Source organism: Adiantum capillus-veneris, chromosome 15 (genome assembly GCF_014529385.1).
Source record: "Adiantum capillus-veneris isolate H3 chromosome 15, ASM1452938v2, whole genome shotgun sequence".
Lineage (NCBI taxonomy): Eukaryota > Viridiplantae > Streptophyta > Polypodiopsida > Polypodiales > Pteridaceae > Adiantum > Adiantum capillus-veneris.
This window is the reverse complement of record NC_140945.1, coordinates 92678908-92739855: the sequence shown is the minus strand read 5'-3', so window position 1 is coordinate 92739855 and position 60948 is coordinate 92678908. Positions and strand designations below refer to the sequence as shown.

Below are 60948 nucleotides of genomic sequence, written 5' to 3'. Positions count from 1 at the left end.
GAGTAGCAAGATTATAGTGGTACTCCCTATTTCAATCAAGGCATAACAACTAACTTGTTGCAAAACAATAAAGCAAGCTAGAAAAGCTATCTCGAAATTACCACGGTCAAAGCACACTCGCTTGGAATAAGAGATGGTACTAGGCCTTTGATAGTCTACAAAATGCCTTCCAACCTTGAGACCCCTTAAAAAACGAGGGCAACCACATTACAAACCCATTGTATACCCAACCCATTTACCAACAAACAAAACGAAAATATAGAGTAGCGTCCGATAAGAACAAGGACTAATTTTGATAATTAAAGTGGCCCCCAAAAAAAAAAAAAAGACTATTCACATTGATACTGCTAGGAATTCTCGTTAAAGAACAAGGACTAATTTTGATAATTAAAGTGCCCCCTTTTGCTACCCTTCATCTTCTTTCTTGCAAAGGCCGACAAAAAAATCAAACTCCTCTTCAAAGCGTTGAGCATCTTTATTGAAACAGGCTGCTGTAGGGATCTCCCCAAACATGAGCGTAGATCCATATCGCACGAGTGTTGGAAACCCAGCAAAGATTGAATCGGGTGAGGATATTAATATGCCGTGCTCATGAATTTCACTCAAAAGTTCCCCGAACTCGGAAGGTGATACTTCCTCTGGCTTCAGAGGATCTCCATGGTAACGTGTTATCAGAAAAAACCCAGGGTACCCAAGACAATCAGCTGAGCCATACGACAACAACTCTGGTATCTTTGTGCCTTGAAGCTCGCGCAAGTGAAGATAAATGCACGCTTCCTTTACGTATGTTCTTGGAATGGGCCCATCTCCTCTTTCATACTTGTACACCCCATACTCATTCTTCGAGATACATATCTTTGTGCCCAACCCAAACCGTGCTACTTTATTTGGACAATAGTATGGATGAAACACTTCAAATTCATTGCACATAACATTTACATGCTTCCTTGGCAAGTCAAACTCCACTTGTGCCATCTTTATCAACTTTACAATGGCCTTCTTAGCATACTTGCTACTACTCCCAGGAATCAATATCATTGGTGGGATCCTTGAATCTGAAGCAGCAGTTCACCAAATGATTAGCAAGTCAGCAAACAAATATTGATGCCAAAGCCATAACTACACGACTAATTAGGCATACTTGTGGTGGTGATTCAGTGATAGTTACATGGTAGGATTGGACCATGATGTTTTGTTGAATGCTCTCAAATTGTATACAATCATGACTCGCTTAGTCAAGTTGAAACTTGTGTTTCCTATGTCACATGAGTCATATTGCCCCACCTACGAACACACACATGCACACATCCCAAAAGAAACCCGATCATGCTACCTCCCATGTCTAAAACCCCTGGCAACTATGCTCGTCTTCTCCATGAGGGGAGCAGAAATATACGCAATTTGAGGCTCTCTTGAGCGCATCTGCTCTAGGATGCACTGTAAAGAGCTGAAGACAAAACTACTGATCTTTAATACTTGCGTTACCCCCACAATATTGCATAAAGCCCCTACTTGGGAGCTCAGTCTTCACCATAAATGTTGGATGGCAGCACATAGAGAGGGGAGGTGTTTCTGCCCTTATAGAAAAGAGCTACAACATGTCATACAGGTCATGAGAGATGAGGAAGCCCGTTTCATGTGAATCCACACGTAGATCAACTGCATGACATTTGTGTTGTCATATGCTAATTCACACCCAAAGGCTCCACCTACACCACCCATATAGAGGGCTCCCATTTTATGAGGATTATAGCATTGGATATGTACTGTTCATATGTGACTTCAACACACATATACAACTGCATGAGGTGCCCATGTGCATAGATATGGCACCGAAGGAGTTGGGACTGGACACGACTTCCTAGGACATGGAGGATTCTGAATACGAAAACCATCAGTAGGAGCTAGGAGGAGCACACAGATTGGCCATCAATGGTCACAAGCCTTTTGTCGGCATGGGCCGTCGGCGTGCACCTGAATCAGCATGTAGGAGCTTTTCATGGCTCAACTCACAAGTAATATGCATATATGCTGCATGGCAATTATTATAGATCTGCATCTTTCCATAGAAGCTTGAGACTTTTCGCCCACGCCATGTTGCATCTTGACCTCTCTGCCGAACTGGTATATAAGGCTGGCTCTTCTCCTTGTTTAGGGAATTTAGCCATCTGGTCTCGTTACTTTATTACCCTAGAAGTGTCTCAACAAAGCCGGCAGAAGAACATGCCACCTGGCATAGATTTAGTTGGCACAAAAAAGAAGCATATTGAAAGAGCTCGCTGCTGCATTCCCCCCCCCCCCCCCCCCCCCCTCCTCCCTTCCGCTCCTTCCTCCACCCCCTCCTGCTACCCCTATTCCTTCTCGGCCCCTGTCACGTGCGCACTTCACTTGTGCCACGTGGACACACTTCTGCCATAGTCTAGCATGAGTCTTAGCTTAGGACTGAGCCTGGCACTTTGTGAGCCTCTAGCAGGACGTGCATGTCCAAGCCACTAACACTTGCATACCCTCTCTTGCACAAGAACAGTCATTTCATCATGCAGGCATTTTACCGCGTGACACCTCTTAGAAGTCATTTTATTAAAAGTGACTTTTGGAATTATTTTGTAAGTTTGTTGGGAAGCTTGCCCTACACAGCATATAATTCCTATAAAAAAAACCCATTGGGCACTCAGTACAGGCAGAAGAGCCAGGGACAAAAGGAGGCAGGCGCCTCAGTAGACAGGCAGCACCTCGGCAGGAGCCCTAGAGCGTTTCTCAAGAAGAAGACCAGCGTTTTTACACAAGCAAACCAGCGTTTTCAGATTTCAGCCCTTAGCCTCACGAGAACCCGCTCCCAGCCGGTTGCAGAACCTCGTGTGTTTCCATCTACACCCAGATCAGCCTAGCGTTTCCAGATTTCAGTAGATCAGCTTGGCATTTTCAGTTTTCAGCCAAGACAGCAAACGTTTTGCAATTCCAGCCCAGATCAGCCAGTGTTTTGCATTCTCAGCCCTTGCACGACTCGGCGGTTGCAGATCAGCCCCGCAGTACCGCCACAGTAGCAGATCCATAGCAGAGCATCTAGCATTTTCACTTTTTAGCCTTGACGTCGTCGTCGTTGACACCATCGTCGCCATCGACATCGCCATCGTCATCGCAGATCCCTCTCTTGACGACGACACCTTCGTCATTGTCAACGTAGACCCAAACTTGATGACCACATCATTGTCGTCATTGTGTCAGTCACCATCGTTGTCGTCGTCAAGATCATCATCGTCGACGTAGACCAGCAGTACCGTCGTCGACATCATCGTCTTCGACAGAGACCCCATCATCGACATCACCGTCTTCGACACAGAATCGTCGTCGACTTCACCATCTTCGACATAGTATCGTCGTCGACAAAGACCCTTAGTACCTCGTCGTCGACTTCATCGTCTTTGACATAGACCTCTTCGTCGACCTCCCCATCTTCGACATAGAACCTCTCAATTTCTCAGTACCCAACAGTTCCCAGCACCAGTACCATCGGTTCAATCTCCGCAAGAATAAAGAAAGTACTTGCTTTGGCAACAGAGAAAGGGGGCCCTTGAGAGTTGGGACCCGACATCCTTGTGTCGTCTCTTTTCTCTCTCTCGTCTCTCTCTTTCTTTCAGTTCTTTGAACTTTCAAGTGAAGTGAAGTGTCCCTTGTGTTTGTGTGCGGAGTACTAGATCCAAGCAAATCCTTATTGCATTCGCATTCGCATGTAGCGTGCATACATTTCTCTCTCATTGAACCTTTGGAAAGGACTCGGGAACAAAACCTCAGTCCATTAGCACCGGTAATGTTTTCACTATAGCCAGTGTTCGGGGAACAACTCTTTCTACAACAGGCAGAGTCAGCACTATTTCAGTCTCCGCAAGAATAAAGAAAGTACCCTTGAGGGTTGGGACCCGACATCCGTGTGTCGTCTCTTTTCTCTCTCTCGTCTCTCTCTTTCTTTCAGTTCAGTTCAATTCAGTTCTTTCAAGTGAAGTAAAGTGTCCCTTGTGTTCGTGTGCGGAGTACTAGATCCGAGTAAATCCTTATAGCATTCGCATGTAGCGTGCATACATTGCTCTCTCATTGAACCTTTGGAAAGGACTTCGGAACAAAACCTCAGTCCATCAGCACCGGTAATGTTTTCACTACAATCAATGTTCGGGGAACAGCTCTTGCTACAGCAGGCAGAGTCAACACTATCTGGTATAGAGCCTAGGCTGATATTCCGCAATTGTAGTAAGGCTGGACAGTGACCCTTACACGGTGTTTGCCTCGATAGCAGTACCCACAACACCCGTTGTACCATCAGTCCCTGGTTTCAGAGGAATCCGCGGCACTTTGTGAGCCTCTAGCAAGACGTACATGTCCAAGCCAGTCACATTTGCATACCCTCTCTTGCACAAGAACAGTCATTTCATCATGCAAGCATTTTACCGCGTGAACCACCTCTTATGATTAAAAGTCACTTTTGAAGTTCTTTTTGTAAGTTTGTTAAAAAGCTTGCCCGTCCCAGCATATGATTCCTATAAATGAAACCCATTGGCACTCAGTAGAGGCAGAAGAGCCAGGGACAGAAGGAGACAGGCGCCTCAGCAGATAGGTAGCACCTCGGCAAGAGCCCTAGCGTTTCTCAAGAAGAAGACCAGCGTTTTTACACCAGCAAACCAGCGTTTTCAGATTTCAGCCCTTAGCCTTGCGAGAACCCGCTCCCGGCTTGGTATTGCAAAACCTCACATGTTTCCATCTACACCCACATCAACCTAGCGTTTCTAGATTTCAGTAGATCAGCCTGGCGTTTTCAGTTTTCAGCCAAGATAGCCAGCGTTTTGCAATACCAGGCCAGATCAGCCAACATTTTGCATTCTCAGCCCTTGCACGACTTGGCCGTTGCAGATCAGCCCCACGGTGCCGTCACAACAGGAGATCTATAGCAGAACATTCAGCGTTTTCAGTTTTCAGCCTTGACGTCGTCCTCGTCAACACCATCATCGTCATCGACAACGTCATCGTCATCACAGATCTCTATTTTGACGACAACACCTTCGTCATCGTCATCGCAGATCCCTATCTTGATGACGACACCTTCCTCATCGTCATCGCAGTCCCAGACTTGAGAACGACATCATTGTCCTCATCGTAACAGTCACCATTGTCGTCGTCGTCATCGACATCATCGTCGTCGACGAAGATACCCCTCGTCGACATCATCGTCTTCGATAGAGACCCCGTCGTCGACATCGCCGTCTTCGACCGTCGACTTCACCGTCTCCGACACACATCCATCGTCGACTTCACCGTCTTCGACATAGTACCATTGTCGACAAAGACCCTCAGTACCTCATCTTCGACATAGACCTTGTAGTCGACCTCCCTGTCTTCGACATAGAACCTCTCAGTTCTTCAGTACCTAGTAGTTCCCAACACCGGTGGCATCAGTTCAGTCTCCACAAGAATAAAGAAAGTACTTGCTCTAGCAACGGAGCAAGGGGGCCCTTGAGGGCTCGGACCCGACATCCCTGTGTCGTCTCTTTTCTCTCTTTCATCTCTCTCTTTCTTTCAGTTCAATTCAATTCTTTCAAGTGAAGTAAAGTGTCCTTTGTGTTAGTGTGCGGAGTACTAGATCCGAGCAAATCCTTATTCTCTTCCACAGCACCTGACATTGGTATCAAAGCTCTGTGCATACTTCAGCTTCGCGAACTCAAGGGAAGAACCTAAAGAACCACCAAGAACCAGGAACCCCAAGAATCCGAGAAGAACCATCCAGTATCAAAGAACCTCTCTCAGTTTTTTTTTCCTGAAGAATCTACGAGTCTCAACCATAGACTTGCTAGTTCCCATCTTCATTGCCATGTCTTTGAAGGAAGATCGACTTTTTTTTTTTTTCCGAGAAAAAGATCCTTCTATTAGTTAATGAAAACTGCCCATAGGGCTACAACCACCTCTGCAAGAGAGGGCTACAACAAGCATGATGGGGAGACTCTCCCAATGACAAAACAGCATATATACAATGAGGCTAAATCAAGAGATGGGAGGAGGGAAGAGCCACACAGGTGGATAGTAGTGCCATCTGAGCACCCCCTGGACTATGGTGTAGAAAGGCCCAAGGCGCCAAAGTCGAAGAAAAGCCTCGCGGCGCTCCCGCATGCGGTTGGAGCTGCCCTGTAGTCCCTCAAGCTGTCCTCTGAGAATATGGATCAGCTCTAGCCAAAAGTCACGAACAGTCTCTGCTGGTGGCACACGGCGAGCCTCAAAGATACGGAAACAGCGGGCCCGCCAGATGAACCAAAGTGTCAGGCCACTGATGAGCTCCCAACACTCCTCTCTCTCACTGCACCACTCCTGTGGAGTAAGCTCTGTAGCAGGCTGAAGTGTAGGTCGCCCCCCTTGCATCACTATCATCCTGCTGGTGGAAGATAGCTCAAACTGAAGTGCCGGGCCCGTGAGGGTGGACCAAGCCGCTGCCCCCCAAGTGTACTGTCGAGCCGTGGAGAGAGCAGGCATCAGCCGAAGAACTCGTAGCCACACCTGCTGGGCCGAGGGACAGTCCCAAAGATAGTGACGCTGACTCTCCACCAAATGGTCACAAGCTGCACATGTGGCCGAGAGACCACTATGCAGAAGCCAGCTCCCTACTCCTGTGGCTCTATGTGCGACTAGCCACTGAAACAAGGTGAATCGCCTCGGCTGTCTGGAGTCCCACAACCTCTCCCAAAAGTCTGCCAAGAACTCGACTGTGAGACCCTCCTCCTGCCAATGACGTGCTGCAGCGGGGAGGGCCTCTCTCTGTGCTGCTAGTATATGATGTCCCAGTCGAATAGTGTACTGAAAGAACGGGACTCCTGGGTGGTATGCAGAAGAGAAGGGGTCCCTCCATAGCCACTCACCAGGATCCCACTGTACTCGTGCCAACGGACAACACTCCCAAGCTCATAGCCTCCAGTGTCCTGTCTCAAGAACTGCTCGGTCGAGGTCTATGACGCAGGTCCGCCCACAGATGCCCACTACTCGGATCCTCTGAAAACAACACTCTGCTACCTGCGGGGCCTCTACTGCAACTCGCTGTAGTCGTCCCCCACCCTGAAGCTCGAAGAACAGGGCTGAGACAGACTCTGAGCAGGCCCTGACTGAAATGAGAACCTCCAGTCATGTGAAGGCTCCCATCCACCGGGTGCTACTGGCTCGAGAGGCGTGAGCCACTCAATTGGAACTGACTCTGAGATGTCCTGACACATGCTCTGCACCCCTCTCATGCCCTGTAGCTGGAAACCCTGCACCTCCTCTAACAAACCTGTGAACTCTAGCCAGTCACCTAGAGAGAGCGCTGGACCTGCTACCATGGGACCCCAAGAAACATGAGGCCGACTACCAACCAAGTGGCCTCTCTGAGTGCTAACCATGGGGTTCCAGACGAGGGACTGCCGTAGGCGCTCCTCCGTGCACGTCGGCTGTCTCTGCTCTAGGCCACGCCGTAAGAGCACCCAAGATCGAAGCAAACTCACTGCGAAGCGGTCCTCCACTCTCCTGCTCAAACCAACTCGGCGCAACTCTGTAAAGATCCATCTAGTCGAAGGTTGCCAGGGGCCTCCTGACTGAGGCACCCTGGCACGAAGCCTCTGCAGCAAGAACTCCTTCCAAGGCTCCTCTCCTGGAAGAAGTCCTCTGACTACGAACTTCCCAACAAGGGCTCTGCTCTGCTGTGCTGGATCAATGATCCCAAGCCCTCCCTGAGAACAAGGAAGTGTGATGACCGACCAAGCCACCTTGGCTCGGGCAATCTGAGTGTCACGACCTGACCAAAGGAAGTTCCTGATCAGCCTCTCTACCTGGCTGATACAAGAACTCGAGAAGATCCAGCAAGAAGTGATGTACCACATAGTCGCCAACAACACCTGGTTGGCAACTACTACTCTACCAGCCAGCGAAAGTCGTGCTGAGCTCCAATGTAGCAGCTTTCTCTTGATGGACAGGAGAAGAGGAGCAATCTGCTGCTCGGGGAACAAGTCCAAACCAACCTGACAACCCAAGTACCGAACTGCAGTCCCTGGGGGAATCCACCTGAAACCCTCTCCTGGCATCCAATCTGGCATAGGAGCACTGCCAATTGAGAAAGCCACTGTCTTTCTACAGTTGATCAGTGCGCCCGATGCACAACAGAAGGTCTCCAAAGCCTGCTCACGTCTGTGCAGATTGGCCTGGGCGCCCTCTGAGTACAAGGCTGAGTCATCGGCAAACTCAGCGTCCAATAGCTCATCTCCCCGAATAGGGAGTGCTAAGCCCCTCAAACCAACCTGCTGTGACACCAAAAATCTGCTCATCGCCTCCGCATAGAACAGAAAGAGAAAGGGGGCAAGAGGACAACCCTGTCTGACCGAGCGTGTGAGCATGAAGCGCTCACCTCTACCTCCTGCCAAAAGCACCTGACTGTGAGCCTGTCTGTACAAAGCTACCACCCCTCTGATCCAAGCATCTGAGAAGCCCATCCTGCGTAGAGTGCTCTCTAGAAAGTCCCAGTCAACTCTCTCGTATGCCTTCTCAAAATCGAGAAGAAGAATCACAAGGTCCTCCCCATGGAGCCGTGCCAGGGCAGAAGCCTCCCAGAAAGTGAAGATGTTGTCAAGGATACTGCGTTCCTTGACAAAACCAGTCTGAGTCCCATGTATAAGGCTCTCCAAAAGTGGCTGAATCCTCAAAACTCAGAGCCTTGGCAAGAATTTTGTAGACTGAGTTGAGGATGGTGATGGGGTGCCACTGTCGAATCTCATCCAAGGAGCCACCCTCCTTTGGAATGAGGTAAATCAGGCCCTCACTCATGCTATCAGGCATCACTCCTGTGTGCAAAATGTACTGAAAGGCACTACAAAGATCTGGGCCAAGCAGGTCCCAGTACTCCAAGAAAAAGCTGGGAGTCAGCCCATCCTCACCTGGACAGCTACCACGAGGGAGGGCCCTAAGAGCCGTGTGCAGCTCCTCAAGCTGAAGTGGCATCTCTAGCCTCTGGCGCATCTCCTCAGTCACAAGACAAGGCATCTGTGCCCAAACCTGCTCCCTGCATGCATCCTGCTGCTCTGACTGGGGCTCAGCAGACAGTAACTCACGGTAAAAGTCAGTAGCAACTACACGCATATCCTCGGGCTCACAAACAACTGACCCATCAGGTCTCCTCAAGTGATTGACCTTGGCATGCGAGTGCCGAGGTCCCACAGTCTCAAAAAAACACCTGTCACTCTGTCACCCACCTGAGTCCACTGAGATGCCTGTCGGTGAAAGGCAAACTCATGACGCCTCTCCTCTGTGCTAGCAAGCTCCTGTCGAGCCTGCTGTAACTGCTCCTCCAACCATGGATTGTCTGCATGCTCCTCTTGCATCCTCTGTAGTGAAGCAATGCCTCGTCTGAGACGCTGCTCCTCCTCTCTCGCTGCAGCCCGGCGAGCCAGAGACTCCTGGAGAAAAAAATGGCTAAGTTGAGCTAGGCCTAAGGCCACTCTGTCTGTAGGTAGAACCTGGCTGTCCATGCCCTCTGTCCAGAGAGCCTCTACCCTCTCTCTGAGTGCTGAGTCCAACAAGACCCGCTCTGGGATGCGAAGCATCGTGCTCCCACTCCTCTGCCTGTCTGCCACTGTGAGGATCACTTGTGCATGGTCCGAGAAGGATGTCCCTGCCAAGATGCCCACTGATCCCCCTAAGTCACTGAAGTGGTCACTAGTGTAGAAGCGATCTATCCGCGATAGATTCACTCCTCCCACTCTGCGGTCCGATCTAGAGAAGGCAAGACTGGTTGGAGGCCTCACAAAGCCAGAGTGCTGCCATGTATCCGAGACCCTCAAAGTCATACACAACCTCTCCCAAGCTGCTAACTCGACTCCATGCACAATAGCATGGCTGCCTCCAATCCTGTCAGAAGGGTCTTCCAACATGTTGAAGTCCCCTCCTACACACCAATGGTCAGCCTGCGGCAAAGACTCAACAATCTATGACCAAAACTCTGCACGAGCACTCGCCACATTGGGCGCATAGATGTTCAGGAAGCCCACAAGGCCACCCTGAACCTGCATAGTAATCCACTGAGCCCTAGCTGGCACAATAATCCCTCTGCCCACAATGGCCTGCTGCAATGAATCCGCAATAGTGATACATACCCCACCCTGGATGCCTCCAGGTCCAAAAGCAGCTGACCAAAAGGTATCATATTATCCACGCAAAATCTGACCACATCGCCGAATGTGGCTCTCACACAGATGGTGCTCCTGAAGCATAAGGAGATCAATCTCTCCTCCCACAAGGCAACGCTGAAGCTTCTGACGCAATCGGCCCCGCTGTCGCTGAAACTGGGGCCCACCTAGTCCCTGCACGTTCCACGAGACGATCCTCATGGGGAGCAAGAGAGAACAGATGCTGCCGCAGCAGCAAGACGGGCTATCTTCGAGGCTGGCTTGGATGGGGAGTAATCCGCATCCGAGTGTCCTCTAGATAGGCGAGATTGCACTGAGTGCCTAGCCCAAGCCCAAGCAGAGCGAGCTGTGCATAAAGCAACCTCCTCTGTCCAGGAGTCCTCATGAATGTATACATAGCAAGGCAAACACTGCGTATCAGCAAAGAAGTACACCACAATGTGCCTACATCCTGCTAAGTCTGGGGGTGTCACCGCAAACTTGGCTAGTGGCCACAAAGTCTGCAGCAAATCTGTAACTCCAAGTTCTCCCATGTGATGAGAGAACTCGAGAACCTGTGTATGCAACCATCCCAACACTGAGTCGAGGGACCACTCCGTCTTGGCCCTACCACAGAGGGGGAAGGAGAAACCAACCGCTGAGTCCAAGGTCTCTGTCCCCCTAGCGGCGAGGAACAAAGCATGGACCCTGAAGCAGGCTGCCTCGTGGTCTGCTGCGGAATCGCCGAGACAGCGAGTGAACCCGTAGTCGAAGAAGTCCCAGCGGCGTCGGAGGTCAATGCTCGTCAAACCACGAGGGATAGCTGCAAGGGAGGATGTCTGAATCTGCAGAGGGGGCCGCAAGAAGGGCTGACCCTCTCTCGCTAGGCGACTTGTGGCAAAGGCGCTGCCAAGAGATCTCCTAGCCGCCGGCGAGGGACCAGTCTCCTGAGTCGACTGTGGAACTGGAGCAGGAGGGGGGGGAGAAGGAGCTGGGGGGAGCGGAGGAGAAGAGGAGCAGGGTGGGGCGACAGAGGTAGAGGGGCGAGGTGGAGAGGCGACGGGAGCAGAGGGCGGGGGGGAGGATGAGGAGGAGGAGGAGGGGAACTCTGCAGGGGGAGCGGCTGTCGAGGGTGAAGCGGAGGTGGAGGCTAGCGTAGGGGACTCCTCCTGCTCAAGAGGACCAAAGCGGTTCCCCGTGGGAACCCACTGCTGTTGAGTAGGCACCTGAGGGCCACTCTGAGTGCCAGGCTGTCGTTGTGGCCCCTGGCGTCGACGGTCACGGGCCTGCTGCCACCCCTCCTCCGCTGGAGCCCCAGGCTCGAAGGGTGGCTCTGAATCTGTGCGCTGTGCCGTTGACTGTGGCTACGGCCCAGCCTTGGCAGGTTGGGGCTGAGGCTGAGGTGCAAGTCGTGGCCTCCTCCGTGGACATGCCTTCGCTAGGTGGCCCATCTGTCAGCAAATGAAGCACTGGTTCGGGAGGCCCAAGTACTCCACACTCTGTCTAAACCAACCCCCACTCACCCGAGGCAGAAGGATGACCTTCGGGAGCGTATGGGTATCTCTGACCAAAACTCGAACTGAGGGGATGCCAGCCGCCTTGGCAGCTACTAATGCTACCGTACGAGGTGTCTCCAGGACAGTCCTGATGGCGGAGCCAATCCTAGAAAGAAGGGGTAGGTACTCCCTCCGTAAACCCGGAAAGCAGACTGAGATGGGGATGTCTGCCTCCTCTACTAGCACATCCGAAGTCGGGTCAAAACCATGTCGCCACTGTCGAAAGTGGGCGCGTGATGCTCGGATGGCCAGTGGACTCATAGCTATGACCTTGGAAGCCATCTCGGAGGTCTCGAACTCGATCTGATAGTACCCCCGTCCGAGAATCTGGACATCCAAGATCTTGCCCACCTCTACGAGAAGGCGGGTCTGGAGAAAGTCTCGCAGCTCTCCTCTGCTAGGTCGGGTGCCGAGAATTTTGCAGATGACCGAAGTCGCCTGCAATCGCTCTACCTCAGCGGCTAGGCTCGCTTGCTCTGTCGGCGAGAGAGCAAGTCGAATGGTGGGCTTAGCGGGGTCTGGCGAGGGGGCTTCATTGGAGTCCCTCTGCGGTGGAGCATGAGCCGCCATCTGTGTCTGCTACTGGTAAAAAAAGGCGGAGGATCGTCGACGAAAAAGGGGGGGAAGACTTGCTGGACCGAGCGCGTCAATGGTGCTGGCGACGCCCGTCAAGCAAGAATGGAGAGGGAGAAGGCTAACCGTAAAAAGCAGGCGAGGGGGGCGGACAGTGGGAGGGGGCGGGCTGGCGTGGTTGATTGCGGGAACTGCTTCGGGCTGGTTGGGCAGCGGGCAGCAACGGGGGGCAGCGCGAGGGGGGGGGAGCGGCAGGGGGAGCTGGCTTTGCTGGGCAGCGGGCAGCTGCGGGCTGCCAGGGCAGCGGGCAGCAGGGGTAGCGCGAGGGGCAGGGGGCAGCGCGAGGTGGACAAGCGGGAGAGCAGCGCGAGGGTGTGAGGGAGGGCGATGGCGCAGGGGGGGAGAGGGGGCAGGTGCGAGTAGCAACGAGCCAGTTTTCTTTTTGTGATCGTGATGTGTAAGAAGATCGACTTTAAATACACGAAAACCCAGATCTTGGTACTCAAGATCTCTTAGCCTTGTATGCGGATACGGAAGGAGTTGGAGACAAGATCCCTAACCTTTCCTGCATTCGCATTCGCATGTAGCGTGCATCCATTTCCCTCTCATTGAACCTTTGGAAAGGACTCCGGAACCAAACCTCAGTCCATCAGCACCGGTAATGTTTTCACTACAGTCAATGTTCGGGGAACAACTCTTGCTACAGCAAGCAGAGTCAACACTATCTGGTATCGAGCCCAGGCTGATATTCGCCAATCTTAGTAAGGCTGGACAGTGACCCTTACACGGTGTTTGCATCGCTAGCAATACCCACAACACCCATAGTACCATCAGTCCCTGGTTTCGGAGGAATCTGCATTGGTTTGTGCATCCACGGCATCAGAAGCATTCATCAATCAACATCAGATGTACAAATAGAAGTTCGAGAGCTGTGCCTCACTCTTAACAGGGGGGGATGTCACGTGCGCACTTCACTTGCGCCACGTGGACACACTTCTGCCATAGTCTAGCATGAGTCTTAGCTTAGGAGTGAGCCTGGCACTTTGTGAGCCTCTAGCAGGACGTGCATGTCCAACCCAGTCACACTTGCATACCCTTGCACAAGAACAGTCATTTCATCATGCAAGCATTTTACTGCGTGAACCACCTCTTATAAGTCATTATATTAAAAGTGACTTTTGGAGTTCTTTTTGTAAGTTTGTTGAGAAGCTTGCCCTACCTAGCATATAATTCCTATAAATGAAACCCATTGGGCACTCAGTAGAGGCAGAAGAGCCAGGGACAGAAGGAGGCACGCACCTCAGCAGATAGGCAACACCTCGGCCAGAGCCCTAGCGTTTCTCAAGAAGAAGGCCAACGTTTTTACACCAGCAAACCAGCGCTTTCAGATTTCAGCCCTTTTCTGATCTATGCCCAGATCAGCCTAGCGTTTCCAAATTTCAGTAGATCACCTACTGTTGTCAGTTTTCAGCCAAGACAGCCAGCGTTTTGCAATTCCAGCCCAGATCAGCCAGCGTTTTGCATTCTCAGCCCTTGCACGACTTGGCGGTTGCAGATCAGCCCCGCGGTACTGCCACAGTAGCAAATCCATAGCAGAACATCTAGCTTTTTCAGTTTTCAGCCTTGGCCTCGTCGTCGTCGACACCATCGTCGTCATCACAGATCCCTATCTGGACGACGACACCTTCGTCATCGTCATCGCAGTCCCGGACTTGATAACGACATCATTGTCCTCATCGTCACAGTCACCATCGTCGTCATCGTCGACACCATCGTCGTGGACGTAGACCAACAGTACCCGTCGTCGACATCGTCGTCTTCGACAGAGACCCCGTCGTCGACATCACTATCTTCGACATAGAATTGTCGTCGACTTCACCATCTTTGACACAGATCCGTCGTCGACTTCACCGTCTTCCATAGTACCATTGTCGACTTCATTGTCGTCGACAAAGACCCTTAGTACCTTGTCGTCGACTTCATCGTCTTCGACATAGACCTCGTCGTCGACCTCCTCGTCTTCGACATAGAACCTCTCAGCTTCTCAGTACCTAGTAGTTCCCATCACCAGTAGCATCAGTTCAGTCCCCGTCCCCGCATGAATAGAGAAAGTACTTGCTCTGGCAACAGAGCAAGGGGACCCTTGACGGTTGCGACCCGACATCCCTGTGTCGTTTTTTTTCTCTCTCGTCTCTCTCTTTCTTTCAGTTCAATTCAGTTCTTTCAAATGAAGTAAAGTGTCCCTTGTGTTTGTGTGCGGAGTACTAGATCCGAGCAAATCCTTATTCTCTTCCACTGCACCTGACATTGGTATCAGAGCTCTATGGGTGCTTCAGCTTCGTTAACTCAAGGGAAGAATCTAAAGAAGTACCACCAAGAACCAAGAACCCCAAGAACCCAGGAAGAACCATCAAGTACCCAAGAACCCAAAGAACCTCTATATCTTTTTTTTTTTCTGAAGAATCTTTGAGTCCCGACCATGGACTTGCCAATTCCCATTTTCATTGCCATGTCTTTGAAGGAAGATCGACTTTAGATACACAAAAACCCAGATCTTGGTACTCAAGATCTCCTAGCCTTGTATGCGGATATGTAAGGAGTTGGAGACAGTATCCCTAACCTTTCCTGCATTCGCATTTGCATGTAGGTGCATCCATTTCCCTCTCATTGAACCTTTGGAAAGGACTCCGGAACCAAACCTCAGTCCATGAGCACCGGTATGTTTTCACTACAATCAATGTTCGTGGAATAGCTCTTGTTAGCACTATCTGGTATAGAGCCCAGGATGATATTCGGCAATCGTAGTAACGTTGGACAGTGACCCTTACACGATGTTTGCATCGACAACAGTACCCACAACACCCGTAGTACCATCACTCCCTAGTTTCGGAGGAATCCGCATTGGTTTGTGCATCCACGACATCAGAAGCATTCATCAGTCAGCATCAGAAGTACAGATAGAAGTTCGGAAGCTGTGCCTCACATTTAACAAAGGGGGATGTCACATGCGCACTTGCGCCACGTGGACACTTCTATCATAGTCTAGCATGAGTCTTAGCTTAGGACTGAGCCTGGCTCTAGTGGGACGTGCATGTCCAAGCCAATCACACTTGCATACCCTCTCTTGCACAAGACTGAAACCGGCCCGTGGGGCAGTAGGTTTTGGCTCTCACCCGAAATTCGTTACTTTAGACACACACACAGAGCACTTTAGAAAGGTAACCTGCGATGGGAATTAACACTTAAGCACACACACGGCTCGGAAGCTAGAATGCTCCGAGCGTACGCCGACAACCTGTAGGCCCCAAAATTGGCGCTCCTTTCGATATTTCTTTATTCTTTGAGAGGGTAAATTACAAAGTAGAGTCCTGGGACACCTTTACCTATATCCAGCTAGATACCACCTGTTTTCGCCAAATTTCAAAAATATAACAGCCCCAAAACTTGCACAAAACCTATTCCCCTGCTGGAACTCACTTCCACTAGCATAAACCCTCTGATTCCTACCCAAAAACAACAAATTCAGCACGCTGTATTTACTGGTTTTTGCCTCTGTCAATGGGGCACTGTTCCCAATGGTTCTGGCATCCGTATGGCTAAAAAACAGTCAAAATGCAACACATAACAAGCGCTGAAATTGCACTTGTACAACGAGGTTATCATCCTCACCGATGCCTGCTTTTGGAGTACCAGCTAGCTACTCCTGTTCCTGCTCAAGGAGGCTCTTGCCTCAACACAAAAGCATGAGACCACACAGCTGTGCATCAGCCAAATGAAGATCCCTCTTGTAAGGCATCACATAACTGCACGTAGGGAAGAAAGAGAGCATTGTGTAGTGTGCAGGTCATCACTCCTAGCACCACACTGTGCATAGAGAGGAAAGGAAGCACTCCATAGCTCTTAATGCGTGACAAGAAACTACAAAATGAGCCTCCCAGCTATAAATTCAGCGCTACCTCTTCATGCATGAGGAAAGTGCATTACAATGAGCCACTTGACACAATTACAAGCATTTTCCCGTTTCGGGGTTGCCGCCTAAAAATCTCCCGACTAGTTGCCCGGTTGACTTCGCGGCAGAGTTGTAAAATGTTTCCCTTGTCATTCCGAAGGTAATGATGCGAACACATTTCATGGCCCAAAATACCACTTCCATAATTTTTAGGAGATGCTTCCGTTGAGCTCCCACTGGTCTTCTGACCATCTATCCTCATTGGGACTGCATCCAAAAGTGCAATGTGGCCCAACTGTAGAATACTTTCTGTTGGTGATCCCACCTTGACTTTATGCCTTTATTGAGTTCACTCCCTAGTATCCACCAATTTGCTAAGTGCGACGGGGGGACCTACATGACCTTGGATTGAGCCTAGACATCCTCTTTCTATACGAGTTTCACTGCCGACCAACTTCCGTCTGCGGGTGAAACTACCGTTTACATTGGCCATACAATGTCCGACCATTTGCAACTTCAAAAAGAGGGTCTCAAGAATAAAACAAAAATCATTGGAAAGAAACCAACAACCAAGGTTGCCATGCCCTCGTGACATAGTTAACAATTGCCACGTCCTCGTGACAAGAACAGTCATTTCATCATGCAAGCATTTTACCGCGTGACCCACCTCTTATAAGTTATTTTATTAAAAGTGACTTTTGGAGTTCTTTTTGTAAGTTTGTTGAGAAGCTTGCCCTACCCAGCATATAATTCCTATAAATGAAACCCATTGGGCACTCAGTACAGGCAGAAGAGCCAGGGACAGAAGGAGGTAGGGACCTCAGTAGATAGGGAGCACCTCGGCACGAGCCCTAGCGTTTTCAGCCGAGACAGCCAGCGTTTTGCATTCTCCGCCCTTGCACGACTCGGCAATTGCAGATCAGCTACGCAGTACCGTCACAATAGCAAATCCATAGCAGAACATCTAGCATTTTCAGTTTTCAGCCTTGACATCGTCGTCGTCGACACCATCATCGTCATCGACAATGTCATCGTTATCGCAGATCCCTATCTTGACGACAACACCTTCGTCATCGTCATCGCAGATCCCTATCTTGACGATGACACCTTGTCACAAACGGGAGGGCATAGCAATATAAAATATACTCGGATAAATAAAATTTATCACTTAATATTGAAGCCAGAGGATATAGAGAGAAATAGATAGAGAGAGAGAGAGATAAAGTGAGAGGATTGACACAGTACTGGGGGCCAGAAGATGGGCTGGTCCCCCCCCCCCCCCGTAATAGTATCTTTATTACTGAGGAGAAGTTCTAGAATAAGACTTGATGGTTCCCGGAAGCCTCGGCTTCCGAATCCTAGGGCAAAACCCTATTCCAAGGAACTTCCGTTCCTTATTCCAAATCCTTGAGAACCAAGGTTCTCGCCTCTGGATCTCACCTTCCAGACTCAAGGCATGACATCCCTGCAACTCTCTTTTAGAACTCTATTTCCAGAGTCCTCTTCCCGCAAAACAACTCTGCTTTCCCGGACACGAAGTCCTTACTTAGGAATCCCAACTTCCGGATCGCAACTTGAGAGACTACCTCTCTCCGATCCGTGGACCTACTTCCCAAACTCGAGTACGAAACCCCTGGGCTGATCTGGCTCTAGTTCCTCAGAGCGCTTTTCTCCTGCAGAGGCTCATACCTTCCTCTGCTCCTTCTCCCTCACTAAAAGGAAGTACACCTGCAAACAAATACTCAGAGTTCATAACATGAAAATCGTTACCTTCAAAGTCTCGACGCTCGAAACGCAACTCCGTTCTCGAAAAGCAATTCCCCGGAAGAGATCTCTCCATAGAAAATCCTCTCTTTCAATCCTACACACAAAAGAGGTGTGTTCTCCGGTTCCTTCTCATAAATCAGCCCCGTCTACGACGTTTAGGGGCTGAAAACAGAGAAAAACAGCAGCTTGTCGCGATGGAAACACGCTCCGTAGGCACTTCTTCGCGAGGGAACTCGCGCACTAGGTCTTGGCGACATCTGGTACACTTGGGGCAGCCATGGGCATCACCTGTAACGTCTTCTTTACAGCTGAAATTTGCAGCAGCATCTCCTCCTTGCAAAGATTGGTCCTCCTCCCTAAGTAAGGGCATGTGATGCTTTTATAGCTCCTAGCCACGGGCACGAATAGCTGCTCGTGTAGAGATTGCGGCCGTTTTTTTTTTTTTTTTCAAATTTTTTTTTTTTCGATGCTGTGCCAGAAAAAGAGAGAGAGAAAACGCTGGCTGATCTGTTGCCTTATTTATCAGATGGCTGCCCACATATTAAGTGGGCGGTCGGTCACCTTTAAAAATGGTCTGAATCTGTCCAAAAACTCAATAAAACCTTATAAGTTAAAAACAATGCTTTCACAGCACTTCCCAGGCGTCCCTGGATGCAATCACATGCACAGTTGCAATGCAGACATAAACTTCCTCGCGAGAAAGCATCTGCTTTCCCGAAAGGCAATCCCGCTTTCTCAAAAAGCATCTGTTTTTCCTCAAAGTTTCCTATGAACCCATCTTCATTCAAGTGCTTGCTTTTTCCTTGTGCACAATTCTAACACAGTTCGGAATTTCCTCCCGACTATGGATATTCCCTTTCCAATGCACCCGTCACCCACCTCGTGACGCATCAGGAATACCCATCACCTAGTCCTTTCCTACCGAACTTACGGTACAATCTCCTTCGCGATGCTCTATGTCACCCATCCTATGACGCATCAAAGATGTCCGTTCCCGAATGGTCGAATACTTCTTCCCGATGCTCCTCGTCACCCATCCGATGTGACGCATCAGAAGTACCCGTTCCTGGTGGCCTTACAGATATTCCCGTTCATAGTGCTCCCATCATTACTTTGAATGACGCACTAGGAATACTCTGTACTCGGATGTCTCCAGTGAGAAAAACCCTCTCACTTAAAATTCCAATAATTCATTTAGAATTATTTTCTTGGTGTTCCAAGCGAGAAAACCCTCTCACTTATAAATCCAATAATTCATTTAGAATAATTTTTATGTTAGATAAAGCCAATTTAGCAACACACCTTCATCATCCTTATCGCAGTCCCGGACTTGACGACGACATCATTGTTCTCATTGTCACAGTCACCATCGTCGACATCATCGTCGTTGACGTAGACCAACAGTACCCCTCGTCGACATTGTCCTCTTCGACAGAGACCCAATCATCGATATCGCCGTCTTCGACACAGAACCGTCGTCGACTTCCCCGTCTCCAACACAGATCCGTCGTCGACTTCACCATCTTCGACATCGTACCGTCGACTTCATCGTCGTCGACAAAGACCCTTAGTACCTCATCTTCGACATAGACCTTGTCGTCGACCTCCCCATCTTCGACATAAAACCTCTCAGTTTCTCAGTACCCAGTAGTTCCCAACACCAGTAGCATCAGTTCAGTCTCCGCAAGAATAGAGAAAGTACTTGCTCTGGCAACAGAGCAAGGGGGCCCTTGAGGATTGGGACCCGACATCCATGTGTCGTCTCTTTTCTCTCTCTCGTCTCTCTTTCTTTCAGTTCAGTTCAGTTCTTTCAAGTGAAGTAAAGTGTCCCTTGTGTTTGTGCGCGGAGTACTAGATCCGAGCAAATCCTTATTCTCTTCCGCTGCACCTGACATTGGTATCAGAGCTTTGTGCGTGCTTCAGCTTCCCAAACTCAAGGGAAGAACCTAAAGAAGAACCACCAAGAACCAAGAACCCCTAGAACCCAAGAAGAACCATCAAGTGCCCAAGAACCCAAAGAACCTCTCTCAACTTTTTTTCCTGAAGAATCTGAGTCCCAACCATGGACTTGCCAGTTCCCATCTTCATTGCCATGTCTTTGAAGCAAGATCGACTTTGGATACACGAAAACCCAGATCTTGGTACTCAAGATCTCCTAGCCTTGTATGCGGATATGGAAGGAGTTGGAGACAAGATCCCTAACCTCTTCTGCATTCGCATTTGCATGTAGCGTGCATCCATTTCCATCTCATTGAACCTTTGGAAAGGACTCCGGAACCAAACCTCAATCCATCAGCACCGGTAATGTTTTCACTACAGTCAGTGTTCGGGGAACAACTCTTCCTACAGCAGGCAGAGTCAGCACTATCTGGTATAGAGCTCAAGCTGATATTCGCCAATCGTAGTAAGGCTGGACAGTGACCCTTAAACGGTGTTTGCATCGCCAACAACACCCATAGCACCCGTAGTACCATCAATCCTTGGTTCCGGAGGAATCCGCATTGGTTTGTGCATCCACGACTTCAGAAGCATTCATCAAGCAGCATCAGATGTACAAATAGAAGTTCGACAGATGTGCCTCACTCTTAATAGGGAGGGATGTCACGTGCGCACTTCAGTTGAGCCACGTGGACACACTTCTGCCATAGTCTAGCATGAGTCTTAGCTTAGGAGTGAGCCTGGCACTTTGTGAGCCTCTAGCAGGAAGTGCATGCCCAAGCCAGTCACACTTGCATACCCTTGCACAAGAACAATCATTTCATCATACAAACATTTTACTGCGTGAACACCTCTTATAAGTCATTTTATTAAAAGAGACTTTTGGAGTTCTTTTTGTAACTTTGTTGAGAAGCTTGCCCTACCTAGCATATAATTCCTGTAAATGAAACCCATTGGGCACTCAGTAGAGGCAGAAGAGCCAGGGACAGAAGGAGGCACGCACCTGAGCAAATAGGCAGCACCTCAGCAGGAGCCCTAGCGTTTCTCAAGAAGAAGATTGTTATGTCCCGCTCACAGGAGAGGGGATCTAGCCCAGATGCCGTCGGGATGAGCGTCCAGTGTCTAGGCGAACGTAGTGTGAACCCGGCCAGTGTGGCCGGCCATTATTATAAAAGGGAGACCGAGGCCTCATTTGCAGTTATCGACCCCCACTGGCAGAGTGCCAATGGTTAGCCCGGAGGCTAGGAGTGCGCAAGGTCACCTCGAGGAGGTGAGGCCCGGTGGTATCGGACACCGGGTCTTACAGGTGCACGCCTACGTCCTCGAACGCTGGCCCAGCACGGGGGAGCTGCCGGATGGTGGCTATGGTCGGGTGGTTCGTCCGATGCGCATCTGTAGGCGGTCTGTGTGGCCGGGAGATCCTATCTCCTCGTTCATTTCATGGTATCAAAGCCGGCTTGGCTGCACGAAGGACCGAGTGCACACTTACAGACTGGTTCGAGTCGGATAATCGCTGTTTTATGTCATTTTTGATGAATTAATTGTTTAATTGATTATTTTCTTCTCATAAGCTTGTGTGCAGGTGAAATTTAATGCGTTGCTCGCTGATTTTTTATAAAATTCAGCAACCTAGCAGGTGGAAATGCGGAAAATCACAGTATTACTAATTGATTTTACTGGTTTTTCGATGAAAATCAGTATATTACTCATTAATTTGCTGTTCTGGATTAAATTTCAGCATATGGTATACTTTTGCCTCTCTCTGTTAATTCCTCTCTCTGTAACTCTCACTGTGCGAAGCACAGAGAGAGAGAGAGAGAGAGAGAGAGAGAGAGAGAGAGAGAGAGAGAGAGAGAGAGAGAGAGATACCTCTCTCTGTAGCACGGCTTTCTACAGGGCTTTCTCTGTGGGTACCCTTCTCTTGTAGCGTAGGTTTTTTTTTTGCAGGGGAAGGTGTTGCTGGCATGGAATTTCCTTGCAAGGCTGGCTCCTACCTGGCGCTCCTTGCGCATGCTGGCCACGGCCAGCCACACACTCCCTCTTTCCTTCGCAGCTTCCACGCGGCAGCCTCAGCGCTGGCCCTTTCTTTTTACGCTGGGAAGGTTGCGTTGCTTTTTTTTATGAAAGGTGCCCATTATTTAAGTGGCCTAAGGCCCTTGACTTATTTTTAAAAAAAGGGGGGCCTGGACACTTAACATTTTTTTTAAGAGAGTATGAAACCTGCTGATTATTAAAAGTCACTTACAAAGACTTTAAAGTTTGCAAAGAAACTCATTTTTGGGCCTCTCTACTTCTTTCTGCTGCTCCTCTCTCTCACCTGCTCGCGCTCCCACACTCCTGCCATCACCTGCTCACCTTCAGGCGCTCACGCCGACGCGTGGAGCCCTTCGCAACTTCAACTTTTCGCGACCGAAAAGTGCAGAAAAGGCTCGGTTTCCAGTGAATTTTCCAATTTTTTCACGCACTTCGCCATGGATTCCTCCAGCTCGGATGCGCAGCGTAACGACGCGCCAGGTACCATTCAAATTCCATTCACGCATGCTTTCTACACATGGATTACAAGCACTTTCCAGAGCTTCGACCAACGTGTTACCGCTCTAGAAAACGCGAATGTTCATACGAACCTTCGCTTGGCCTCTCTCGAAGGGGTCGTACAGGGGTTCAGTTCCCGACTTTCTACTCTCGAAAATATGGCTCAGTCGATGACTGTGCGTATTTCTGAGGGCGAAACCCATCTCCAGCATTTGCGGACGCAGATTGCTGCTTTTGGGCGTTCACAAAGTGGTCCGACTGCCACAATTCCGTATAAGACTACAAATTTCTTAGGTGAAGAGAAGGAGTGTACGGAATTGGCTGTAAATAACTGGCTGCACCAGTGGACCACATACTTTGATCTCCATGGGGAGCATGATGAACGGAGATTCAGACGATTCCTCTTTATCTGCACAGTAAGGCGCTTACCTGGTGGCGTGATATGTCAAAAAAGCCTACGACGTGGGCTGATTTTTGCGTGAAATTCAAGAAGGATTTCGCTAAAATGGACCCTTTGAAAGCTTACGCCAAACTGCAGAGTCTTTCGATGAAAACTCTGTCTTTTGATAAATATACGACAGCTTTCAAAGAGGCACTCACCTTCTGCAAGGTGGATTCTACGCACGCCGTGCACATGTATCTGCTGGGATAGCATGAGGACTACCGTTGGGCCTTTATTAAAGATAAAGCCCCGACTGACGTCGAGGATGCAGTGGCAAAGGCCAGGACGTTCCCTTTGATCAATGGAGCGAATTATGAGAAGAAAAGAACTACAGACCATCAATCCGGTGAGGGTGCTTCGAGGAAGCGACCCTGATTCCAGCATAAGTCCAAATCACCGCCGAGATCTTCTCAAGAAAAGAAGAAAGCCAGAAACGCTTCAGTTGATCCAGTGAAGAAGGGGGCTTGCTTCGGATGTGGCCAGACGGGTCACCAAATCAAGGATTGCCCTAAGAAGAAGAAGACGCAGAAACCGCAAGGCCGTCCTTCGGTTCAGATTCACGAGATCTCAGGTAACTCTGATGTTGTTCAAGTTGAAATCCATCATTTAGCGCACAGTTCATGCACAAATTGTACTTTTAGCACCAAAGTGTTTGGTAAGCACGATCTTCTCCGTTTCCCCAGGAAGATCAATGGTCACGACGTGACCATACTCCTTGATAATGGAAGCTCACACAATTTTGTCGATGCAAAATTGGTGCAGAAACTGAACTTGCGGACGCAGGACAGTGACCATGAGTATCGCGTGAAGATGGCTCGTGGCATAAATACGGATGTATGGAATCGGATGGTTCCAGACTTGTCGCTCGAGCTGGCTGATTACAAAGAGAACCTGGATTTCCACATCATGCGCCTGGACAGAGCAGATGTTATTTTAGGAATTCCATGGTTTTATGATAAACAAGACTCATTGTATATAGACTATGTACATCACTCTCTTGTTTTTGTTAAGCAGAACATGCCTTATGTATCTGTGTCGCTTTGTAATCAGAAGTCTATAAATAATGGTTTTGCAATACCAGTTGTTACTGCTTTGGAAATGTATAAAGAAATAAAGTCTTCTGATGTTGACTTTTATCAATGTGTACCATCTGCTTGGTTTGATTCATTAGTGCTTGGTACTTTTGTCACTGAATTTCGTAAAAATGTTTCATGTTCTTCTGTTGAACTTGGGATTCCGACGAATCCAACCTTATCCGAGAAATCATGACTGATTTCAAGGATGTTTTTCCTGATGATCTACCTCCTCGCTTGCCGCCTTCGAGAGGAGTAGATCATGGCATTGAGTTGGTGGCTGGTAGTCAGCCCTTCTCAAAGCAACCCTATCGGTTTAGTAAAACCGAGGAGGACGAGATTCAGCGACAGCTGAAGGATTATCTCGACAGGGATTTTGTTCGGCCTAGCAAATCCCCGTGGGTAGCGCTAGTGCTACTTTCTCGAAAGAAGGATAACACTATGCGCTTCTGCGTGGATTACAAGGGGTTAAATAAACTCACTGTCAAGAACAAGTATCCGCTCCCGCGCATGGACGATCTGATAGATCGGCTCCATGCAGCATTGTATTTTACGAAGATAGACCTACGATCAGGCTATCATCAAATACGGATCAAACTCAAAGATGTTCCTAAGACAAGCTTCCATACGCGTTATGGTCACTACGAGTTTTTGGTCTTGCCTTTTGGTTTGACCAATGCTCCAGCTACCTTTCAGCAGATGATGAATGATCTGCTGAGACCATTTTTAGGCAACTTCGTTGTTGTATTTCTTGATGATATCTTGATCTACAGCCGAAGTTGTCTGAGCACCTAGTGCATATAGGTACTATTCTCGAAGTACCGAGAACTGAGAAGCTTTACGCTAAGGCTTCTAAGTGTGAATTCTTTAAGAAAGAGCTTCTGTACTTGGGTCACATCATTACTCGCGATGGAATGGATAAAGTGCGAAATTGACCCATTCTAAAGAATGTGCGCCAAGTAAAGTCCTTTTTAGGCTTTACTGGATTCTTTCGCAAGTTTATCAAGGATTACTCTAAAGTTGCTGCTCCGCTTCCGCAACTTTTAAAAGGAGGGGTGAAAGGGCCGAAGACTTCGGGCCCTCGTCGTAAAGGTAATCCCCCTGTTGTCTGGAATGAGCGTCTCAACAAGAGCTTTCGGACACTGAAGACTACTGCACCAATATTACACATTGTGGATCCTAGCAAACCGTTTGTGGTTGAAACGGATGCTAGTGATTATGCTATTGGTGCGGCATTATACCAAGATGGACGTCCTGTCGCGTTTGAAAGTAGAAGCTTTCTGACGCTGAAATGCGTTATCCAACGTATGAAAAGGAGCTTTATGCTGTAGTCCACGCCCTGAGGAAATGGCGGCACTACTTGTATGGCTCTAAGTTTGTTGCATGGACAGATCATCATTCCTTGCGCTATATCTGTGATCAGGGTGATCTCAGAGGCCGGAAGGCTAGATGGGTTGAGCTTATGCAAGAGTTTGACTTTGAGATCCGCTATAGAAAAGGATCTAGCAATCGAGTTGCCGATGCGCTCAGCAGGATTCCTGAGGTCAATGCCTTGTCTATGGCTGAAATCTCGACGGATTTCTATCTCTCTCTCCGAGGGCTATGTCGTTCCGATGGCCATTTTGGCAAGATATGGAACGAGGTCGAAGTGGGGCATGACTCGCATATAGGCTTGGGTGGTCCAGAGACCCAAGTGAGTCGTGCTGGAGAGACGAGACAGCGACAATATTTCATTAGAGGTGGACTATTGTTTAGAAATGGTAAATTCTGCGTGCCGGAAATCGATGAGATTCGACAAAGGATTTTGTGCGAATGCCACGATGTTCCTAGTGCTGGGCACCCAGGCATCCAGAGAACTTTGGCTTTGGTCAAGCGATATTTCTATTGGCCAAGAATGCGCTCTTACATAGAGAGATATGTGAAGAGATGCGCTCAGTGTCAGGTCAATAAGGCAGAGCGCCTTAGGAAAGCTAGCCTGCTACACCCATTGGAAATCCCAAATGCCAAGTGGCAGAGTATTTCCATGGACTTCATCATTGGTTTGCCTAATACTAGTCGGGGCAATGATACTATTTGGGTTGTGGTCGATAGACTCACAAAAGTGGCGAAGTTTATACCAACGAAGTCGACAGTAAAAAGCCATGAGTTGGCGGTTTTATTTGTTGATCAGCTTTATAAGCTGTATGGTCTCCCATAGGATATCGTCAGTGATCGAGATACTAAGTTCACTGGCCGATTTTGGCGAGATGTGTTTGCTCATCTTCAGACGAAGTTGAGTATGTCGTCTTCTGACCATCCAGAGTTCAACGGACAAACTGAGAGGATGAATCACACGTTAGAGGACATGTTGAGAGCCTATGTCTCTCACAGGCAGTCTGATTGGGAAAGGTATCTTCCACAGTTAGAGTTTGCCTATAATAGTAGCAAGCATTCTGCTACTGGATTTAGCCCGTTCATGTTGATGTATGCATTTGAGCCTAAATCCCCGATTGCTATTGGCTTAGAGAAAGTCAAGGACCGCCAAGCTCGTGATTTCCTGTATGACATGCAGGACATGCTCGAATTGGCCAAGGATAGCATAAGAACGGCTCGTGATCGAGTCACTACTTATGCTAATCAAAAGAGATCTCCAAGGACTCTAGATGTGGGACAATGGCTTAGATACCCAAGGATTCCAAGACTATGCGAACAGGAAAGCATTATAAGCTTTCAGCTAGATATTGTGGTCCGTTCTTGATCACAAAGAAAATTGGCCAGGTTGCCTACAAACTGGCTCTTCCTTCGGATCTTACTGTACATCCAGTGTTTCATGTCAACCGCCTTAGAGTGAAATTGGGCGAAGTTGATGTTGTCGTACCTATCGAGGAAAATGTATGGCAAGATATGCAAACTGAGTATATACCTCGAGAACCAGAAGCAGTTTTGGATCATTGTACCCGTCATTCGCGCCAAAAGGCTTATGACGAGTACTTAATCAAATGGAAGGGTCAATCTGAAAGGTTTGCTACTTGGGAACTTGTTAGAGCTTTGAAAGCTCAGTATCCCCACTTCATTGATGAGGACATCAATGGTTCTTAAGGGGGGAAGTATGTTATGTTCCGCTCACAGGAGAGGGGATCTAGCCCAGATGCTGTCGGGATGGGCGTCCATTGTCCGGACGGACGTAGTGTGAACCCGGCCAGTGTGGCCGGCCATTATTATAAAAGGGAGACCGAGGCCTCATTTGCAGTTATCGACCCCCGCTGGCAGAGTGCCAGTGGTTAGCCCGGAGGCTAGGAGTGCACGAGGTCACCTCGAGGAGGTGAGACCGGGTGGTATGGGACGCCCGGTCTTACAGGTGCACGCCTACGTCCTCGGACGCTGGCCCCACCACGGGGGAGCTGCCGGATGGTGGCTATGGTCGGGTGGTTCGTCCGATGCGCAACTGTAGGCGGTCTGTGTGGCCGGGAGATCCTATCTCCTCGTTCGTTTCAAAGACCAACGTTTTTACACCAGCAAACCAGCGTTTTCAGATTTCATCCCTTAGCCTCACGAGAACCTGCTCCCACCCGGTTGTAGAACCTCGCGTGTTTCCATCTACATCCAGATCAGCCTGGCGTTTCCAGATTTCAGTAGATCAGCCTGCCGTTTTCAGTTTTCAGCCAAGACAGCCAGCGATTATTCTCTTCTACTGCACCTGACATTGGTTTCAGAGCTCTGTGCGTGCTTCAGCTTCGCGAACTCAAGGGAAGAACCTAAAGAAGAACCACCAAGAACCAAGAACCCAAGAAGAACCATCAAGTACCCAAGAACCCAAAGAACCTCTGTCAGTTTTTTCCCTTGAAGAATCTTTGGGTCCCGACAATGGACTTGCGATGTTGCGGTAGAATCTTGACTTGGGGTGTCCATGTTTGTTACAGTGGTATCAGAGCACGGCCGATTTCTCTTCTACCGGGAAATCCAATTCTTTTCTCGCGACACTTATGGATTCCAACAGAGATCAGTCGACTTCTTCTGCATCTAGGAATGCGGGAGGAGATCACGAAGAAGATTCTCATGAAGAGTACGGCACACCTCGGCCTACTAAAGCTGGGGAACGCCCCCTAGCCCCCGTTCCGGCGTTCCGGAGGGGCAGTTTCCTTCCCGAACGTTCCGAAACGTCCCGAAACGTTTGACGTTCCGGGTGGCCAGTGCAAACCGGAACGGCCGTTCCGGAACGTTCCGAACGCCCCCAGAACGTTCCGGAATGCCCCCGGAACGGCCAACGGCTACAAACAAATTTGGCAAAAATTGAAAAAATTGAAGTAAACGTTTGGGCTTCTTTTTGAAGTGTGCAAGGCCTCAAGGACTCATAAAATGCACCCCCCTCCCCCTTTCTCTCCACAAGCTAATCCTCAAGGCTCAAGCTCTCTCCCTCTCACACTCTCAAGATCTCTCCCTCTCAAGACTCACTCTCTCAAGGCTCAAGGCTTTAAGCCTTCAAGCTCTCTTCCTCTCCCTCCCACTCTCTCAAATCTCTCCCTCTCCCTCTCACTCTCTCTCTCTCTCTCTCTCTCTCTCTCTCTCTCTCTCTCTCTCACATCATCTAGTCATAGCAAGATTGAATGGTCTTCAAAACGAGTTTTTTGTGAGTATTAGAGTCAAAGCACTCTAATACTCCTTGTATTCAAACACAAGGAGCTAAAAAATGCACTATTTGGGTGTTTTTTATACCTCCCGTTCCGCGCCGTTCCCGTTCCGAACCCCTAGCCGTTCCCCCATTCCGCGGGGATCCCATCGCCGTTCCCGTTCCGCGTTCCGGGTAACTATGCTGAAGAGATGGAACGTCGACAATTGGTTGACGACGCAACAAAGATGATGATTAACATTGCGAAGGATCCAAAATTTGCAAATTTTTAGACTCAACGATCCTTCCTCGAAGAAGTGCACACTTAGTGGCAGAAAGCCACAGAGCCACCCATCAAACCGGCACTCAAGAAACCTCTTTCTCCGAGGATATTTACAGAGCAAGAATTAGAAGAGGTGGTTCAGACACAGATCATCCGACTTTTGGACGCGAACAATAAAGCCAAAAAGCACGACAAAAAGCAGAAGAAAGGAACCGACTTCCCGGGTTATTTGGGTCGTCAATCTACTTTTGCATCGGCAACAAAGTAGAAGAAGCGTGTACGATTTGAAGGACTACCCAATTCTTCTTCTTCTTCTTCTGACAGTTCTTCTAGCTCTTTTGACTCTAGTGAATAAGACAAAAAAGGGAAAAAGCGAAGCAAAAAGCAAAGCTTCGGACAGGGCAAGAAAAAGGCAAAGAAGCCTAAATTTTGCCCAATTTTTGACAGTTCTACCGAGGACTCATCCTCAAATAGTTCGGACTCCGACGATCACATGTTTTACGCAGTCAATTAAGTTAAACTCTTTTTCTGGATTTCGAGATGCTCCGAGGGCTTTGGCCTTCATACAACAGTTTGACCATTGTCGTCATCGTCATAGTCACCATCGTCGTCGTCGTCGTCGTCGTAGACCAACAGTACCCGTCGTCGACATCATCGTCTTTGACATAGACCCCATCGTCGACGTCACCGTCTTCGACACAGAACTTTCGTCGACTTCACCGTCTTCAACACAAAACCGTCGTCGACTTCACCATCTTCGACATAGTACCGTCATCCACTTCATCGTCGTCAACAAAGACCCTCAGTACCTCGTCATCAACTTCAAATTCTTCAACATAGACCTCGTCGTCGACCTCCCCGTCTTTGACATAGAACCTCTTAGTTTCTCAGTACCCAATAGCTCCCAGCACCAGTAGCATCAATTCAGTCTCCGCAAGAATAAAGAAAGCACTTGCTCTAGCAACAGAGCAAGGGGGCCCTTGAGGGTTGGGACAGGACATGCCTATGTCGTCTCTTTTCTCTCTCTCGTCTCTCTTTCTTTCAGTTTAGTTCAGTTCTTTCAAGTGAAGTAAAGTGTCTCTTGTGTTTGTGTGCGGAGTACTAGATCCGAGCAAATCCTTATTCTCTTCCGCTGCACTTGACAGCCCCTCATCGGTCTTCTTCACCAGCCAATAGTCTAGGTCTTTAGCGGGGTGCTTTCCCCTTGCCCAGCGCCTCAACTTCTCCCTCCTCGTCCATGTGGACATACAAGACACGGATGGCGGCCTCTGCTATCACGACCTAGCAGGTTGGGGCTCCCCGAGCCTAACTCTAGCCATCCTGCACATCTCGGCCGAGGGGCCTAAACCCTAGCATAAGCAGAAAAAGGACGACGTCTTTACCAACTTACAGATCCTCGCCAAGTGGCCCAATTTTTAAAGAAAGGGTTAGGATTAAAATCCTAACCCCCAGCCAACTTATGGGACCCCGTTTGATGGGGCATAATAATAAAGCAACTATACACACACAAGACTTGGCGTAACAACTAATGATGTGACAACTGTCCGGACATGTCAAATTTTGCATTGACATGCTGACGTGGTAGTGTACGGATAGTTCCACGTTTTGTGTTGATTGCTTGCTGATGCGGCACTGTTACATGCTTGGACACTCCAACGAGAAATCAATAGCAACACACTGTGACATGCACATCTAATCCTATGTGCATGTGGACAAGCTGACCTACTCTAGGGCTTAGGTTAGCTTAAAAATTGTAATGGCACCTTTGTGAGCCTGTGCGCAGGCCGTGCATGTCTAGGCACTTAGAGTAGTTGCATACCCTCTGATTGCACACAGCATGATCATTACCATCAGTACCCAGTAACCAGCATGAGCATTTTCCACCGCACTGACCCAGTTATGCGACAGCGCGTAAACCACCTCTTGTAAGTCATTTTAATAAGTGACTTTATTTATTATGTCAAATCGTGAGGGCTACATGATGGTTGCTCGACCCACCGTTTGGCACCTATATATGAATCCCCTTGGGCGCTTGAAGAAGGGAGAAGAGCCAGGACACAGAAGGGCAAGGCATCCGCACTAGAGCCGGTAGGCACCCACAGGTCCTCAACGGTTTCTCAAACCCAACACCAACGTTTTCAGTTTTCAGCCCTTAGCTTCATGGATCCTCACCATCCCGTAGCGGATCCTCGCCCCATCGACCACCTGCACCAAGAACAGCCTGGCGTTTTCAGTTTTCGACCAAAACAGCCAGCGTTTTGCAGATTCAGCCAGATCAGCCTAGCGTTTTTGCATTTCAGCCCTAGCACGGAGAAGCCATTGCAGATCCAAGCTGCAGTACCACCACAGTAGCAAATCCACAGCAAGAAGACCTAGCGTTTTCAGATTTCAGCCATTAGTAGCAGATCTTGCCATCGTCGTTGGTAAATTGCACGATCTCTCATCATTAAGTCGAGGAAGGCTCTCCCTTTCTCTAAGTTAAAAGGAACCTTGAGCACTCACTGTTCACTCATCCTCAGCAAAGTCTCCATAAGAGTTGGATCAATCCGAGGCGTAGATGGGGATACGTGAGTATTGACCAAACTCCTATGGAGACTTTAGCCAAAACAAAACAGTAAGTTTCTACGCACTTTACAAAACCTGGCGAGAAATTACAGCACGATGAATTTTCTGTTTTTGGCCTCCAATTTGCACCAAAACACCTGTTCGGTGATTCCCTAGCTTCCTTGAAGCTCCTAGGACCTGTAGGCATCAAAACTAGCCAAAACTTCAAAGATGCAAAAAAATTACAGCACTGTAATTCTCTTTGCGCTCCGATTTGCATGCCGATCACTTTTGTGAATAGCCCTCAAGCTCCCGCACCTATAGGGTCACTTGCCCTCTGAATTAGACGAGATTCTTCGCAGGAAATCTCTCTAATTTGTCATGTACAAGCACCCAAGGCTTTCTTGAGGCTTCCCTGGAGCAAACACGTCTACGCGTGTCTTTGGAGCTCTTGCACACAATGGGGCAGTTCCCTTGTAAATCGGACGAGTTTTCACTCAGAATACTCTCCGTTTTCGCGTTCCTTCGCGATGGAACCGTGCCTACCCAAGGGGATCAGCAATTATATATACCTTCATAAGTTCAGAATAGTCTGAACTCACGAATTATAAGAGGGAATAAAGCACTCATAAAACTATAAAAGCAACGGACACACGAAAAGAAAAGAAAAGCAAAAACAAACAAACTAACTAACTAAATCACTTTGATTGCTTCGAAACAAAACTAGATAAAACAAAACATTATTAACTTAAAAATGTTTTCAAAAAAGGTATGTGTAAAATAAGTTGACGCAACTTACTTGGCTTAAAACAAGTACTCAACTTTAAGAGGAAAAAAAAAAAAGAAAAAAAAAGGATAAGACATCTTAAAAACTTAATCCTCGAAATCAAACTTCACACAACAACCTATAACGGAACACATTCTTAAGTCCTCAGGTAAGCTAAATATGAAATCGAAAAATGAATACTACTACAAACCTACGAAGAGCAAAGAACCAAACTTGACAATATGTGATCTCAACTTCACTGCTTGTCCAAACAGGAAGAATAAGATTATCACCTTTATCATGCATAGCTTGGACAACAGCTATGACATCCCTACTCACGTCGTCAGTGCCCAAGAGTAGGTGCAGGTTTATATAGAGGTCATTCATGCTTTGAACATACTCTACAAAACCAACGAGCTGAGTTTCTATCACCCTCCGGAGGTGATGGGCATACTCAGCCATGATAAAGGCTAGCAATTGTCAAGCTATAGTGAAAATACTAGAAACGCTAAAGATCAAAACAACAACATAAGGTGTTATTAAGTCAACAAATAAGTCGGCTTTTTAGCTCCCCACTTCTATTGAATTTACTATTGATTATCTTGAACATTCCAAAGGAAGAAACACTAAAAATAAACTTACTACGATGCAAAAATGAACGAACTTTTTTCATGATTCTTTTGAATGAGTATCCTTTTTCAACTAGTAAAGAAATAAGATGGCAAGATTGAACAACAAAAGTAGATTTACTAGAACAAAGACGAGAAAATCTAAATAGTTGAGAGCAAATGACACCGTACTTAGCTAAAAGAGAAATGTTCGAAGAAATGTGAGGCATGCGGATGATTTTTAGATTGGCATATTCTGGTTCAAGGCGCTTATCATAGATATCTACTTCTAATCCCAAGGGAGTCTGAAAAATCTTAAGGTCTAAAAAGGCACAACAATCACTATTTGTGGTACAGTTAAGTTCACAAAACTCCTTGGGATAAATCCCTCTGCCTACAGAACTCGAATTCAAGTACATAAAATCTTGAAAAGAAGGAACGTCAGGGACAAAAAGATCATCTACAAAGCGTCTTACATTGCATAACTTGTGCAAAAATATTGGGAAAGTGTTAGCAAGGACAAGACGCTCCATAAAATCAAACTCATAAGTAAAAAGATAGAAATTAGCAAGAAAAACAGCACAATTGGTACCCATAGGGATACCAATTGTTTGCTTGAAAAGAGAGTCGCCGATGGTTCTATATAAATTGTCCAAAAGAAAATCTAACCAAGATATGATGTCAATGTCATCTACAATCCTGGTGAATCTCTTTCTTCCTTTGTTTACATCTACATTCTTATTTTTCAGAAATAAGAAGTCAAAGTTCAAGGCTGACTTTTCTACTAGCAATGCCTTGTACCTATCCTTCTCAAGCTTGAACGCAAAAACTTTTGAAATAAGAGACTTGACTCTAAATTTAAGGTCCTCAAAATTTAGTTTCGTGTATAGCGTTGTAAAGTCAAAAGTTTGGAGATATAAAGGAGAAGATTTCTCCTTAAGGCTTCTTGAAGAGTTCAAAAACTTTAAAACAGGAATCACACCTACTGAATCATTTAAAATCCAACTTGAATCGGTAGGTATGTCTGCTTCCTTTAGCATATTATTCCACAATTCATTTACGCTAGGTAAAATGGCTTTGAAACAATAACTAAGCCATTTGGAAACCTCGGTCAAAGAGGTGTTACAAGAAGCAGCTATAAATCTAGGCTTTATAGGGTTCTTGTGGAACTTCCAAACGGTATATAAAAAAGGTAATTTAGGCTGGCACTTAAAACCAAAAGACTTACAAAAGTCTTCATGTTTCAAGATAACCTCTTGCATTGAAAGATCACAATCATTGTAAGTCTGAGAATTTACTTCACCTAACAAGCATTCTAAATAGAACTTTTTGCATGTAACAACAAAGTTATTAGAGCACTTATCTACATAAGAGATTACAAAATCACGATGAAACTTCCTAAGAGCATCACGATCAGAAGAAGATAAGCTATTCCTTCCTGAAATTAGCTAATCCGGTTCCTGTGCAGAAGGCTCTTGGTTTGGCAAGCGTACATGGTCATCTGAGAAGCCCAACCAGAGGGGCATTACCATATGTGCAAACAGGGGAGAGAGATGCACGAGAGCAAATCATTGCGCTCCATGAGACAAGGGAGAAGGCAAGCTTTCCATTAAAGCTGTGTTCACCTACACCCACTACTCACACACACTGAGGAGCAGCCTCACTTTTGGGCACCCTCTTTGGGGATGAGATATATGGACCATGTGATGACCTGCAGGTTACTCTCCGTCCAATTTGCTCCTTTTGGTTTAATTCCTAGTACCCACCAACTTATAAAGTTAGTCCTGGCGAGGGGCCTACATGACTTTAACTGAGCCTAGCCACTTCTTTACTAGTCGAATTCCAGTGCCGATTGGCCGAACCATCTCGTGGTTGCTTGGCCGTGACTCCTGTGGGTGAAACTCTTGGCCAACGGCCATTTCACACTGGCCATGCAATGTCCGAGCATTTGTGATTTCGACAAGAGGGTCCCAAAAATTAAATATAAAAATGAAGGGAAAGAAATCGGCAAATATATATAATGGTTGTCACACTCTTGTGACAGCAACATTGGTGGCTCAGCTTGGAATTAGGCCAGATGAAATGGGACCACCGGTTGAGGCAGTTCTAGCGGCACTAGGCCAGGACATTGCCATTACACCTATCAGGTAAAACTTCAGTTGCATTGTCAGAGGTATCTAGGGAAAACGGACTTTTACATCATACCTTTGGAGCGGGGTGACGTCCTTTTGAGAATCCCTTGGTTCCATAAGAACAATGTGGCAACTTTGAAGAATGAAAAAAGTAGAGAGATAGTGTTTGATGTAAAATTCAAGGGCGAGTCCGTACCACTTGTATCGGCTTCGGTGATTTCCATATTAATGAAATCCAGTCTGTTTGTTTACTCGATCTACTTACATAAGTTGGATGACAAGAAAATGTCAAATTTGTCCGACCTTAAGAAAGAACGACAAGACTTTTTGCAAGCTCAAGCTGATTGTTTCTCTGAGGGCTTATAAGAAGAGTTACGTCCTCAACGTCCTGAAGATCACACCATTGGTTTGATTCTCTGTAGTACTTCACTGAACCGACCACCTTACATAGTCAACAGAGCCCAAACGAGGAAATTATGCACCAAGTGAAAGAACTCCTGAAGAAGGGTCTCATTCAACTCAATACATCCCCTTACTGTTCGTCAGTGTTGTTGGTTTTAAAGAAAGATGGATCTTAGAGAATGTGCAGTGACTACAGGGCTCTCAACAAAATCATCATCAAGAACATGTTTCCATTACCCAAGACCGATATATTGGACAGGCTATAAGGTTCTACATGTTTCAATAGAATCGACCAAAAAAGTGGATAAGGATCTCTCTTGGAGATGTATACAAGACCGCGGTCAAGAATGCTCTTGCCTTTCGGTCCCACGAATGCTCTTGCAACATTCAATAGGATGACATGATTTTTCGAGAGTATAGATCATTTGTAGGTACCTTTTTCGACGACAACATCATATTCTCCAAGAATGAGGCAACGCATCGACACCATTTGTTACAGGTTTTTCAGGCATTACGGAAACATTGGTTAGTGGTTAATGGGAAGAAGAGCGAGTTTTTCTTACCAAAGATCCACTTTTTGGGACACATCGTCTTTGCGGATGGTGTCAAAATGGACCCGGCCAAGATTGAGACTATTCAAGATTGAGGTTCGAAGCTTTTTGGGTTTGTGTTCTTACTATCGGCAGTTCATTCGATAAATTGCGGAGATTGCTTCTCTTTAACATGTTTTGATGCAAAAAGGGTTCCTTTCACATGGGGACCATCTCAGATTGCAGCCTTCAAGACCCTCAAAAAACAATTGACAACGGGTCCAGTGTTGGTTTTGCCAGACTTGCAAAAACCATTTGAGGTGTAGTGTGATGCCTATGGTCGTAGTCTAAGAGGTCTTAATGCAAGAGGGCCATGTTATAGCTTATGAGAGTAAAATGTTTTCACGACCTGAACCGGTTGCACAAATTTATAAGAAAGAGCCTTTGACAATCATCCATGCTCTTACTCAGTGGCGACACTTTTTACTCCAAGCCTATCTCAGAAACAGCTTTCGAACAAGCAATATGCGGTGGGCAACCATTTTGTCTCAATTTCATTTTGAAATTGTCCATGTTCAGGGACAAAACAATGTGGTGACAGACGCATTGTATCGTAAGCCACTGGTTTTGGCTATTTCAGCTAATCATCACCGCATCTTCAAGGATATGGTAGATCAATATACCACCAATTACAAAGTCGGAAAGTGGTTGCAAGCTATTCTATCGAGGATATGGTAGATCAGTACGCCATCGATTACAGAGTGGGAAAGTGGTTGCAGGTGTGTGAGGCTCCCGAGAAGTCTCAAGCACAACAGACAGCAGACAAGCATCGACGTGACTTGCAGTTAAAGGAAGACGATTGGGTGCTTTTACAATTTGAGAAGGCATGCCTACCGGAACAAAAAGGTAAGGAGAGATTTTTTCCAGACTTGAGGATACAATACTATGGCCCTTTCCAAATTCAAGAGAAGATTAATGATGTATCCTTCAGACAAGAGTTACCAAATACTTGGAAGATTCACAATGCATTCCATATGAGTCTATTAAGACCTTTAAAAGGTGAGATGCCAGTGGACAGGGAGCCGGAAGTTACAGATGAATCAGCATGCTGAATCTGGTGCAATGCGGACTGCACAAGAGGGGCGAAAGTCCACTTCTTTGTCACAGAGTGCCTTCGTTGAATAAAGTCACTAATTTCTCTTTTGAGATTTTAGGGATACTCACGGGCTAACAATATTTTGCACAATGATTTTATGAATATATATGCACTGAATTGAAAATTTCCTTAATTGAACTGAAATGTGTACTCTTCCTGTGTGTACTGTTAGACATGTAGAAAAAGATGAAATGTCTGCAGCATTTTGTCTAAGGGCATCTAGACATCTGTTAGAGATCAGCAAGACCTGGATGTGATGACTAAGAACTGAATGGCTTAATTGATGAAGTGCGGTGCATGGGTACATAGAGTACGTGTCTATTGAAGAAAGATTCTATTCTATGGCTATTTTGCAGGCGTAATCGAGGGCGATTAGAATTCTTGGAAGAGGAGGAATGTCACAAAGTGATGATGTGGTGTGCCCAACTATTTTGAGCCCTGAAAGAATGGCCAAGGGGCCTAGACTTAAAAATCATTAGGGATTTTTAAAAATCCTAGTCCCACCCAACTTAAAGAGCGGCCTAACCCTGAAAACTCAAAAGCTTGAACTCTGGCTGGCAGCTCTGCAAATCGCGCTAACTGTTGACGTGGCAGGGCTGTACGAACACCTGACGTGGCAGGCTGTAAATCAGATTTTGATCCTTGCCAAATTTCATGCAATCATTGGCCCATTGAGACAGTTCTTAGTGCCCCAGGATACAAGGTGAAATTATAGCATGTATGCTTCATACTTGCATATGCTCCCCAGAGAGAAGGTGTAAAAAGGCAATCATTATAGAAACTATTGATGGCATACTAAACAATATACGATGAAATTTTGCTTTGATCAATCCACAAGTGATTCATGAGTGAGGGCTAGTCTTCTCAAGTATTCCGAAAAGCTCCTCTCTCAGGACCTCTACCGGTGCTATATTCTCACACAAGAATTTGGTTGATATGAATAGATTTGAGCTACTGGAGGGACAACTCGACTATACTTTGGGAATCTCAGAGCAGTAAGCAATAAACGCACAAGAAATGGCATACGTTCTAAAACATAAATAATAAACTGTGCACGCATCAACGTACTCCTCAATTCGCACCATTTCTACTTTTTGAAACCTGCGTTCGTAAACTGCGGAATCGAAGAGAGAACTTTTGTACCTGATGGATGAGGCGTCGGTGTAGGGGAATCAACATCATCTCCTTCCTGTCTACCAGATAAAGGCATGCCGAGGTGAAATTTCACGGCAGGAGGGTATAACTTTAAAACAATCGGTCTATCCTACAAGGCTTGAACTCGAAGCCTCTCTAATTAATCTATAATCTATCTATACCACTCTATAATCTATGTCTATAGTCGTACTCTGGCATTTCCATTTATCTTTTCAGATTCCCTGAGACTTACTTGCTCAAACTCTCATGCTCTTAAACTAGTTTTCCTCTAAGCCACTCGACCACGAATCACTCGTTGTCAGCTAAGTGACATGTTTTATATAAAAAAATACAATCCCCTTGCGCTTCCTCTACCACAATTCCCTCGTCCAACTGTGTGCTCGGCGCCGCCACTTGCAGCCTTGGCAAGATTTCAAATCGTAGGGGGTACGTGCACTCTTAATGGAGGAAGGGATGTCGGCTACCATGTGGCAAAACATCTAGGATCCGACAGCCGCCTCCTCGACCCTCACCTTACCTTCTCGACATCCGGTGTTCATCATCTGGCGTTTTTGCTCAAACCCCTACGTTCTTGCGGTGTTTCGACCTCTCTTTTGCTACGATTTCAGGTTCGGACAGCACCTCGACTTTACTTCATCGGCATCCCTTCGGGTTTCCCTTGCATCTCCCGTCACGTACTCCCTACTTTGCGGTCTTTTGCCGTTCTATCCGGCGTGGTTTTCAGATCCTATCCTCACCTTTGCTTCTGATTTTACGCACGAGACTTCTCTGTTGATTTTTTGTCTTTATCTATGGCAACACTCCCAGCCATGCCATGTAGGAGTATTCTATTGGCAATAACTCCACCCACATACACCCCTTTTAGTAGAAAACCTAGCCCCATCATTCGGGGCCCTTTCCACATCAGCCACTTCTTTAGCCTTGCTTTTAAGACTGCTCCTTATCTCTTAAAATCTTAGCCTTAGTTTGACATAGGACCTTTGTCCTTACATTGTTCCCCCATTTTGGGAAGTGTTTTCATCCTCAAAAACAACAATGGGAGAGTTTTTCTAATGAATAAAGTGATGATCCCACATGGGTCCCACACCAAGACCATGACCATGTGCAATCATAAATCTCCCTTACTTTGTGTACAAGTGAACTTGTCAACTATATTCCCACACTTGAGGTATAACCCTTCGAAGCATGGTCTTGAAGAATTTATTGAGTAAAGTTGATCAAACTCTATGCACATCTCGATTTTCTCAGCTTGTAAAACGAATCATGAGCTTAGAGCTCATCTAAACTCATTAAAAGCCCTTGGTATTGCATCTAGCTCAAATATCCATGCTCTTGTTATGACTATTACTATTTTTGGACATTTTAGCAATTTTTCTTATGCTTTATTCTCAAAAACCATTCAGCAGAAGAAAGGGAAATAGAACTCCTTTTTACCTACTATTCTGAGAGTTTAAGTGAAAAGAGGAAACTAAAACACCGAGCAAGACTTTTCGAGCAAACAAAATTCTGAGCGGTACCAACTATGTTATACTCACCAAAAGGACTTATAACTTAGGTGGAACTCTTTTGAATTAGTTGGTTGATAGAGGGGAAAGACAGAGAGATGCCATCTGTCGCCATACCAAAAAGAGAGACATGGATTTTTTGTTGTGTGGTTTGAGGGGACGCAATCACACTTTCATATGAGAAATTTGGCGATGTGGTGGTGGCTTAGCTTGCAATGGGAAGAGGAGATGGCAAAGGGGAAAGAGAGTTATTAAACCATATGAATGGACCGTAGAAGTTATGGATGACCTTGATGATATTGTTGAATCTAGGTTACAAGGTTAGACCGAGATTGTAAAGGTCCATCGTCTTGGCATGTACGATATGATTTTGTAGCTGCAAGGAGATTTAGGAGATATGGTGATGCATAAGTGGATAGCACATACAAGATGATAGCAAAGAAGGTGAAGGGAGTGATCAAGTTGTAAAGAAGGCATCAAAAGAACTGATTTTTAAGGACCAAACAAAGATTGGACATAAATTCATAGAGAAAACATTAACTGAGCTCAATGTTGGAGAAAGGTTTATTTCAGATTGAGAGATCAAGTATTTTTTAGAACTATTACCAAAGCATGAATAGGCCTTTGCCTTTCAACTTGATGAGATAGGATGTGTAGATCCAAATATAGTAGCTCCCATGGTGGTTTTGCTATGCCACATTGCCCTAGAAGTGCTACCATATTACCATGTTATGGTAGTAATATGTGTCACCACACTTAGGATCACTAGGGTCTTTTTCCCCTCTCTAAGAGGATTTTTTCTTTGGCTTGTATGTACAACCATCACTCTAATTTCTAGGGCACAAAATTATCTTTGTTTTAGAACACTTAGTATACACTACATTCTTGAGTTTAGTGCTCTTGTTGTTGCATTTCCAACAACAAGAATCAAAGTAGCAATCAATGACTAGGACATCATGCCAGCACCCTTTGGCTCACATTCTCATGGCAAGGTTTGGTGTACATTCACAAGGTGATTAAGCCTTCAAGTAGGATCATACATTTTGGTGTCGTCAAGATTTTGATTCGAGCTCATTTTTGCCTTTGTTTACACTAGTAGTAGTATTATGCAGGCTGTAATGGAAATGGCCTATGAACTTTGAGAGTAGCAAAATTAAGGAATTAGAAAAAGCACTTTTGTGAGATTACTTTATGATCATAGCGGGTGAACTTAATTGATGGTAGCAACATAAACATGGTACTTAGTCAACTTGGCATGAACAATACTTTGCAAGAGAGAGAGTTAGAGAACTTGACAACAATTGAGGACCGGATTTATATGGAGCCGGTTCCCCCTCCAATGGCATTTGTATTATAGTTTCTCCCATAAAGAGAGACTTGGTATAATACAATCTTTGTGTTCCTTGTGACCTAGGTGGTGCAATGAAGATGGAAAGCTTCATGCATTACAAGCATAACATAAACTTTGTAGAAAGCATTAAATATCCCAAGCCTCGGTCTCAAGGCCTCAAACATCTTCAAAGGTGGAGAGAGCTAGTGGGGAATGAGGGTAGGGAAGAGGAAGAAGAAACATTCCATAAGAGAAAAAAAATAGTTTCTCATTTATCATCACTCTTCTTGCTAGCATACATAATAGCATAGTAAAATGAAGATGGAGAAGATGGCAAGCTTAAGCATTGAAGCATGGCTCTTGGTTGGATTTGCATTCCGTAGCCAAGAGCGTTGGTGGTGCTCTTCGGGTGAGTGGAAGGTTAAGTCAAAGATTCCCCTAACTTTGGGGCTTTTCCCCTCCTTTGTAGGGTCTCTTTTTGACTCAAGCACCATATCTCCCATGCATGGGAAGCTTCTCAAGCACCTTCCTCATCAATCACGACAAGCACCTCAGTTAGCAAGTACGACAAGCACCTTAGTTAGCAAGCACGACAAGCACATCAAGCACCTTAATCACCAAGCAAGACAAGCACCTTAGTCAACAAGCATAAAAAGCACCTCAAGCTTGGGTCGAGTTCCCACCTCAAGCTCAACCCTAAGGTCCTAGGTGTAAGGAATTTTCACACTAACCTTTGGATGACTTTAATGAAACTAACCCTAAGGTTTTTTAAGCTCCATTAGATGCACGTTTCTCTTTGATAGACTATCTCCTTTTGGACCCCTATTGAGATGTAACCGTCTCTCCTCTTGGTCCCCTGCTGAGATAAGTCTAGAAGCACTTATTACACATTGCTCTTTGGTAGACAATCTCTTTTTGGACCCCTATTGAGATGTAACCATCTCTCCTTTTGGTCCCCTATTGAGATAAGTCTAGAAGCACATGTCTCTATTCTAACTCTTGTTCCCGTTTATTCTCCCACATTAAATGATCAATTTAATATGAGAAAATCATTTGGGTTAGCTAGATGTTAGATTTTATGACATTACCTCCCTCTTGAAATCATAGTCGTCCTCAACTATGAGGTAGAGAAGATAAAGCCTAGTCATTGGTCCATGTTTCTTAGTGGGTAGAGTATCCCTTTTTACCCTACGACATCATTCCAAAATGGATGACTAATCCATTTGGTGCTTGGGAGACTTAGCGTCCACAAGCATGTCTGCTCTTTAGTCCATATCATACTTCCAAAATAGAGTGACGAGTTTTACTTGGTTTTGGGAAGACGTCATCACCACAAACATGATCCTAAGCATGCAAACTTTTTAAATTTGTGCACAATAAAAAGAGAACTAGTCTTATAAGACAAAAACATTGTTCATATAAAATGTATTTTCATATGCTTACTTTAAGGCATCATTGTAAGCATTGAAAAGGTTCATATTATTCTTAAGCTAGGTTCCTTGCATCCACTTAGCATCTTTAACAGGATAATTCTTTAACTTAATAAGATATCATCAGATAATCTTACCGTTTCTTAATACCTTGTCTTCATGTCATAAGATGGACTTAGATTGAACTACTTCGTCTTTATCGTCGATTTCTGGAGGGTCTGCAACTATTGCTTCTTTTGGTGGTGCTCCTTTGTAAGGCTTACGTAGGCTCTCATGGAAAACATTGTGCATGAGCCAATGGTTGGGCAATGTCAACTGATAAGCCATCTCATTGATTAGCTTAAGAATTTAAAAAGGACCATAGTATTTTTTTGCTAGTTTAGCATAATACTCTTGGTGGCCCGTAGGATCTTGCCCGTAGTATGCCTTAGATGAGCCTTGAGAAACTTTAGCAAGACCCAATCATTTTTCTTAAAGGCTAAGTCTCTTCTGTGCTTATTAGTAGCAATCCTTTTTGCCTTTGCTTTGAGATGTATATAACCTCTTTAATCTTTGGGAAAGATTCTTGTGATTCTCGACTATATTCATTAGCCAGCAAAGATCTTCCCATGTACTTTTAGTAGTAAGGGACTTTTGGATCTTCCCTCTTTAACCTTAAAAGGTGCTTTCCCCATAGAAGTATGTACAATGTCATTGTACGCATACTCTAAAAGGGATGGTACTTCGCTCATTGAGAACATTGATCTACTTCCATGACATAGGCTTTTAGTAGATAAAAAATTGTTAGATTAGTTATTTCACTTTGGTCATCCGTTTGTGGATGATAGGTCAAAAGAGAAATTTAATCTATTTCCCTGATTCTCAAAGAGACCTTCTAGAAATTTCTGATCATTCTAGGATCTTTGTCTGACACTATGGACGTTGGCAAGCCATGATACTTGAAAATTTGAGATCTGAAGAGGGTTGCTGTTTAGTGTGCCTTAATAGTTGTTTTGACACGCATAGAGTGTGTTTTCTTGTTAAGCCTGTCGTCTGAAACAATGCAAGTTGCTTCCCTCAGTCAAATTTTGACTTTTGGCATACCACACATTTTGAAACATACTCTTCATGGTATGTTTACTTTTCATGGTAGGCCAGCATAGATATATTTCTATTCCTCGAAGAGTAGATCATGGAATTTGTCTTTGTCCGGCATAAGGAGAAGCATGGGATTTTGAAAGGCAGAGGGGACTGGAACATGGTAATCTCCACCCAACCATGCTCTATATAGGCCCTTGGCCTGCTAAACATAGAGACCCCCTTGACTGCATGCCCGTTCTGGCCCTTGGTCGTGCCCGGTCCTACCCTTGGCATGACATTACACCCCTCTTGGAGAAGTGTTTTTGTCCTCGAAAACAAGAGTGATGATACACTAATGTTTTCCACATTGGCATCCTTCATGGATCCAACTGTTTTCTTGACTGAAACACGGTTCAATAGGAGGTTCAATGAAACCAAGAGTAACATCTTGATTTTCCACATTGTTGTCCCTTTGCAACCATCTTGTGTTATCGATTCCTATCCAATCATAGTGTGTTGACTCCATTTAAAATGTACATGAGCATGCTAAACGAGTTATCACAATAAAGCTGTACCCGAAAGAGTACCTCTTTTCACTTTCCATGAAAGTAACTTGCTGACATAACTCATCAGCCAACTTGAAGTCCTTGACTTGTTCTCAAATTTCATCAATCAGTAAACAACCCCACCATAACTAGTGTTCAAGGTTGAGAACCTCACGTATACATGAAGAGACTAAACCTAGTCGCAAACATGCTTTAACTTATAGTAAGCAAACTTTAAGTAGAACAATAAATGCTTACTAATTGGATTGCTTGGTGCTAACGTACACAGTTTGCATATCCTTTAGCACAAATTTACACTTTGTAATCTGCCTATCCCCTTGAATAACGGACAATACTGAGGTGTTTTTCCCCACGGTTTACAGAAAGTCTTCCTAGAGGATTGGTAAACGAGGATCACAATATCGTACAACATTGCTAAGGAATCAACAATGTCATGAATAACCGGCTTGGTTAACTTGAAAAATCCACAAGCACCCAAACTGAGCCATGACCTCTATTTGTGATTGGTAGACCCAAAATTAATCTCAGAGAGATACTACACATAGAGTGCAAAATGCTTCATAAGCAACTTATGTGATGAATATGCATGCTGCTCCAAATCAGCCTTTGCTAAACACTAGGGTCCATAACACCTAGTGTGCATGCATTTAGCAAAATCCAAACATGTATATCCTTGATCATCCTTGCCAATACTTATGGCAAATGTGATGCTCCTAGCACACATGAAAGAGGAATGTAAATAGGTCTGAAAAGAAACCAAATACTTTCTGCTGCAATCATTTGCAAGCCTTGCTGAAATATTTGAACCATAACAGAAGGTGAAATATTAATCACTTCTAAGGAAAAACAATGAAACCTTTTCATTAAAAACGTATAGCCTTTCTATATGCATAAACAACCATCCGTTAATGTTGTTTAGTAGTACGTTTAACAAGTCATTCTAAATATCCGACAATTTTTGGCCACTGAAATTGTTCCTGATACGACCTGTTGAAAACGGTCTAGAAAATGGATTAGACCAGCACCTAGGGACTTTGTGTCGTGACATAAAATTGAAATAGTGGGCGCCAATGTCAGTCCCAGAGACTCATATTCTCCACATGTGGAATATGTCTCATGTAAGGGTGTCTAGAAAAAGAACATCCTTCAAGTACGAGATGTACTTGTGCGTGGAGGTAACTGCAAACAATCAAAGATGGGAGTGAGAGGGGCCCTCATTAGCCTTGTTCCACACTAGCTAAACCGAACTCCTTGAGTTCCTAAACCATGTTGCGTCCCATGTGACAACATGTGCCAAATAAACCCTACAAGTGGGTCTATAACTGCATAATGCAGAAACTTATTTTGGACACTACAACCCAAATTCCATGGTTTTTACATGACCTTGTCATTTCTCTTAAGAGCAAAAATAGATGATAACATAGTTTGTGTATCCTACGTGGAAAAAGCAAACAAAAAGAAACAAAATTAAATTAGATGCGTACCTTGAAGGTTGAGCATAGTGTTCACTAATCTGTAATGAAAATTAGTGAAATGCAAGTAGTATTGCACATGTAACCTTGGGTGTTGCCTTTGCAATCTAGACCCCTTGGTTAATCTTTGCAGGAAAACTGCTCAACTAGCAACCGGCCCTTCGCCTATGTCTGTGAACCCCCTTGGGTTTTCCCGCGGCATTACATTCCTTTGGAAGTTGAAAGTTTTCCACTACCCCTCGGTAGTCTGTGGACTTCTTTCCTTGAAAATGCAAATGTGAAGGTTCCAAGAATTGACCATCAACCCTTACTAATTGATTTAGTAATCAGGAGCTAGGTCTTACCCCAAAACTGTACTCATATAGGCACTCTTAGTGCTAATAGGAGCTCCACTGAAGTTGGAGTCGTATTCACAACTAGATCTTTTTTACACCCAAAAATTCCATAATCTTGGGTTTTTTTAAAGAGTCGTGTTGTCTAAAATGCTGGCTTCATCCATACACCTTGGTAGAGATAAGCCCTTAACGAGTTTAGGACGTTAAAAAACTCAACTTGACTTTCACACTTAAAGTGTGGAGTGCTAAAATAATGCCCAAAAAATCACTAATGGCAAGACTCTTGCTTGTCCATTATAATCGATGGGTACTGGATAGAAGTGTTTGATCTTGAAATCAATCACTAATGGACTACAAACATATGGCTCTTAGCCATGCCAAAATAGGTGTGGTAATAGCTCTTAGCCCTTCCTGTTGGCTCATAGCTCTTCCTGTTACTGTATTGTCATAGAAAGATTTCAATATAATCATGCATAGTTTCACCTTTCCCGCATAGAAGTTGGGAAGAGAGAGAAGGAGAGAGAGAGAGAGAGAGAGAGAGAGAGAGAGAGAGAGAGAGAGAGAGAGAAAGAATGTTGGGCTGAGGAAAAAATTTTATTCAAATGCGTGGTATGCCCCTTGCATATGATCTCATGCAGACCATGTCTGTGTCATAGCTTATCCTATAAGCGGACAACGACACACCCTAGTAGAGAGAGGCTTACCTTATCCTATAAGTGTACAATTGTGTACGTGTACCTTGCCCTTGTAGAGAGAGGTACCATAAGTCACATCGTGACCCACTTACCTTGTATGTGATCGTGATTGTATTAGGGTAACTGTAAATGTGGCACTTTGCTGTGAATAACATAAAAAACATTTTAAGAGATCGGTTACTTACCTTGTCCGTGAGATGGAGTATTTAGTGTTATAGCGGAAGAATATACAATGATGGAGTGCCATACGTCCAGCGGACTAGTACGCCGTGCATACATAGAAAAAAAATAGAATAATAAGCCCGTAGATTCAATGATAGTCTCAAACTTGTGAGCCATTGGTATACATGCCGTGCACGATTACACTGTCATGGATACATCACAGTGCGCCGTTCCGTAAATTGTGAGCTTATATCCATATAGTGCTAAACATGTGTGCCATTATCATTGATCTGAAGTCAATTGAGAATACCTTGACATAGAAGAGAAGCAACGCTTCACATGAAGACATGCAAAGCACTTTGCTTTATACAGTGGCTTCTTATGGAGTCTGCCCAAGCACTTTGCTTTGCACAACAGAGAGATCTTTTCAAAAATGAAAAGTAAAACATAGAGAAAATCAAACATAACGTAAAGTTGACTAACCTTGTTGCCCGCTTGTGGCCAGTTTCTGGTAGTGCGCTCGAATCTGCTCGAGTGAGTGAATGTATGTATCATATACACCCGCAGCATGGGATGTAAAAACCTGCAACATCTTGGCAAGTTTTCCCAAGTTTGTATGCTAAGAGCATATTCCAAACTATGAAAATCGCGACGCCAAATACCAAAAGGGAAGCCTTTCTTCACATAAGTACTCATGTAGTTTTGGTGCGCATAACTACCAGATACTCTTGCCGATTTACAATGGCATAGCAAGAGAAAGTCGACTATGTCGAGCATTCATAGATAATCAACCTTGTCGGATTCTGCAACGTATTTGAAAAGCTGAAAAGCTTGCAAGGTATGTACCTCATACCTGCTTAGCTTGTCCTTGACCATATAGATCTATCTTGATTGATGGATGTGTAAAAATAGTTTGCTGAGAAGCCATGCCCGAGCAAAATGGCAAATCCAAAATACGGTATAAAGAAACCCATGTCAGCTTCTTAAGCTAGAACAAGTGGTCCGGAGACTTTACCATCTCGATTGCGGCTCATAGCCGTTGCACGTCGTACATGATCGATTAAAAAAAAAACTCCATAGTACACCTTGCCTTTGGAGTAGTCGCCTCTTGCGGTATGACTAAGTCTAGCAATAGACCATCACGATCTCCTTGAGATGCTAGAGAGGTACTTTGTACTCAAGCCGTGCTTGATTTGGGTTTGCAAAATAGTCAGTGATCCTTGCCAATAATAGACACAAATTTTGATGGTAACGGTCACAAGCCGTGCTTGTGCTTGGAGTGCATATTAAAGTGCACTCACCATATTGCATGACAGGCTATGCAACATATTATGAAAAATTTGCCAAACAAATTGAAATCCATGCATACCTTAAGAAGTCCTTATACTGACTTGCCATGCCATCGTAATACTCAAAGGTATCTCAATCCAAAAAAGAATCGATAAATGCTTTGTCGGATACGTGTGCTTGGTTCATAGGATTTCCTATTTCCGTCTGCCAAGGGCCTTGCCCAATTTGCAAATCAGTGAAGGCTATACTCGCTTGGTTGCGACTCGCATGTGTATCACGATCCACAACCAACACCATGCATTGCATGAGTTACAGAATTGCCATTGGTGGTAAGTTAAAATTTCTTTTTGCTTCAAGGTTTGCCCTCCTTGAGAGCTTAAACATGTATAGTGGCACCTTCTGGTGGACACGACTGCAAGCTGTTGTCACCGCAAATAAAGCCGAGACTAAGGTCGTGCCTTCACATGATCTCGAAATTGTGTACAACAAGGTGGAGCTTTGCCGTGTTTGCCTTGGAAAGTCGCCCTTGAATTTTCAATCCCGAATTCTGGCTGTTGCCTACAAATTCGATAGTGCTGAGTACATGTGAGTCCTTGTTGCACTCGGCCATGGAACTATGGTCCCTTTGCAAAGGCCCTTGCATGTTTATGCATGCCATGACAATTGGCCACGGTTTGCCTGCGTGTGGGAAAGCTCCCCTGCAAGGGGTGTTTGGCCCAAACCCTTGCAATTGGATGCCCAACATGTGAAAGCTCGCCAAAGCTATGGTGGCAACAACTCGCAGGTAGAACAGGGGAAAATTCACTCGGAGCAGGCGCTACAACCCTCTTTGCCCCTTCAAGCAGAATCGAAAGTGTGTCCCCTTGCTCGTGCGACCCTACTGAGCTCCACAGTTCCATGTTTGGTGCTGGTTGATTGTCAGGCCCGTCCCTGCTTAGCGCCCCCCCCCCCCCCCCCCCCCCCCCCCTCCCCTGCGGGTAGCGGAGATACTCTTTCTCCACTGAAGGGACCATGTCTGCCCTGCAACATTGAGAATAGGGTTTTCCTCATGGAGCTTGCCCATGCCATGCAGAGAGAGAGAAAAAAAATCTCCATAGCCTTGCATAGGCGAGAGACCAAGAGAGAGAAGTGGAAAGAGAGAGAGAGAGAGAGAGAGAGAGAGAGAGAGAGAGAGAGAGAGAGAGAGAGAGATAATACACATGCAAAGCCATGATCTTCCTTCTCCTTTCCTCCTCCATAGCTTCTCCCTTCCACTGAATTCTGATACCAGTGAAAGGCAAAGGGGATTGGAACATGCTAATCTCCACCCAACCATGCTCTATACAGGCCCTTGGCCTGCTAAACATAGAGACCCCCTTGACTGCATGTTCATCCTGGCGCTTGACCTTGCCTATTCCTACCCTTGGCATGATAGATTCATACATGACTTTCTTATTGGATGGGTGAGTAACACATAGCCTATTGCCGTTTGGAAGATGACCATCCTTCAAGGTGAATGGTTCTTTTTTCCTCCCTAATGCAAAGGCTGTAACTATGTGCTTAAAGTCTTGGTCAGTAGCATACTCATTTATCATAAAAGATAGATCATTATGAGTTTCTATAGACACCACATTTACCCTTGGATGTCGTGAAAGTGTATTGGTCACTTGATTGTGCTTGCCAGCAACGTGAGCAATATGAAATTTAAATTGCAAAAGAAAATTTGCCCACCTCATTTGTTTTTTGGAGAGCTTGGTTTGCGTCATGAAGTTCTTGAGGCTTTGTGATCCATTTGTAGGATGAATGGAGTCCGCAAGAGATAGCGTTCCCACATGTCAAGGACAAATAGAACAACTAGTAGCTCTTTTTTGTATTTTCCCAATACTCCCTGATTAGAGTTGTCTTTGACTCTCATATGCTATGGCATGCCCTTCTTGAAGCAAAATAGCTCCAAGAAAATCACCACAAGCATCACATTGGACGCCAAAGGGCTTTGAGAGATCTAGTAGTGTGAGCACAAGTTGAGAGATAAGCTTCTTGCCATCAATGAAAACATCTTGAAATCCATTTAGGAAATTAGACAACTCTAATTCCTCTTGATTCCCTTTATTGCTACTTGTGAAAAAATTAGAATCATTTACAAATTCTCTAACAAAAATCATATATGCAAAAGTAGAGCTTTTCATGGACTTATCAAAAGCAAGCATATTTACCAGGGATATGGTGTTCCCGGACTTATTATCATCTATGTACATGCTCTTTTCCTTGTAGGTGAAGTAGATTCTACTTTCAGGGAACTTCATGTGGGAAGCCATGCGGTTAAACCATGGTGCCCCAACAACGATAACATCCTCATGTTTGAGAGGGGAGATGAAGAAATCCTCTTTGTCCTCATAGCTTTGGACATGAAGCCTGGAGTAACGGAGATGTCTTGTCCATTGATAGCTTCATCGGCTTTCAATGTATCTCCCATCTCGTGGGCTTGTATGCCTAGCTTGGTGGTCAACTCTGTGGATATGAAGTTGTGAGTTGAACTAGGGTCAAACAAAATAAAGGCATCTTGCTCTTGCATCTTTCCCCAAGCATAGGAAAGGATAAATCGTTGGCAACGAGAATCCTCTTTTGGAGCTTCAACCATAGAGGCTCTAGGCGGCTCATTGCACACATTTCTTTGGGGACAAGCACGATAGGCATGTCCTTGCACCCCACACTTGAAGCACCGGTTATCTTTGTGATAACACTCTAGCTCCTCGAGAGAAAGTCGATTCTTGACTTTGTAGACTCCTTTCTCCTTAGACAGATTGTTGTTTTTGTTGTTGGAATTGCCTTGGCAAAAATTTTGGGCATTGGTCTTCCCCTTTGCATCACTTTTGTCTTTTTTTTCCATGGGTTTAACATTCCATCTAGCCACTTGTTGGAAATTGATGTGCGAAGAAACCATAGTGTGGTGGATTACTTCGGTGATAGAACGAGGCCGTTGGGAGTGAACGTACTCGGCTATGTCTTCAGGTTATCCCACATAGAATTGTTGCTTTTGCTCAGGGAAGTCTATCTTTTGAAAGATAGTAGCCTTGAGATGTAAATCTCAAATACAAGAGGGGAGGACATCGCAAATCTTACCCTACATGGCGAAGGTCACAAAAGCTCAAGAATTTCAAAGGAGGAAAGAGTGTCTCTTTTCTCACCTATGATGGCACCTTTGGTGCTACGCAAAAGTATTGGCCTTCATCTAGCAATTTGATGCCGCCGTTGGAGACGAGGGCTTCATGGAGTCCTCCAAGGTAGGCCATGTAGCTATGCACTTCCAAAAATTGGCTCGTCAATGGTGGGTTAGCCTTCATGGCAACGGCAAATCCCCAAAGACATGGAAAACTCTACGAGTTTCCATCATGAAGCAATTCCTTGCAAGCGATGAGAAGGACAAAGTGCTTATCGAATGGCGCAGTTTGAAGCTTCTCTCTCATGGTTCTATCCACAAATATGTGGACAAGTTCTCTAGGAGAATAGCCATAGCTTTTGTCGAAAGAGGAGGAAGGTGAAGAAGAAGGAGAAGAGGGTGACCTCTTTCTTGCCATTTTCTTCCTTTGTTTCCTCTCTTCCCTTTCGGAGTGACGAGGAGAAGGACTATGGGTTGACCGTTTCCTTTTGGGAGGAGTTGGAGATTGTCTAGTCATCGTCTTTGGAGGAACTTAGGGATTCATTACTTTCTTGTTCTTTGGACTTCTCCTCTCGTATGGGAGAGAGTCTTCTTTTGGGGGTCTCATCAAGAGGCCTCCTAAGATCTCTCTCCTCTTGGAGAGGAAGGGAAATCCCATAAACACGAAGTTGTTAACTTCGACTTGCAAAGTAGGGTTGGCCATAGCTTGTTGCAACCTAGTAACAAGATAATTGACGAACATGGGGGCATCATCATTAGCTTCTTCATGTGCAAGATCAATGTTCATTCTACTCTCTTGGTTGTTGTCAGCTATGTTAATTAAACTTATGTGTTTACTTAGTGTATGCTTTGGAAATTCAAAACCTTAGTTGCTACTCCTCTTCGCATTTGAAAATCAGCACTTAAGTATCTACACCCACGGCTCGAATTGGTTAATTATAGAGAGTAGTGGAGTGGGTCTAACATAGTAGAATTGCTGAGGGATAGCTCCTTTCAGACTTCTTATGGCTCAATAATGGTAAAGCCGTAGGCAAGTCTAAAAAGACCCCATTATTAAGACCAAAGCTCCTGAGGTGTGCACCATATCCCACATAGTGAGCTCAACAAAATCGATTTTAGATCCCAGTCTCACTTACCCTAATATAATTAACAAAATCGATTATAGATCCCAGTCTCACTTACCCTAATATAGTTATAGTGGGCTTGAACTTGAAGCCTCTCTAATTAATCTATAATCTATCTATACTCTATACTTCTTCTATATCTAAATAGTCGTACTCTGGCATCTCAATTTTATTACCTAGAATCTTTTCGGATTCTGTGAGACTTCCTTGCTCAAACTCGCATGCTCATGTATTGCCATTAAACTAGTTTTCCTCTAAGCCACTTGACCACGAATCACCCGTTGTCAGCTAAGTGACATGTCTTATATAAAAAAATACAATCCCCTTGCGCTTCCTCTACCCCAACCCCCTCGTCCAACTGTGTGCTCGGCACCGTCACTTGCAGCCTTGGCAAGATTTGAAATCGTAGGGGCATACTTGTACTCTTAATGGAGGATGTCGGCTACCATGTAGCAAAACATCTGGGATCCGACAGCCGCCTCCTTGACTCTCTCTCTCTCTCATGATTTCAAAAGCAATCATGACATAGCAAAGGATGCCGACAGACATTGTGCTTCAAAATCATGCAGTCAACAATTATATATGAATACAAAGTGCTATAACTATATGCATAGAATCTTGTAGAGAGTGTTCAACTAATCCCCTTCCACCTATTCATGCATCTACGACATCTAATAGCACATTGTGCACTACAATGGGCATATGCAAGGTGCAATGGAACATGCTCTTCATGGCATGGAGTGCAAGTAGTTGTTGCAAGGGCATGCTAGATCTTTGAGGTGGCATTATGGCTCAACTAAAGTCTCAGCAAAGGTCACCAATCTCATCAATGGCCACTTAATTAAGGACAATTGTGTTTTGGTCCTCAATATGCATGGTGGTTGGTAGTGCCAGACACAAAGAGCACGAGTAGCTAGGGGAGAACATGAATGGCCACTAATTTAATGACAATTGTGTTTCGGTCCTCGATATGCATGGTGGTTGGTACTGTTGAACACAAAGAGCATGACTAGCTAGGGGAGAACATCACTCATCCCCTCCATGTGTCTCTCAATGAAGTTGATGAATCTTCAACACTAGCCAAAAATTATACTACCCTATAATGGAGGAAAGGATGTCCGTTGCCAAGTGACAAAACATCAGGCATCCAACAACCTCCTCTTAGACTCTCTAGACTAGCTAGAGCAGAACATCACATATCTTCTCTGTGCATATCTCAGTGATGTTGATGGAGCATCAAAACTAGCCAAACAATTACAACATATCAAAAGCAACACTCCAAGGGGCTAAAATTAGCTGATGATTGCCAGCTATGCACTCATCACTTTATAACCATCATTGTAGTAATGTCCTAATTTATGAACGTGTCCTCTTTTTAAGCTCTTCTTTTCCCCTATGTTTACGATTTTCAATCATCATTGTGAAAACAAGGACCCCCTTGAAGGTAAATAGTTGACCTTGAATGTGTCTTAACATTACCGGAAAGTTGCATTGTCTTGCACACTCACTAATCTGAATGACACTATGAGTATGCAAGCTAGCTTGACAAAGGTAGGCCAACGCCGATTTGATGATATGTCAATGAATGTTGTTGTTAGAAATTGTGGGGGAAAGGCAAAAGAGTAGTTGATTGTGCTCAAGTGGTGTCGACATAAATCTCTGTGCGTGCGTGCGTGCGTGCGTGTGTGTGTGTGTGTGTGTGTGTGTGTGTGTGTGTGTGTGTGTGTGAGAGAGAGAGAGAGAGAGAGAGAGAGAGAGAGAGAGAGAGAGAGAGAGAGAGAGAGAGAGAGAGAGAGAGAGAGAGAGAGAGAGAGAGAGAGAGAGAGCGCTATTAATATCTACAAAAGGCCAATGTGCCATATGAGACAAGTACTAATATAATTATCCATGTTTAATATCATCTCATCAAAGATGAGTGAAAGTAACAATTTTAAACTAAAGTAAACAGTAAAAAAATAATAGAGATCTCCATGTTTGCGATGGGGGCATTTCAAACACGCATCCCAAGGATGTTGAGGTCTTTGAGCTCAGCATAGTGCAATATCTCTTTCCAATGTTACTCCATGTCATGGATCCTCTATTGTGGTGAGAGAGAGATGGATGATGACCCTTTGACATTGTATATCACATTCTGTGGCCTTCAAAGATCACACACCAAGATTAAAGCAAAAAGTGTTGGAAATTTTTTATAGCAACTTGATTTGTTTTTGGAGAAGTTGACGCTTCTCTTTGAATGGGGGTATTGATAGGTCTTGGTTTTGTTGACACCTATGCTCAAAAGTCCACATTATACAACACAATACAACATGCACACGAGTGAGTGTTTATGTGTGTGTGTGTGGACGTACGTATGTGTGTGTGTGTGTGTGTGTGTGTGTGAGAGAGAGAGAGAGAGAGAGAGAGAGAGAGAGAGAGAGAGAGAGAGAGAGAGAGGAAGGAAAGGAGAGAGTCTTTGATGGCAATGTGTAACATTTCATCACCTAGTAACTTGTGTGTAGCAGAAAATAGCATAAACATAGTAAGCATTTCATTAGAATAGATTCCTAATGAGCATAGCAAGAGTGCTTGGATGGAGAGAGCAACAAAAAGCATAACACCTAGTTAGATAGGCATGAACAATACTTCAAAAGAGAGAGAAATTAAGCTATTGACAACAGTTGAGGACCGGATTTACATGGAGCCGGTCCCCCCTCCAAAAGGCTTTGTATTATAGGTTTCCCCATCAAGGGAGACATTTTACAATACAATTCTATGTGTTCCTTCAATAACTTGATGGTGCAATGAAGATGGAAGCTTCAAGCACCATGCACACACTTATAAAACACAACATCAATTCCCTCACAGTCTTAGACCCAAGACCTCAAACACTTCGAAGATGGTGAGAGCTAGCGGGGTATGAGAGTAGATTGAGAGGAAGAAGGACTATTCTTACGAGAAAGAAGTATATCTCCTCACCTAAACACTCATAATAGCTTAGCATAGCTTAGTAAGCATGGTAGAGGAGATGAGCATGCATTGAAGCTTGGTTTTTTTGGTTGGATTTGTCACAAAGCCAAGAGTTGTTGGTGTAGGCCTCCCTTCTCACAAGCTTGGAGTAGATGATGAGGTTTCCATTAAAGCTTGAGAAGGAGAGAGAGAGTCTTCTTGCTTCACACATGAGATTGTGTGAGTGTACATGTGATAATGCCTTGACAAAATCAGCCCCCTCTCTCTCTTGGTCGACCCCTCTTGCAACTTACTCATGTGGCACCCCATTGGACCCTGCAAAGCTTAGCCAATCATAAATGAGAAGCATGAGTGATAGCCTTGAGGTGTGTGTCCCCCTTTCCCCTTTTGTGAGAGCTTTAGGTAATTAAATAATGCAATTAAACTCTCATTGGACCCCTTTGTCTTCTGGCCAATAAGAAGCAGGCAAGCCATTGGGCTGCTGAATGCTCATTGGATCCCTTGGGAGACTGTGGTCCAATAGTCTTCTAGAGAGCTTAATTCCTATTGGTTCTTTTATCAAGTGTTTTAAAATGAATTAAACTAAATGTACTCTAGCCTAATTCTCATTGGTCCACCTCTATGGCCATCCAATAGGATTTGAGTGCACCTTGGGGGCAACTGGGCTAGGGAGCTGACATGTGTCCCTATTCCCTTTGTGTAAAGGGAGCCTATGAGTGTGTGTGTGTCTGTGTGTTTCTCTCTCATCCCCTACTTATAGGGCTCTCTCCCTCCTCTTTAGGAGTCTTTGAAGACTTTTTGCACAATACAAAGCATCCAATTTTCCTAAGGAATGACCATTGGACTTAACCTTTGAATTTTGGAACCTTAGCATTTTGGAAGTCCTTTTTTTTTTTTGGGCAAAACTCACAATTGTGAGTGGATAGTATTAAGAACATAAAAAATATACACCAATCCTCGAGCTCAGACTGAGCCTTGAGGGACAAAGGATTATAGGTTATCTGCTTGGCATAGAATCCACTACTACCCCTAGGATTTACTTATTACAAGATGTTATGTATTGTTCTAGACCAGTCCTCTGAGGCTTGTTTGCCTCTGATCATGTGGATCATCACTCTGCTCTCTTGCATGATTTCACAAAAGCTTGCCACAACCAAATTCCCCTCAAACACGCGGCGGTTCCTTGCTTGCCAAATATGGTGCAAGAAGTAGTATCTGATTATTAGAGTGCAGGCTAGAAGAGTAGGACTTCCCAGCCTGTTTTACCACCAAAGAATAGATCATTCTTGAAGACCTTAATTTACCATGTCCTTTGAATCCACTTGCATATTTTCCCAGCCATGCCCCTGATTGCCTGGCATCCCATGAAAAGGTGGGCTAGGTCTTCACTAGCTATTCTGTGCCCTGAGCAACGATCGGATCCGATGCCTCTTTCTTGTATCTTTACGCCCGTTGGCAGAGCACCCGACATCACTTTCCACAGAAATATCTTCATATACTGAGGCCACCGTGGCTTCCAAATGTTCTCCATGACTCCCTCCCATTGTTTTTCCGTCCAGTGTCTCTTCCATAATTTGTTGAGGGGGCTATTAGCCTCGTGCATTAATGCATGGTAAATGCCTTTAGAGTGTGGTTTCCAAAAGAGGCTACTCCCGGGCCATCTCCAAGCGTCCCATTCAAAGTTGGATTCACAAATTGGCATCATCACCTTATCAATCTCTTTCATCACTTTGTAGATTAGTAAGATCTCAAATCCATTCAGTTGAAATTGGATGGCTAAAGAGTCAGCAGTTTTCCAGCACTTTCTGTTGCCATCCCAGAATTGCTCTAGTCAAACGAGCCCCTTATTATTGACATTCCTCGCCATTTCTATCAAATAGGGGATTTGCGGCGGCCCCAATATCTTAGAGAGCCAAGGGGACTAGTGCAACATGGAGTTCTTAAAGTATCTAGTTACTTCCCCCCATTCCAAAACCTCAACTGCACTTTTGCACTTCCTCATCAGATCCCCTGATAGTCCACCAGATCTAATATGAGACCACTTCAGGGCGAGAAGTTTGTCATGCATCACAACCCCCTTCCACATTCCCCCTTTCGATCCTAGTTTTGTTGCATCAAGCATTTACTTGGTCATGATAGCCCAAGCTTGGTCCTGTTTAACCAATGAAACCATAAATTTGGCAAAAAGGGCCTCAACATGGGATACAGGTTTAAGAATGCCGAGCCCTCCTTGGTCTACCGGGCGAGAAACTACCTCCTATCTAGCCCACTGCCATGGCCGCAAGGTTTTCGTGTTGTTCTTCCAAAGAAACCTTTTCATTGGTTTTAAGAATTCTTTCCAGTTACACTTAGCCATCTTGAGCACGGGGCTGAGGAAAGCAATATACAAGATCATAAAAGTATTGATTACTCTAATCCGGCTTTGGAAGGGTAGGAGAACAAACTCCCACCTTCTCATTTTGGCGCTTATTTTTTCAAGGACCCATTGAAATCTTTGACTGTGGGTTACGTCCACCCCTACGGAACACTCCTTTTTGAGATAACCTCTCCTATCCAGATTGCAGGGTCGAAAGAGTTGTTCTCTGACAGGGAGATTAGTCTTGACTTCTCTATATTGCACTTGGATCCCGAGGCCACGGAAAATGTCTCTCCTGACAACTTGAGGGCACGCCTTCAAGAATAGGATCGAATCATCTGCAAACATTTTGGCCAGTAGTTGGTCGTTACCCGGCAATGCCAGACCTTGAATCTCTCCCTGAACAGCACTAGCTTCGAGCATCGTTATGAGAGGATGCAACCCGATGGTGAAAAGCAAGGGGGCCAAGGGACATCCTTGCTTGATAGACCTTTTAACCTCAAAAGAGCCCACAATTCTGTCATTAAACAAGAGTTCTGATTGGCTGCCAACGCCTAGTGTGCGTATGAGGCGACAAAGGCGAGGCTCAAAGCCCAGTGCTCCCATGACTTCTTTTATATAGGACCATTCTATCCTATCATAGGCTTTGTCAAGGTCCAACTGCAGCAAGATGCACTCTTTTTTGGAGAAGGATGCATACTCTGTTCCTACAATTGCTGCCAAGATATTGTCATATATAGATCTCCCTTTAGTGAACCCGTGTTGATGGGGAGAGATGATCCGACTCAGGAGGGGGGCAAGTCTAAGAGCTATCGCCTTGGCAATAATTTTGTATGCTATCGACATCATCGTAATGGGACGCCAATGTTTAAGTTGAGAGCAACATATCTGTTTGGGGATGGGCTTAATAAGCCCTCTCTTAACACTTGCATCCAACGCCTCTTCGGAAACAGCTTGATTGGCCATCTGTGTGACTGGATCCTTGAGATCATCCCAAAATTCCTTGAAGAATTCAGTCGTTAGTCCATCCCAGCCGGGGGACTTTTCATTGCCATGAGCTTTTAGCGGCTGAGCATTCCTCCTCAGAGAAGGCCTTTTCCATGCGGTTGGATTCCTCTTGGGGAACCTTCTTTTCAACACTTCCAAGCATTTTGGAAGTCTTAATGGGCTGAACCTTAGGTCTTTGAAGCCCATTGCTTGCACATTGCTCTTTTGCAGATGGTCCCCCTTTGGATCCCTATTTTCCCTCCTTTGGATCCATACTGTGACCAGTTTGCTAGCCTTACCAATAATCTAGCTTTTTCTTCCCTGGTACTTCCCCATATTAAATGGTCAGTTTAACATGAGAAAATCATTTGGGAGAATTAGATATTAGTTATTATGACACAATGTATACATGAGAGAGTTCACATAATTGTGTGTGCTTGATTGAAAGCTTAAGTGTGCAAAAAGATTTGTCATTCCCTATCCTATACATTAATGTTGTTAAAGGCAATAGATTGTACATACTTAGGTGGCTTGGAGGTGGAAGCAAAGAGATAGCCTATAGTCAATCCATTGCAAAACATAGCCACCCCATCGCAAACTGATAGAAAATAGATGTTATAGGCTATATCTAACACGTTGCAAGGTAGAGGATTGAATAAGCAAGTATAAGCGTTTGTGTGAGGTAGATGGTGCGGCCTTTAAAAAATTCTCAATTTTTGCAACATTCAATCAATAGTAGAGGAGGTACTAAGTTATTCTTATGGAGTAATATTTTTGCTTTTTATGCAACTCCATATGCTTGCAATTGAATGTGGGTGGCACAAGGAACTTAGTAACTAAAGGCTTTGGCAAGTACTCAAACTTTGCAAATCATGTTTCTGTTCACATGGCTTTGTTTACACCAAGGCATTAGTGACACATGTAGAGGGTTACTTCGTAAGGACACGTGTAGGAGGTGCATTGGTTAGTGTGTATGCCAAATGCATTGAAATTTATGGCCTACATAGGGTTAAGCCCGTGAGAAAAATTTAATAATAAAATTATTTTTGTGAGAAGAAACAAGAAAGTGACGCTAACTTTTTAGAACATTTGTTATCACAATTAAATATTATGTTTTTTGAAAAGAAGTAACAATAAACAATCTAGATTATAATATATTCTAAAGACTGAAAAAAAAAGTTTGAAAAACCACTTGATAGCATTGTAGAAAATTAAAGAAAAGAAAAGGTGGAAGAGGACAAGAAAGATTGTGTGTGACCCAATATTCAATGGCTCTCTTTAAAGAGAGAGATACACAAATGTCAACACCTTTCACAAAGATCTAGAAAAAATATTCAGAATCCAAGTTTTTGCCAAATGTCACTAATCGGCAAGTTTTATCCAATGGTCCACAATTGCACCAAAAAATCAACATTTCACTAAAGACTTGTTAAGTAGTCCAAAAATATTGCTTGGCAAGGCTTTGATCTCTTGGTATGCTGGTATTGCAAACAATGTCCTACACATAATGCAATTGCAAGTGATTTGCAGTGAATCCAAAGCTAGAGGTTTCTTTAGTTGTGACAAGCAATGCTTGCCTCTCATGCAAGATGTTGACATGTAGGTAAGGTGTGGTAAAAGTTATGCAAGGTGTTTTGACACCTCTTGAACTACATTGAATATTGACTATGCCCACTAGGGGCAAAGCAAAAAAGCTGTAAGGTTTTTTCAATGAGTGGAAAGTTAGGGTTTCTCTTCAAATATGACAATCAATGTTTGCCTCTTAAAAGCATATCATACTCTTCCACATGCACTCCTTGAAAGGAGGCGTGCATGTAGAAAAATATAGTATAGTTATCATGGGATATTGTTACTTCAAACATATTTGGAAGACAAGAAACTGTTGGATCTTTGAGCATTCCATGGAAATAGTTAAGTTCACATAGATAGTCCAAGAAAGTAGGGTAGAGATCATCGCCATTGGGAAACAAAGGAACTTTGAGGAGTGGAATGTGACCATGGGTGACTATGATAGATTTGCATGGGTGATAGTGTGGGCTCATCCATTGTAGTGGGGTGGTTTCCCTTTCCGATGTATCTATGATCCCCTGAACATGTCATGGCTCGTCACGAGCATTGCAAGAATTTGTAAATGTTTTGGCTTTGCCAATATATTTTGCTCACCATTGCGAGTTTTGCAAAAAAAGAAAGCACATTATACTCTTAAGCTTTGAGTAAGACTTAGTGACTCTTCTTTTTGACATTGAAGGCGATGGCATTTTGCTCGCTTGGTTAATAGAAATCCATTCTAGTTTCCTTTTCTTATTTTCACTCACACACACACACACACACATTGAGGATACGCACACACACACACACACACACACACACACACACACACACACACACACACACACACATCCATTCTAGT

The 60948-nt window shown here is 45.2% G+C and overlaps 1 protein-coding gene across 1 annotated transcript; it reads right to left on the bottom strand.

The window, feature by feature from the left end:
• Positions 1 to 315: 315 nt before the first annotated feature.
• On the bottom strand, positions 316 to 38405 carry LOC147441069 (uncharacterized). The gene is made up of 2 exons (XM_086483647.1): positions 38134 to 38405; positions 316 to 1055 (listed from the first exon to the last, which is right to left on the bottom strand). Exons 1-2 carry the CDS (start codon positions 38198 to 38200, stop codon positions 406 to 408), a joined length of 717 nt encoding a protein of 238 aa, XP_086339773.1. The 5' UTR covers positions 38201 to 38405; the 3' UTR covers positions 316 to 405.
• Between the last annotated feature and the right edge of the window lie 22543 nt (positions 38406 to 60948).

Excerpts from the sequence above, each read along its gene's own strand:
- LOC147441069 (XM_086483647.1), bottom strand. The coding sequence starts at position 38,200 with ATGCCTTTATCTGGTAGACAGGAAGGAGATGATGTTGATTCCCCTACA. Across the intron at positions 1,056-38,133 it reads ACCGACGCCTCATCCATCAG|ATTCAAGGATCCCACCAATG; the intron begins GTACAAAAGTTC and ends CTGCTGCTTCAG.